The sequence below is a fragment of the Ctenocephalides felis genome, unplaced genomic scaffold (genome assembly GCF_003426905.1).
Source record: "Ctenocephalides felis isolate EL2017-DRISC unplaced genomic scaffold, ASM342690v1 CF-g0.4_SCAFFOLD_03572, whole genome shotgun sequence".
Lineage (NCBI taxonomy): Eukaryota > Metazoa > Arthropoda > Insecta > Siphonaptera > Pulicidae > Ctenocephalides > Ctenocephalides felis.
In genome coordinates, this window is record NW_020539726.1 from 34,211,824 (window position 1) to 34,283,912 (window position 72,089).

At 28.0% G+C, this 72,089-nt stretch overlaps 3 protein-coding genes across 4 annotated transcripts in view; 1 reads left to right on the plus strand and 2 right to left on the minus strand.

The window, feature by feature from the left end:
• Window positions 1-4,128: 4,128 nt before the first annotated feature.
• LOC113388403 lies at window positions 4,129-9,990 on the plus strand. Its single transcript, XM_026625785.1, has 4 exons — window positions 4,129-4,330; window positions 5,951-6,056; window positions 6,882-7,041; window positions 9,673-9,990. The coding sequence occupies exons 1-4, from the start codon at window positions 4,129-4,131 to the stop codon at window positions 9,988-9,990; spliced, it is 786 nt and encodes a 261-aa protein (XP_026481570.1).
• Window positions 9,991-22,966: 12,976 nt separating this feature from the next.
• LOC113387716 (mitochondrial glycine transporter B-like) lies at window positions 22,967-32,814 on the minus strand. Of its 2 annotated transcripts, XM_026625083.1 has the most exons (8): window positions 32,393-32,814; window positions 31,856-32,048; window positions 31,605-31,723; window positions 29,738-29,822; window positions 27,614-27,795; window positions 25,771-25,946; window positions 25,424-25,530; window positions 22,967-23,242 (listed from the first exon to the last, which is right to left on the minus strand). In XM_026625083.1, the coding sequence occupies exons 2-8, from the start codon at window positions 31,871-31,873 to the stop codon at window positions 23,063-23,065; spliced, it is 867 nt and encodes a 288-aa protein (XP_026480868.1). In that variant the 5' UTR covers window positions 31,874-32,048; window positions 32,393-32,814; the 3' UTR covers window positions 22,967-23,062. The 2 variants fall into 2 exon arrangements, with proteins under 2 accessions (XP_026480868.1, XP_026480869.1); XM_026625084.1 differs by lacking the exons at window positions 31,605-31,723; window positions 31,856-32,048 and having other exon boundaries at window positions 32,393-32,810.
• A 20,921-nt stretch (window positions 32,815-53,735) lies between these two features.
• LOC113388404 overlaps window positions 53,736-72,089 on the minus strand; it is a 29,325-nt gene continuing 10,971 nt past the window's right edge. The window contains exons 11-20 of the mRNA XM_026625786.1: window positions 71,524-71,742; window positions 70,090-70,202; window positions 69,842-70,027; window positions 66,438-66,625; window positions 62,232-62,483; window positions 61,684-61,834; window positions 58,690-58,810; window positions 57,944-58,105; window positions 56,866-56,903; window positions 53,736-53,849 (exon numbers count right to left, since the gene is read on the minus strand). Of these exons, the coding sequence (XP_026481571.1) occupies window positions 53,736-53,849; window positions 56,866-56,903; window positions 57,944-58,105; window positions 58,690-58,810; window positions 61,684-61,834; window positions 62,232-62,483; window positions 66,438-66,625; window positions 69,842-70,027; window positions 70,090-70,202; window positions 71,524-71,742 (1,544 nt within the window). The remainder of the gene's footprint in view (window positions 53,850-56,865; window positions 56,904-57,943; window positions 58,106-58,689; window positions 58,811-61,683; window positions 61,835-62,231; window positions 62,484-66,437; window positions 66,626-69,841; window positions 70,028-70,089; window positions 70,203-71,523; window positions 71,743-72,089) is intronic.

Consider the following 72,089-nt stretch of genomic DNA (forward strand, 5'->3'; position numbering starts at 1 on the left):
ATATTCCGGATATTCGGATATTCGGATCGGATTCGGATATTCGGATATTCGGATATTCGGATATTCGGATATTCGGATATTCGGATATTCGGATATTCGGATATTCGGATATTCGGATATTCGGATATTCGGGATTTCGGATATTCGGATTTCCGGATATTCGGATATTCGGATATTCGGATATTCGGATATTCGGATATTCGGATATTCGGATATTCGGATATATTCGAATTCGGATATTAGATATATTCGGATATTCGGATATTCGGATTATTCGGATATTCGGATCGGATATTCGGATATTCGGATATTCGATTTCGGATATTCGGATATTCGGATTATTCGGATAGTCGGATATTCGGATTCGATATTGAGGTATTCGGATATTCGGATATTCGGATATTTCGGATATTCGGATATTCGGATATTCGGTCGGATATTCGGATATTCGGATATTCGGATATTCGGATATTCGGATATTCGGATATTCGGATTCTTCGGATATTCGGGATATTCGGATATTCGGATATTCGGATTTCCGGATATTCGGATTCCGGATATTCGGATATTTCGGATATTCGGATATTCGGATATTCGGATATTCGGATATTCGGATATTCGGATATTCGGATATTCGGATATTCGGATATTCGGATTTCCGGATATTCGGATATTCGGATATTCGGATTCGGATATTCGGATATTCGGATATTCGGATATTCGGATATTCGGATTAATTCGGATATTCGGATATTCGGATATTCGGATATTCGAATATTCGGATATCGGATATTCGGATATTCGGATTCCGGATATTCGGATTCCGGATATTCGGATATTCGGATTATTCGGATATTCGGATATTCGGATATTCGGATATTCGGATATTCGGATTTCGGATATTCGGATATTCGGATATTCGGATAGGATTCGGATATTCGGATATTCGGATATTCGGATATTCGGATATTCGGATATTCGGATATTCGGATATTCGGATATTCGGATTTCGGATATTCGGATTCGGATATTCGGATATTCGGATATTCGGATATTCGGATATCGGATATTCGGATATTCGGATATTCGGATATTCGGATATTCGGATATTCGGATATTCGGATATTCGGATATTCGGATATTCGGATATTCGGATATTCGGATATTCGGATATTCGGATATTCGGATATTCGGATATTTCGGATATTCGGATATTCGGATATTCGGATATTCGGATATTCGGATATTCGGATATTCGGATATTCGGATATTCGGATATCGGATATTCGGATATTCGGATATTCGGATATTCGGATATTCGGATATTCGGATATTCGGATATTCGGATTTCGGATATTCGGATATTCGGATATTCGGATATTCGGATATATCGGATATTCGGATATTCGGATATATTCGGAATATTCGGATATTCGGATATTCGGATATTCGGATATTCGGATATTCGGATATTCGGATATTCGGATATTCGGATATTCGGATATTCGGATATTCGGATATTCGGATATCGGATATTCGGATATTCGGATATTCGGATATTCGGATATTCGGATATTCGGATATTCGGATATTCGGATATTCGGATTTCGGATATTCGGATATTCGGATATTCGGATATTCGGATATTCGGATATTCGGATATTCGGATATTCGGATATTCGGATATTCGGATTTCCGGATATTCGGATTTCCGGATATTCGGATATTCGGATATTCGGATATTCGGATATTCGGATATTCGGATATTCGGATATTCGGATATTCGGATATTCGGATATTCGGATATTCGGATATTCGGATATTCGGATATTCGGATATTCGGATATTCGGATATTCGGATATTCGGATATTCGGATATTCGGATATTCGGATATTCGGATATTCGGATATTCGGATATTCGGATATTCGGATATTCGGATATTCGGATATTCGGATTTCCGGATATTCGGATTTCCGGATATTCGGATATTCGGATATTCTTTCGGATATTCGGATATTCGGATATTCGGATATTCGGATTCGGATATTCGGATATTCGGATATTCCGATATTCGGATATTCGGATATTCGGATATTCGGATATTCGGATATTCGGATATTCGGATATTCGGATATTCGGATATTCGGATTTCGGATATTCGGATTTCCGGATATTCGGATATTCGGATATTCGGATATTCGGATATTCGGATATTCGGATATTCGGATATTCGAAGATATTCGGATATTCGGATATTCGGATTTCGGATATTCGGATTTCGGATATTCGGATATTCGGATATTCGGATATTCGGATATTCGGATATTCGGATATTCGGATATTCGGATATTCGGATATTCGGATATTCGGATATTCGGATATTCGGATATTCGGATATTCGGATATTCGGATATTCGAATATTCGGATATTCGGATATTCGGATATTCGGATATTCGGATATTCGGATATTTGGATATTCGGATATTCGGATATTCGGATATTCGGATTTCCGGATATTCGGATTTCCGGATATTCGGATATTCGGATATTCGGATATTCGGATATTCGGATATTCGGATATTCGGATATTCGGATATTTGGATATTCGGATATTCGGATATTCGGATATTCGGATATTCGGATATTCGGATATTCGGATATTCGGATATTCGGATATTCGGATATTCGGATATTCGGATATTCGGATATTCGAATATTCGGATATTCGGATATTCGGATATTCGGATATTCGGATATTCAGATATTCAGATATTCAGATATTCAGATATTCAGATATTAAGATATTCAGATATTCAGATATTCAGATATTCAGATATTCAGATATTCAGATATTCAGATGTTCAGATGTTCAGATATTCAGATGTTCAGATGTTCAAATATTCAGATATTCAGATATTCAGATATTCAGATATTCAGATATTCAGATATCCAGATATTCAGATATTCAGATATTCAGATATTCAGATATTCAGATATTCAGATATTCAGATATTCAGATATTCAGACATTCAGATATTCAGATATTCAAATATTCAGATATTCAGATATTCAAATATTCAGATATTCAGATATTCAGATATTCAGATATTCCGATAGAGCTAAATGTACAAAAAATGGCAGTTCTTGAGAGAACTAAGTGTCCGATTCGAATGATTCAAAGAACTTTCTGCTTGTTTTAACAAAATAATTGCTTTTGGGAAAAGAATTGTTCTGATTTTTCTTTCAATTTTTTTTTTTTTTTGGAAATTTTTAAGTTACGAAGTTTCAAGTAACATTCGATGAATTAACGAACAATTATCTGACTACGTTCAGTAAAATTGCCAGCTACTTCATCATTGTAGAAATGTATTTTTTTGATGTCTTTCAAAAATTCGTTATCGACACCTTTTTACCCTATAGGCGGGGTAACTTGGACGGTCAGGTGGCAAATACGTTTAAAACCTTATTTTAATTTAAAGGTATTTTACAAAATAATTACATTTTTAACTAATGCTAAAAAACTACTAACGGAAGAAAATGCTTTTATTATGGATTTTCAAAGATTACCGATATTTTGTCAATACAATCAAACTGGAAGTTTTATATACTTTCTATAGAAAACTTGGTATAATCCAATACAAGTTTTTTTTTGTCTTTCGACTTATATTGTCGTAAATATTCACGTAAAACATCCTATTAAATGTAATTGAACATCATCTGTCAAAATCGTTTGACATTTCACGTGTTAGCCACCGTCCATTGTTTTATTTAAATTACGCTTCTACAAAAAATTTCAAATTAAAAATGTAAAGTTTCTACGAGGATTTGAAATAATTTCTCACCTTTTGGACCTTCTCTGGATTGGCACGAATTTTTCAAGACTAATTTTGACCAAATCGATTCAGCCGTTTTCGATTTTTACTTGGACATTTGAAAGACAGCTCCATTTTTATATATAAGATAACAATTCTGGAAAAATCTTTAGAACTCAATAAAGAACCTATTTTTGCAACAATATTTTGCATACAACAATAAATCTAATTCACAATAATTATTTATCTATTTATCTTACCTTTTCCCCAGGTCCTCTGAGGACATCAGACATCAGTCTTCGACTTTAGTACCATGGCCTGCTTCGGCGAGTGCGTGGAGGGCGGCCCTCCCCCGGACAGCATCATGCAGATGCCTCCGCCGCCGCCACTGCCTGCATTTTATCCGGTTGACTCCGGGAACGAATCGACGCAAACGCCCTGCCTGTCGGCGATGATCTGCCAGGTGGCGGCGTCACTGGCTCCGGTCATACCCGATGTAGAGATATCTAGGCAAAGTGAGGAAAATATAAATTATTAGATAATAATAGTAGAAAAATAAAAAAAGAGTAAAAAACGCGATTGAAGTAAAACTTATTTGCTACTGTACAAGATGGCATTCAAGTGAAAATAAATACGTCATATAACAATTTTGAATAATGTTTATTAGTATGGTAACACTCGTGATGCACACATTTATTAGTGTCAACCATTATACACATTTATATAATGATAAATTATAAATTATATATTTATAATGGCATTAAAAATATGTATAATATTTAAAAACAATAATGTAATTTAAGACATACTTCAAATATGACATGATCGGTTTGTCATTGTAATTAGCAATTAGAAATGAACCTCCATTAGAGAAATGAAGTAATTGCTGATTAATAAATTCTATAATATTCGTTCACAGGGTGAATTGTGTTAAACAACGCCTGAACAAATATTGTTTGCGCAACTTCACTCATCATGTAATAATTGTATTTGAAGAACTTGATGTAATTAAAATCAACATACATTCATTGACTGTTTGTTTTTTTTTTACTTTTTCGCTGGGAATCTGTCTTGCCTAAAAAATATTATCAATTTCAATAACTTCAAAGGTTTATAGAAAGAGATATAGAGATAAAAATTATAATAATCCTGAATTAATAAATTTTCTGTACGTTTGTATGTATGTCAATGAACTGCTTCTAAACGGCCGGTCCATTTTCGATAAAAATTTGTATGTTTGTCCAAGTTAATTTACAGATGGCAATAAACTACAAAAAATTAAAGAAAATATGAACGAAAAATAACTTATCATTTTATGACCATCATAAAACATAAATTTCGATCATGAGTCAAGACGACAGTTCTAGTAATATATATCAATTTACATAAAAATTTGAATTTTAGATCAGATTTTTATTAAATTACATTATTTTATTAGTTTATGGCAAGAATTCGCAATAACTAAAATTTCTCCAAAATTGTCTAATTAAAGTAAATGTCCTTAGAATAAATAATAATATCTATAATATTAGCGACAATAAAACTGAAATTCATCATTTCTTTAGAGTGAGAAAATATAATTGATTTACAGCTGAATAATAAAAATGAGAAATGCAATTTATATAAAATTTAACAGATTTTTTTACTGCAGTTAGATCAGACACACAAAAATTACATCAAAGTTTAACTATGAAATCATAAGAAAGTGTTCTTATAATAAATTCATACAAATATGTTAAATAGAATTATATATATACAAAATATATGCGAATGTATAAAAAACATGATAAATAACGCAAAATCTGATATTGACTAAATTGAATTTCATATCGAAGTTTATAATATTTTTTAATTTTTATAAACCCAAATCAAATAAGTCAACAATGCAATTTTTCATTATGATTAGTTTTCATAATAAATTATTCACAAGGCACAAATTTATAACAATCTAAACTTATTACATATGTAAATGTTAACAATATTTAAAACAACTCCTATGTTATTTGTTAAAAATTAATTTAGCGTATCTTTGTATGAATTTTAATCATATCATCAACTTAATTAAAAAAGCACATAAATTAGGATTAATTCGTCCATTTATAGAAATTTGACCTAATCGTTGTGTTTATTTTCAGATTTACCAGTAATTCAACATTCGTGGCTACTGATAGCAGTATCATCAGGTTTCGGAGTGCTTTTGTTAGGAACTCTACTAGCAATATTTTTATTGAAATTCAGAATGTAAGTAGAAAACTTTTATAACTTACTATCATACTTTAATACAGACTACTATAAAAAAAACGCTTCCGAACTACGAACATTTTATCTTTAGAACATCTGTCAACAATATGACTAAAAGAAAAACAAATCAAACTAATGTATTAAAAATTATATATCAAAAAATAAATGGTAAATAATAAGCAGCAAAATAATTTAATGGCTTGTAAAAAAATATCCGAATAAAAAACAAAGCTCAATTATTTGGTAAAAATGTTGGAAATTGAAATATGAAAATAGTTATGATAAGATCCTATGCTATCACTGTATCTATAGGTAAAGTTAAAAAAAGACAGATTTCTGCAAAAAAATTCTTGAAAGTGCACCTTTTTCGGTTAAAAATATGTGTTCGGATTGTAATTAGAAGAATAGAAATTTTCAACATAATTTTGGACAAGAGCGCTTTGTTTGTTCTAAAAAACACTAAGTTTTTGTTGTTTCATCAATATAAATATTGTCGGCTTTGCCCCATATATACTAAGGTGCAATCTTTGCGTTTAAGAGCATGTATTTTCTTCAAATATCTCTATGAAATCTACAGTTTCCTCTCGGGATTGTTTAGGTTAGAGACACTATCTTTTACATGCATTCTACAATCTCTATGTTTTTTTACATTTTTTAATAAATATATATGTAATTTGATTTAGTGTTTATATTACCATTACCACCTTGCTTGAAAGCAAATTATAGCAATTTTATTTTCACATTTCGAAAATTTATTTCAACGCCGAACAAAGAAGTTTCAATCATTTGGAAATGCATATATCTATTTATTTATATTTTTCGCAGGGCCTTTACGATACAGTACGTGGACGGCGGTTCGAACAAGCGCGCCCCTCTGACTTCGAACGGCTCTTCAATGAAGGACCGCCCTTTGATATCCGCCGAGGAGTCCTCCTCATTGTATCCGTGCGGCGGAAGCTCTTCGTCGGGAAGTAATGTTTTACAGGTAACCATCATGACGATGACTCTTATATAGGTAGAAAGTAGAAAAACGTTAGATTGCACCAAACTTTCCGTTATTAGAAACAGTGTTGGACAAAATTCTTTGTCACATTTTTTATGTAATAACATGTTATGATGTTAAATGTAATGTTATAATACATTTGTAATTCAAAAGTCCCGCCATTATTACTACTAATGTTGGTAATGGTGCTTTCTACTATCATAAACATGTATCCGCCATTTTAAATTTTTGTTAATGTAAAAATATGTAAAATAATCTCTCTTGCCGTTGGATTGTGAATCAATCAACATTAAAATAAATTTTGTATATTTGAAGGAAACTTTTTATCGTGAACAAGGGTTATTCAATGCAATTTTTGTTATTATGTACGTTTCGACACTGTATGTGTGTCATCATTTAGCAAGTTGGTGAGCTAACAGGTAGAAAACGTTTCTAACAAATATATTAGATTTTTTCAATTTTTTTATTATTCGAAATTGTGTTGTTCGATGCAGTTATTGTCATCACCTACGTTTCGAGACTGTATGTGTGCCATCATTTAGCAAGTTGGCAAGCTCCAAAAACATTTTTACAATTTTTTATAAATAAAAAATAAATGCAAATTGCTGAAACTTCCCGCAAAAGAATATTTGAGGAATATTAAATGTTTTCAAATAGACATTAGGATATTTATTTTTCGTATTTTATAGACAAAATATAAAAGCTTATGAATTGAACGAAGATGTTTCGATATGTATTATAGAAAAGTAAATGAACATAACTTATTCAATCAAATTTAGAATAAAGAACATTGTCTATTTGTCTAATATTTATAAGAATTATATAAACTGAATTGCAAAGTTAAAATTATTTATTTAAAGTATATAAGTGATCGATAGACATAATCCGAATCATTCTCGATATAAAAATTAGCTTTTTTGCCCCTAAGCAATTGTTTGGCCAACACAAGCAGAAAGTTTTTTGATGCTTAGTTCTCTCAAAAACTGCCATTTTTTACGCATTTAGCTATGCACTTCCGAAATGATTGAATGAATATGTCTAATGATCATTTTTGACCGCCAAATATATATTTTTTTACTTTTTCCTCTGTATCTCCGAAACCGCTAGAACTGAACAAAAAAACCAAAAACTTCACCAATCCTTCATTTCGTCAATAGAAGTAAAATGTTTTCCGAATCATTCAAATCCGTCCTCTCAAAAACTGAATTACCGTTTTTGGCACTTTTTGCCTAGTATCTTCGAAACGGCTGGACCTGTCTTTGCCTTGTGCTGATTAGTTTTTGGCAAAGGCAGGTCCAGCCTTTTAGAAGATACGGGACGGTTTAAAGTAATTGCTGATTAATAAATTCTATAATATTCGTTCACACAATGGATTATGTTAAACAACGCCTAAACAAATATTGTTTTCGTAACTTCACTCATCATGTAACAATTGTGTTTGAAGAACTTCATGTAATTAAAATTAACATACATTCATTAACTGTTTGCAAATTTTTACTTTTTCGCTGACGATATAATCTCATTCCTTGAACAGCTGTAATATCTGTCTTGCCTAAAAAATTGAAGCCATACTTTTATATTTGTCTTATTTATCAAGCCCTGCACATAGCTTGATCTATGAATCATTTTCTTTTTTATGTGAACGTTAATTCAATAATCATGATCAATATTACGAGGTAATAAATTAACCATATTATCAACGTCAACAGGCACATTTATAATTTGTCCAAATATTCCAAATTGCCCATTTGCATGTCTCAATCGTCTAATTTGCATGAAACACAACCTAGGTGAAATTAACCTTTCAGATACAGTATCTAGTCTAGGTAGATAATTTGGTATAGGTGGAAATACAAAACCGTTAAATTTACACAAAGTGAGAATTTCACCCGAATTTTACCCGAATTTAATATCTTTCGACAAGTTTGACATCCGACCTGATTATTTGAATCAATATTCATAAAAACATTATTAGGAATTTGTTTTTGAGCATCATTTGATATTTCTAAGTCACTTTAAAACCAAAGTCGATCACACACAAAACATACATAGCCAAAGCTATCATTTGTAAATTGTTTTTCACATTATATACAGAATCATTAATTTGCAATTGACGTGATGTAGTTGCTGTATCAGAAAAAGTAACAGCAGTACTTTCATCTAAAAAGATAACAGAAAATAATATGTTTGAATATGAATAGTTGAAGCGTTTTTCAGGATTAAATAGCAAAAAGAGATTCTTACTTATTTCACTGGTGTTGACATTCACATCTTAATTGATATCTTGCTTAAGATTTTCTAATAAATTGGCAGTAACCGATTATTTTCCTGCAGTTGGTTTGTTTGACGATGTAATCTTGATCTTTCAAGACTAAATTAAAATTAGTCTCCATAGCCATCATAAAAGAGAAACATGTAAATCTAGTTAAATTTCCAATGAAGAAATATTGTTTCCACAATTTCACTCATCATGTAATTGTGTTTGTAGAACTTCATTATTGGCTGCTTGTTTGTTTAAATATTTAAATATTTTTATAAAAATATTTTCCATTTCAGTAATAACCTCAAAGGTATAAAATAAAAAATTTATCTATGTTTTCTTTATCCCCCCAGGATCCAGAAAACAGAGTCCTCTGGACAGCCCTCACGCCCAGTGGCACCCGCCACTTCATATCGGATCACGGCTACTCGGCCAACGAGAACCCCTACGAATCCGTCGAACATTTCGGCCTAAAACCGAATTCGGGTTCCGGCGAAGGCGCCAAATTGGACTGGAACCACCACATCGGAGATGGCTACAGCGAGGACAACTATTACGAAACTATAGATAATTATAATTTAACATCGGCTGTCGATAGATACGACGTCGATTATTCGAGGAGCACGCCTGAGAAGACGCAGAAATCTAAAAGGGTCATGTACTATTTGTGAAGGGATAGAGGATAGAGATTGAGATAAGTAGGATTTATAGATTATTACGAAACTATAGATAATTATAATTTATGATCAGCCGTCGATAGATACGACGTTGATTATTCGAGGAGCACGCCTGAGAAGACGCAGAAATCTAAAAGGGTCATGTACTATTTGTGAAGGGATAGAGGATAGAGGATTGATTTGTAATAAATGTATTTGTTTAAGGATTTATTTCGATTTATTTGATATGGGATAATTTATTGTTAGATTGTAAGATGTTTTGGCGAGGCAATGCTAGTCCTGGGGATTTTTTGTATGAGTTGATGATGATGTGATCATTAGAGTTATGATTGTGCGGTATGCATCAGGTTGGCAACTGAGTAATTACGGATCAAACCAATTTTTACACTGCTGTTTTTTATGATAACGATAATGTAATTAAAGTCATACGTCAAATATGACATGATCGGTTTGCCATTGTAATTAGCATTTACGACTTGAATCTTCATTAGAGAAATTAAGTAATTTCTGATTATGCTAAAAACATTGTTTTCACATTTTTACTCATCGTCATGTTATAATTGTGTTTGAAGAACTTCATGTAATTAAAATTAACATACATTCATTTACTGCTTGTATTTTTTTTTTTACTTTTTCGCTGGCGTTATAATCTCATTTTTGAATAGCTGTATAATATTCTTGCCTAAAAATATTTTCCATTATAATAACTTCAATAATTTATAGAAACTACGAATATTATAGAAATAATTTCTAATCAATAAACTTACGTTAAGTACACGGCCCAAATGTTTAATTTGTTTTATTATTTTCAAGAAAATATTCTTCTGATTCAGGCATTTTTCATTAAATCAAGATTTGTACTACGATGTAACTTTAAAATGTTTATTTATCTATGCCGATTGTCTTGTTGATATCGGTACCATACAACGATAGATCTCTATTCACATACACGACGACTAATCACAATCGACCCGTTAGAAATGATCTTATCGAGAGCGAATGACGAAAGGTTCGGAAGTAACGGACTTCCGTTGCATTTCTACGGATTTACACCCTATTCGCGCCTAAAAAAGTTTTTCTTCAAAAACTCCGTTTTACTAATTTGGCTACTATTCAATAACAAAAAGATGTTTTATATTTGGACTACGTCAGTAAACCCAAAAATTCAATTGAAACCATCTAACAATATGAGGGAAAACCGCACTTACTTAGTTGTCAACTTAATACAAAGTAATAAATACAATTTACGAGGATAAAACATGAATTTTATATTAATTAAAATATTTATATTGGACTTGATGAAAAGCCTTGGACAAAAGAATATTATTGAAGATTTTGACACAACATTAATGAAATAAGGTTGCTTAAGTCGTACCACTGTGTAATAATTTAAATATTAAAAGTTTCATAATTTAAAAAATACATCATGTGATGTCGATAATTTAGTTGGACTTAGTGAAAAAAAATTACCTTGGTGGATTAAATTGCTGGAACTTATATTATTATTTTTTTGAAAAAATTAGGGGTTTGAATATTTTGAAATGTAAAAAAATGACTTTTTAAACATTCTATTTTTTTTAGTTTTGAGTTTTTTTTAATATTTTGAACTGTTTGCTGAAGCAATCGCGCTGCTTTGTTGTTTTAGAGACGAAATATCAAAGCGCTTAAGCGCCGCGTCGCGGTCTAACAGATAACCATTGATACGGAACTCATAGGAATGTAAGGAAAATGTATACTTATTATTAAGATCTCTATAAAAAATCTGATAATTTGATGTGCATATGTCTAATGATCATTTTGACCGCCAAATTGCATTTTTCTTAACTTTCCGTAGAGTTATAGTAATCGCAAGAAAACGATAGACTAAGACACGGCGCTTACGCGCTTCAATATTTCGTGTCTATACAGCTAAAAATTGCTTTGAATAAATCTAAATTTCTAAAATATTTAAAAAGAAAAAAAGGTTTTTGAAAGTATTTTTTGCCAAAAAAGTCAACTTTTTCCCAAATTAAAAATTTTGCAAAATCTAATTTTTTCAAAGCTTAAAAAAAATTAATCTTTTTTAAAAGATTTAATTTTTGGTACGGGAAGTTCCAGCAATTTGCCTTGAAGCACGATACTATACTAGTTAACTTTTTCACTCGATTTCCGAAACCGCTAAACCTGCCTTCCCAAAAAATTAATCAGTTCTTCACTTTGTCAATACAAATAAAATATTTTATGAATCATTCAAATCGGACGCTCCGTTCTCTTCAAAACTGAATTACATTTTTTTGCACTTTTTGCCCCGTATCTCCAAAATGATTAGACTAGCCTTTGATAAAAACTAATCATCACATCTCTTATCAATAGGAATCATTCAATTCGGTTGATCCGTGCTCTCGAAATCGCCAAGGAAAAGATGTATCCGCACATACATCAATTTTTTCTAAGGTATGACAAAATGTTAAGAAACTTTTTCTACAAACTAAATTGATTTGGACTAAATACTATATAGTTTTTTAGTCGTGGGTACGACTAAGGCGACTAGTCCCTTGAATAACCTAATAATTAATCAAAATTATCTATTTCCATAAAAAAAAAATCAGGAAATTACAGTAATTGTTACTAATAAGCCAACTAAATACAAATCCAACAAGCCAAAATTTCTTTCTAAGATTTTTCTTTTAAATTAATTACATTAAATGTAATAGCATTATTTCATTAAGGTACGACTTAAGCAACTTTACTCCACATCCCAGTTTTTTCTTTAATAAAATAAAAACAATTTAATTATCTAAATTTGTATTAAGGTACCCATAAATTAAGGTTTCTCTTACAAATTTTGTTCAGAGAAATAATAAGCCCCACGAAATAAAAAAAATAATTAGAAAAATCAAAATTTTCTTATATCATAAAAATTTTGTATATTAATATTTTATAAACAAAGAAGGTTTCGCCTAAATTTTAATTCCATAAATTTTTCCCTTTTTTATTTGTGTTTTTAAAATATTGCATTTATTGAGTGTGATCATATGTAATTATGATCAAAAATGTGTATACTATAGTAAAAAATAATTTTATGTACTAAGGTATATGATATTAATTAATATAAATTAATTAGACTTAAGAAATTTAAAAAAAATCAAACCATTATCCAAATTTATTGTCCAAAGCGTTTGGAATATAATTTTATAAATTTTTAGGTAATAAAATTTTAATGTGATATTTATCATTAGATAAAAACTCATAGATTAATAATGGCAACGTACTTTAATAAATAAATTATTAATGAAAATACTTGGTAAATTAATATTAATGAAAATCATATTTGTAAATTTATAGTTGGTTTAGGTTGAAAATATTTATAGTCAAAATTGAAAATGAGAACATACATAATAAATTAATATATTTAAATTAATTTATAATTTATTAATAATTTTCTTACAAAGAAAATTCAAGGACTAATATGAATTCTGCAAATTAATTTTGCTTAAAGAAAAATGATTTTTAATGAAAATTATCCGAAAGTTTCCCACAAATAGTTCTTATTGAACAAGCAAGGACTATATAGAAACTATCACAAAAAATCATATACGAGGTCTGTTCAAAAAGTACCCGGAATTTTCGTTTTTTCAAAAAAATATTTATTTATTCGTCTACATTAATGTGGTCCCCTTCAAAGTAGTCCCCCCCAGATATAATACACTTATGCCAGCGTTTTTTCCAATTTTCGAAGCACCCTTGATATTCACTTTTTGATATGTCCTTGAGCACTCTCAGCGATTTTCTTCAATCGAGGAAAACCGCCGTCCTTTCATGGGTCTCTTCAACTTTGGGAATAGGAAAAAGTCACACGGAGCCATATCTGGTGAATTTTTGCACTTTGCAACACTTTATTTCATTTTTTACGCAAAATTTAATACAAATTCTTTGACTTTTCAATTCTTCCATTGTAAAAATCGCCGAGCTCAGAAAAACACGTCGAACCTTAGCGACTACCACAGACAAAGTAAACAGTGAATATAGCTGAAAATTTCATCAAACTTTAGGGGCATGTATACCAACACAATAAAAAAAAAATTTTGACAATCAGACACTCCAGACCCGCGAAATTTAATTATTAGTAATTCCGGGTACTTTTTGAACAGACCTCGTATAAAAATACTTAAAAATTATGTAAATTGGTAGAAAGTTTCATACTAATAATTTAGATTTTAAAAAAATCATAATTTGATTTTTAAAACATATTATCAAAACAAAATTACTGAATTAAATGCTATTTGAAAAAAACGCATAATTATGAGATATGTAATAAAATCTTTTACAAGAATAAAAGTATATAAAGTCATAAAATCATTTTATAAAGTTTTGACTAAGTTATATTCTGTCATATTTATATTCTAAAAATTACCGAACTTTAAATATTTATATATAAAAAATAAAACATCAATAATACTAGTTACCAAAAGTCCATATCTTGCACAGACAATTTTCTAATGTAATGATTAAAATAAAATAAATTCATTAATTCATAAAAAAATAGGTAAACGTGATCTTAAGTCGAAGCAAATTTTACTTAGGCGTTATTATTTGTATTTTTGACTCAAAATGTCTGAAAATTCCATCCATAAGTAAAATTTTCTATCAAATAAAGTCAACGAAAAAAGTAGGTTTGTTTTTGGATAAACTTGCTCTTTTAATATGCAAACATTCAGATCATTTCGATTATTTCTTATTATTTCTTGAGATATATTCTGTAATATTTGACAGATTGTAAAATTAATAAATAATTCTTTTATAAATAATAAGAGAAAAATATTATCCAAAAATAGGCCATGTGTTTCATAAGTTATTTATGTTTGAAAATACGTACAGGCTCAATATGAGGTTGAAATAAAACTGCAAAATTATGCCATTGAGTAAATATTTTCAACTGTTGCATTTATAAACCGTAAAGATAGTAAAAAAAATCTGAATGATTATAGAAAACCAAAATTATTTACTAAATTTATGGGGTAATTCTGCCTCATAACATAGCGTTGTCATGGCAACTTGTGAAAATGTCAATCTGTTTGCTGTGCGATCAGGCGTACTTTACATATGTCATTTTATAAGTCTTCGAAGCCCTTTTTGTAGCCTTTTTAGCTTGTAATCTGTCATTTTATAAGTCTTCGAAGCCTTTTTGGTAATCCTTTTAGCATGTAATCTTGTAAACAAGCAAGAAAGAAAGTTATGATAACTTCATATTCGATAATTCTGTTATCATAACATTCTTTCTTGCTTGTTTATATGTAAAATACGCCTGATCGCACAGCAACTACATAGACATTTTCACAAGTTGCCATGACAACGCTATGTTATGAGGCAGAATTGCCGCATAAATTTATATCAAGACGATTGTCTTAAAATGGTAAAAATTTAATAAAATATGAAGACATCTTTTATATACCGTAAAATGTATAAATTTAGAAATATTATAAATAACCAAATTTATTTGTTTAGTTTTATTCAGATGACATAAAGGTAAAATCTATTAAGATAATGAAAAATTCATTTATTATAACGAATTTTTAAAATTATTTATAAATTTTATCAAGAGAATGAATGACGAATAATCTAGTAATATCTAAAAAATAAATCATGAAAATATTCCACATATCAAATTATCTGGTTGTATTTTTCACATTTTTGTTTTACGAGTATACTAACTAATATTATCACTGTATATCTGTAGGTATGAATATAATGAATATAAATAAAGAAATTATATATATATAAACTATGTATAAATAATTGTTTTATTTTGCAATATTCTAAAAAACTATATTTTCGAGAGCAAATGGAATTTAGCAGTTGTGATAAAATTCCTTAACAACTTAGAAGGCAACCTAATGGTTGACCTATTTATATTTCATATGATTTCAGTATAAGACTATATTGATATATTTTTAATTTAATGCAGGAAACCAATTTAGATCTATATTTTCAATTGTAAAGGGATATCAATACTGCTTGATACCAGGCTAGTAGATGGTGGGTTTCTGATATAAAATTTTGTGGTTACCAAGACCAAAGCTCCCACCACTAAGCCACGGTCACCCCGATGAGTACTAAATAAATTATGACAAATATTGCAAATATTTGTATCTCCATATCAAAAGTGAATCATTTTATCAAGTGTGATAGATAACGAAAAAAAATTCATATATTTTTGTATATTATTTATTTAGATATCGATTCATATGATGCAATGTTTTATTCATAAAATTGATAATTTATATTATAACTCATTTCCTGAGAAAAATTATTAACAAAAAATATTTTGCGTTATAAATATAAGTAGAGCTCGGGTGTGTTTTGTTACTGACTGTAAATTTATTAGAGATTGAATGTGTAAATTTGTTCATTGATCTATTTTTTAAATATTAAATGATTATATAGTTTTTCTTAGTTTTTTTTTAGAATTTAACTAAAATCGTCAATACAAGTCAAGTAATAACACTAAATTATAGGTAATATAAAATATGAAGACTACAAATTACCAATATAATAAGGTTTATTTACACTTTTTTTATTAATTAATTTTAAGAAAAATAATTATTTATATGTAATTTATAAATTTGGAAACAAAGTAACAAAAATAAAAAAAACCCTAATTATAAATTAATATGCCCCTAAATACTTTCAAGAAAAATTAAAATTTTAGTCTTTCAATATAAACTAAACCAACTCAAAGTATTAACAATTACAAATTTATAATGAATAGTTTTTTGCTTAACTTTTCGTAGAAAAATTCGAAAACGAAATTTTTTATATATCTTTATGTTTCAAAAGTTTCTGAACATTTTCGCATACCTTAGATAAAATTGATTGCGTGTGTGCGTGTGCGTCGACGATTTCGGGAACACGGATTAACCGATTTGCATGATTCAAAAAACATTCGATTCCTATTGACAAGGTAAAGTCCTGATTCGTTTTTGACAAAGGCAGGTTCAGTCGTTTTGAAGATACGGAGCAAAAAGTGCCAAAAATGGTAATTTAGTTTTTGAGAGAACGGGGCGTCCGATTTGAATGATTCTAAAAACATATTACTTGACAAAATGAAGAACTGATTAAATTTTTGGAAAGGCAGGTGTAACGGTTTCGGAGATCCAATAGTAAATGTTATAAAAAATGAGCCATTTGGCGGTCAAAAATAATCATTAGACATATGCACATTAATTAATCAGATATTTTATAAATATTTTAATAATAGGTACAAATTTCGTTCACATTTTTATGGGTTTCGTAACATTATAATCCGTTAGACTGCGATGCGGCGCTTACGCGCTTCGATATATATTTCGTTTTTACGCCACTAAAGCAGCGCGATTACTTTAAAAAAAAGTTAAAATTTTTCAAAAAATTCAAAATAATTCAAATTAAAATAAAAACAAATTCATTCAGAAATATCTCAAAAATCTAATTTCTTCACTTTTCAAAAAATGTTCAAGCTTTTCTAAAAATTCTAATTTTTGCTACGGGAAGTTCCAGCAATTTGCCTTAAGGCACGATGGCATGCACCACTAGTTTTAAATTAAAGATGAAAAAAATACAAAACACTAAATAATAATTAATATATACCTACTTTCCCTAAAAAATGTTTAGACAACTTAAATTACCATTTGTAAACGCATGCATTAATGTGTAGTATAAAGTCTAATTATTTTTATTTTTATTTTGATTTTTTACAATGAGGACATTCTATATTCCCAAAACGTCGAAATAATTATACGCTGTCATATATTTTGTTCTCAAAACTACAAGAACCTCAGTGATTTTTTGAAGTAAAACTTCTTTAGGCGCGACTAGACTGTAAATCCGTACAAATGCAACGGAAAAAGCGTTACGCTCGAGTCGAATGTCAATGATTCGTCATTCGCTCTCGATTATATCATTTCTATACGGGTCGATTGTGATTAGGCGTCGTGTATGTGAATAGAAATCCGTCGTTGTATGTGTACCGGCTTTAACGTTGTGTGCGTACCGATATCAACAAGGAAATCGGCATAGATAAATAAACATTTTAAAGTTACACCGTAGTACAAATCTTGATTTAATGAAAAATGTTTAAATCAGAAAAATATTTTACCCTGTTCTTTAAAAATAATAAAACAAATTAAACATTTGTGCCGTGTACTAAACGTAAGTTCATTGATTAGAAATTATTTATATATTATTCGTACTTTCTATGAATCTTTGAAGTTATTAAAATGGAAAATATTATTTAGGCAAAACAGATATTACAGCTGTTCTGAGAATGAGACTATATCGCCAGCAAAAAAGAAAAAAAAAAATACAAGCCGTCAATGAATGTATGTTAATTTTAATTACATGAAGTTCTTCAAACACAATTACATGATGAGTGAAATTGTGAAAACAATATTTATTTAGGCGTTGTTTAACATAATAATTCTTAGAATTTTTATAGATTTTACAAAATATTAAAACAGTACAGCTATATTCTAACATGCCGAAGATATATCTTTTTCAGAATTATATCTCAGACACTTTTGGAATTTTAGAGGAAGTCTATATGTTTTTCGTTTATGATAGCTATTAAGTATTACAAAGTTGCATTACAAATAATGTAATGTAAATTTAGAGTAATAATTTGATATTTAAATGTATTACTCTAAACAAGAGATCAAGCACAACAATAGTTTGTGTAGCTGTGTATCATTTATATACAGATATACTTCATAATGAACATAAATAGCCTCAAATGAAAATTTCTCTATTTCTTGTCATACTGCTGGATATCGAGTTGACCGATCGAGGCTGGCTCTTTACCATTATACCACGACTGGTATAATGCAGTAAATAAATTTGTCTCTCAATTTTTAACCTGTGTCACAACTCCTGTTCCAATATTGATATACATACAAATTCTTTGATATTGTATTATCGTCGCGATAATGAAACCTTATCGGCCGCATTACGGCAGATTAATTTTACCTACAGTCCATGTAAGTGGGTTATAGGTGTTAAATGCACGTAATAATAATTATGTGAATAACAAATACCATCATTATTTCATCGCGATTAATTTTATTCTCCATTGTAAAATTACGGTATAGAGAATTTTATGTAGCGGAACGCCCAGAGTGAAAAAAACAACAAAGTGTTGAATTAAAAAATACTAGACAATTGTACTGACAATAAGTTGGTGAAGTTGTAAAAGTGCGGGTGCATAATTTAGTGGACACATGATAAGAAGAAGTAATTGAAACGTATTGTAAACACAAGTTTAGTAAAAAAAAACTATTTTATACTGTTACGTAAAACATGTTTCAAAGTACAGTTATAGTTTGCAGTGCATGGTAAACTACTTTGGTTCTTATTTAATCGGATGTTTAATTAACAGGTACATACTTTTAATATTTAAACTAGAGTTTATACAAATACCGATTATTTGGAAAACCGGTTTTCGAAAAAAATATCATTTGGAAAACCGGTTTTCAAAAAAAGATCATTTAGAAAACCGGTTTTCGAAAAAAGGTTAGAACATCGGTTTTCGAAAAAATTTCTTTAGAAAACTAGTTTTCGAAAAAGATCATTTAGAAAACCGGTTTCCGGAAAAGATCATTTAAAAACCGGTTTTCAAAAAAGATCATTTAGCAAACCGGTTTTTGAAAATAATATAATTTAGAAAACAGGTTTTCGAATTGTTTCTTTTGGAAAACATGTTTTAACCGTTGTAGTGTCCATAAAACAAACTTTATTGAGTTTGACTAATTTGAACAAAAAATTGAAACAGAAAATTTTGAGTGATTAACCCCACAACGGTATCTTTATTAGGTACTTTTGTTATGGAAAATTTGAAAAAATGACAAGACTATTTGTTACTAAACCAACTTTTATATTTTCTGAAATAACCATTGATGATACCACACTAAGTATATAATGATTGAAGACAAATAAAAAATCACGTTTTCAGCACAATACCATTCTAGAGTTTTTGGCTGAAATTATTTACTAATAATAACTTGGTTTATGCAATTTAGTAAAACCAAAAATAATAATGAATCAGGATTAAATAAATTTATTAACAATTATTCTTTTAAAGTATAAACCTTATTTTTTATATATAAGATTTTAAATATTTCTATAATAGCGAAACGAGGGATGGCTATCGATTTTCGACTTTCGAAAAAAAATATAATTTTTATTAGTACATTAAAAACCGGTTATATCTACCAGAAACAGGTTTTCGAATACCGTTATTTTTTCCAGAAAACAAAAGATTTTTAAAAATCGACGTCAAACGAAGGATGGCTATCGATTTTCAAGTTCAAAACAAATTTAATTTAAAAGTGCTAATCTTACATTGGAAACCGGTATCATCTACTTAAAACCGGTTTTCGAATTCCGTAATTTTTCACAGAAAAAACTGTTTTTAAAAACCTACAAACCTTAATTCAGACTATGATTCATCACATTTGCGATGTGTTTGATTAATACCATATACGTTTCATAATTTGAAACAAATTTATTTTTGCCAACAGAATTTAAAGAAAATTCTAAAGAATTTAAATTAGATTACTACTTATAATACTGCACGATTATGCATTGTGAAGTTGCCTAAGTCGTACCTCATGAAGAAATAATAAAGAAAAATAAAATTAAGAGAAAATCTTAGCCGTTTTTTGAATACGAGTGAAGACCTTTTCAAGCTGCAAAAAGTTCGAAGTTTGAAATTAAAACTAATAACATTACCTAATAAAAAAATGACCATTCAATTTGGCTAAACGACTGTCAAATAATGTAATATAAATAAATATTAGTAAAAAAAAAAAATCAGAATCATATTCTAGATAATATGATGCATCATTATTTTTTAGTTAGAACAATCAAACTGTTTTTAACTAATGATAATACCATAAACATCTTTTTAATGCAGTAACAGATTACTTTATGCATTATTTGTTTTACATTATATAAGTCCATATTATTATTAAAACTACCATGTCAACATTTGTTTAATATCTTACAATCACGACACAAAGAGAGTTTAAAAAAACGAGGCTTTGGAATATATTCAATGATATCCCGGCCAAGTAAAATAATAATATAGTAATAATAAATTATTAAATAAAGAAAAAACTCATGAAAATCTCATATAGACATCTCATCAAAAAACAGTTTAAAAAATAAGTCTCTTTCGACTGTTTCAATGATATCTTAGCCAAATGAGACAAAAAGTTGTGTATAAACTAAATCATAAAGTCAAATTATTAGAAATATAAATTATAAAACATATAATTTACTCCTACTTTAAACATATAATACTCAATCGGAGTCGATTTCACATGGTAATGAGCCCAGGAACTTTCTAATTCAATTGCATTCTTCATTTTTTGTGATAAACATTAATTATACGGATATCATTTTCAAAAAAATCAACATTATTATTTATTAACATTTTCTGCAGTTAATTTTTGTCACAAAAACGATTTTGGTTTTAAAAATGTATAAAACAATTCACAATTTCAAAACATTTTCTTTCCTCATTCTTGAAACATTCAATTTTGTTAAAGTTTATTTTTAGTCATACTTTGATTATCTACATATTTTTGACTTGTTATCGTTCACGAAAAAATCAACATTATAATTATATTCTTCAATTTGTCTTTTTGATAATTCTCACAAAAATAATTTTCACCAACTAATTCTACCAAACAATATATTATTTGCTTTGCTCTCAAAATCTCCCAATTTTTCCTTTAGGTATTCGAAGATGTAATTTCTAATTTCCCATCAAATTTGAAGAATATTTTGGTACTAATTTATGGAATGTTCGGATTTCGATTCCCAATCACCACCGGATGGGATTTTGCAAATCCCACCACCACCGCCACCGCCGGAACCAAAATTTTATGAATTGTGCGAAAAATTGGAAGAAGATCGTCGAATATCGATGTATGCTCTTGAAAGCACCCCAGGTAAAAAAAAATAAAAATCTAATTTGAAACACTTCAGAATTACTCGCATTTTCTGGCAAAAATATGAACTTCATTGAGAATTTAATAAATAAACAATTTAGTGATTCTGTTATACACTTTCCTATTATTATTATTAAAAATAATTTCAGGCTTCACCATGTACACAGACCACTGGTATATAATATTGATTGTGATTTTAGTAGTAATTGTATCAATAATAATTATAATATTCCTCAAAAGAAGAAAAAAACAACAGCTTATAAGACAAGGTAACACCAAGTCCAAAAAATACATTAAAATTAAAATTTTAATATATTTTTAATTTTTTTTAGATGAATCATCAACTATCCCTCTTCGAGACATGAGCAGTGGTGGTCCATCATGCTCAGTCGATACATAAAAACCACAAAAAATTATCAAATATATTTATTATTGCATAAAATTTTTAACAATCATATAAAAATATTGTGCTCTTCTAACAATAACTTTGCAATAATATGTTTAACATAATTATATATAACAAAACAAACTTAAGAACTAAAACATGCAAATACTGTATGTACAAATATAAATTATTATAAAATTAATTAGTCTTTTCAAAATATGTTTCGCTTTTAAAATACTGAGTTGAAGAAGAAACAAAAATTAATATTTTGTCTTGGATAATGAAATGCAAAGACTGCATTTGAGGGTTCATAAAAATGATAAAATAAATAAAATATTTATAAGTTGATATGTATAAGAATTATCTTTTTATACTCCTTTAAAGCTGACTTCCCTTATGTTACCAAAGTTGTATTAAATTTGGAAAATTTTATAAAAATTATCACAACACTCAGAATAACCTTCATAAACCCCTAAAATCACACAAAAAGTAAACTATCATTATAAAATTTAAACAATTTTCCAGATAGTTACTTCAGCAGCTAAAACGTATTTGGTATAAAATCTACAAAGATACAAATAAAATTTTAAATAAAATTTTGTCCAGTAAAATATTTGTCATCTGGTTCTATTATTACAATGATAGTTTACCTTTCGATGATTCTCAAAAAAGTTCTTCCAAAGTATCCATATTTCTTTTTTATTTTTTTTTATTTTTATTTCAAACCCATCCTGAGTGTTATCTGTTCATAAACTGTCCAGGCCATGGCTGCCATCAAGGTTCTTCTCAACATACGAGGGGCTAAGCCCCTGAAATAACCAGAGACGCCCATGGTGTGGTTAATGTGGCCCATGGCCCTGAGCACTGATGTGAATTTGTCTGGATAAAGTTGCATCTGGTAAAAAAATAGAAATTTGTTAAATTGTTAAAGTGTACAAACATCAGAAAATAATACATTTTCTGCGATTGCTTAAAAACCAAAATTTATTTTTAACTTCCCGTAGGGTAAGTTATGGTAATCGCAAAAAAATCGAGAATGAAATTTTTATTTTACGTTTCAGGGGTTTCTGAACATTTTGGCATGCTTTAGAAAAAACTGGTTTGTGTGAATGTATGTGTGAACACAATTTTTCGTCGACGATTTCGAGAGCATCGCTCAACCGATTTGAATTATTCAAAACAGATTTGATTCTTACTGATGGTAAGACGTGCTGATTAGCATTTTGAGAAAGGCAGGTCCAGCCGTTGGTAATTCAGTTCTTGAGAGAACTTGGCGTCCGATTTCAACAATGTGAAAAACTTTCATAAAATTTCAAAATTGAAAAAAATCAGGTCCTAAAAAATATCAGTATTTTCAATTTTTTTTAAGGAATCTCATTAAATTCAAAAGAATTTTTTTTCAATATTTAAATTTTTCAAATGTTCAAAATGTTTAAAATTTCACTTGCATTGGCGTATTTAAAACTTGGTAAAATTTTTAGAAAATCAAGTTCAGCGGTTTAAAAAAAAATTTAAAAATTCCATTTGGTGGTTGAAAATCAAACATTTTCATACAATTTCATAATTAAAAAAATTCAGTTCCCAAAATTTGAAATTAAAAAATACTGATATTTTTATTAAAAATTAAAAATACTGATAATTTTTCAAGCAATCTCATTTTCAATAAAGATCTTTTTTTTTTTAAATATTTAAATTTTACAAAAGATCAAAAAGTTCAAAATTTCACTTCTATTGATGTACATATTTAAAAATTGATAAAATTTTTAGAAAATCAAGTTCAGCGGTTTAAAACAAAAATTAAAAATATCATTTGGCGGTCGAAAATCAAACATTTTCATACAATTTCATAATTAAAAAAATTCAGTTCCCAAAATTTGAAATTTAAAAATACTGATATTTTTATTAAAAATTAAAAATACTGATAATTTTTCAAGAAATCTCATTTTCAATAAAGATCATTTTTTTTAAATATTTAAATTTTACAAAAGATCAAAAAGTTCAAAATTTCACTTCTATTGATGTACATATTTAAAAATTGGTAAAATTTTTAGAAAATCAAGTTCAGCGGTTTAAAACAAAAATTAAAAATATCATTTGGCGGTCGAAAATCAAACATTTTCATACAATTTCATAATTAAAAAAATTCAGTTCCCAAAATTTGAAATTTAAAAATACTGATATTTTTATTAAAAATTAAAAATACTGATAATTTTTCAAGAAATCTCATTTTCAATAAAGATCTTTTTTTTAAATATTTAAATTTTACAAAAGATCAAAAAGTTCAAAATTTCACTTCTATTGATGTACATATTTAAAAATTGGTAAAATATTTAGAAGGGCGGGTCCAGGGGGTTGAATTTTTTTAAAAAATGCCATTTGGCGGTCGAAAATCAAAAATAAAAAAAAAATAAAACAAAAAACAAGATATTTTTATTAGTGTCAAATTTTTCAAGAAATTTTATGTTCAATAAAAATTTTTTTTCCAATATTTGAACTTTTCAAAAGACCAAGAAGTTCAAAATTTCACTTGTATTGACGTTTTTGAGAATAGCAAAATTTTTGGAAAGGTAGGGGTCCAGCAGTTTTAAAAAAAAATTTAAAACTGCCGTTTGGCGGTCGAAAATCAAAATTTTTTATAAAATAATATTTAATTTTCATTGACATTTCAGTTTTACTAAGGTTGCATGCTAGCATTTGTATAGGTTTTTGATAAACGTAATTTTTTTTTTTGAATTTAATTATATTTGATGTTCCTATTTCAACATGACTGTTCGGTTGACAATTGAATCACAAGTATCGATTTTTCCCTTTGTAAACATTAAACGACCAATCACGTCAAATCTACGCAAATGACGTCATCGGCCAATGACAAATCAGAATTTACGAAAGATAGTCGTAACCAACTTCAGTCCGTATCGTCGTCGCGCCTAAAGAAGTTCTACTTCAAAAATAAACGCAATCGGAGCTGTTTCTGAGGACTTACTAATTTTAATTGTTCAAGCACTCGGTGATTATTAGTAAATAAAACTAATCTTATGGAATTATATCTAAAATACATTTTTATTTTATTACTCACTTGTGTTTTGATGACATCTGCTGGATGCGTGACAGCAGATGCTAAAATTCCAGCCGTTACACCACAAGTAAAATGGACACAAGATGCATATGGGGATTTTAAAATATCTGCAAACAAAATAAATATATAGTTAATCATAAATTAATTAAAAAATGTCAGAAAATTCTTTGAGTATGGTTAATTAGTCATAACTGGATTGGACAACTACTGGGTTGCCATCCATTCAAAAATCCGTATAATAAGAGTCAAAACAATTACTGAATGTCCTATGTGAGTCAGATTGTAATTAGAGAAAAATTAAAAAAAGATCATGAATTAATTTATTAGCACTAATAATTTTTCCTTACCTTGTGGTATGGCTTGTTTGCTTTGCGTATAGAACATGAGATACAATCCGGAGAAAGGAGCATCCCTTACGAGGGTTGCTGTGAGACCACAACATAAGCCTCGAAGGCCTTCAGTTCTCCAAATTATTGTAAGGGCTTGTGTCATACTGGCATAGTTATATACACCGCTTTCATATCTAAAAAATAAAAAAATAATTTAAATAAACAACAACAATAATAGCTAGATATAGTGGGGCGCATGGCATCGTGCCTTAAGGCAAATTGCTGGAACTTCTCGTACCGAAAACTAAACTAGTTGGTTTGGTATTTAGCCTTGAGGCAAGTTACATGAACTTCCCGATATGTGTAAATAATCGACATAATCAAAAAAAAAATGTGTAAATAATAAACTTCATCAATCCTACTTTAAAAAAACGATAATAATTTTAGCAAAGTTTGACGAATTTTCAAAATTAAACTACTTGTCGTAAGGCCGTAATAACAGTAAATACAGTAAGTTCTATAAGACCATGATGTATATCGCCAAAAAAAGTTCCATAAAAATCGGCTTAAATTTTTTTTTCAACAGTTCATTACAAGAAAACGGCTCGGTAGATTTTCACCTAAAATTAATCAGTACCATTCCCAACTAATATCTTTCGAAGAATTTTTGATTTTTTAAAATCGGTTCAGTAGGAGGAGCTTAATTGTGGACGAAAAGTTTAAGACTTTATTTCAAATTGCAAAGAAACGGCTTGGCAGATCGTCGCACAAAACTGACAAACGATAGTCCTCACCGAAATATATTAAATGGCTTTTGAATTTCTAAAATCGGTTCAGGCGTTTTTGAGAAAACGTCGATAAAAAGTCTAATTTTGTCAAATGCTAAAAAAACGATACCAATTTTTGCAAACTTTGACGAATTTTTATAGCTGAACCAGTTGTCGTAGGGCCGTAATATTTTAGTATGATCTAGAAGACTATGGTATCTATCGTCAAAAAAATAATCATAAAAATCGTCGAAATTTTTTTTTTTTAACTTTATTACAAGAAAACGGCCCGGCCGATCTCTACCAAAAACTAATCAGCACGATTCCCAATCAATATCTTTCGAACGGTTGTTGAATTTTCAAAATCGGTTTTTGAATTTTCAAACATTTTCACTTTTCTGTCATTTACAAAGAAACGGCTTGGCCGATCGTCGCACAAAACTGACAATAGTTCTCGTCGAGATACATCGAATGGCTTTTAAATTTTTGAAATCGACTCAGCCGTTTTCGAGAAAACGTCGATTTACGGCAAAAAATCTGTTCACATACACACACACACACACACATACTTTTTCCAAATTTGGTCTCATTCGATTCAGAATGGCTCGAAACGTCGAGAAAACATAAAATTAGCGAATCGGATTTTTTGATGAAAACATAAACTTCTCCTTCGGGAAGTTAAAAAATAATTTAAATAAACAACAACAATAATAGCTAGAAATAGTGGGGCGCATGGCATCGTGCCTTAAGGCAAATTGCTGGAACTTTCCGTACCAAAAACTAAATTATCAAAAAAAACTTTGCAAAACTTTGAAAAAATTTGATTTTTGAGAAATGTTGTAATTTTTGAAAAAAATTGACTTTTTTGAAAAATTTGATTAGTTTTATTTTGATTTTTTTATTATTCTTTTTTTTTTTTTGAAAATTTTGAACACTTTTTTAAGCAATTCATTATTGCGCTGTATTGTTGATTTGGAATCGAGATATCACATGCCATGCACCACTAATTACATTTACACCAATAATGAATTCTTTTAAACATTTTACTTAAAATCAATTCGTGATTCTTGATAAATAATATGATTTCTACCAACCTGGTTTTAATTACGGTGATTGGTATAAGGGCAGCCCCACTCATGGTTCTTGCAGCGACTCCAAGAGCAACCGCTTGCAATGGGGTTGGCTCGTTTACATTTTCATTCACAAGTGTCTGCGATTTCAGCCAATGTAAGGCAGAAAAGTACAGGCCAACACCAGGAACACATCGTGTTATGGACTGAAAACAAAAATTAAAAATTAGTACTCATTATTAAACGACAGATCTCTATTCACACGACACGACGACTAATCACAATCGACCCGTATAGAAATGATATCATAGAGAGCGAATGACGAATCATTGGCACTCGACTCTTATCTGCAGTAACGCACTTCCGTTGCATTTGTACGGATTTACACCCTAGTCGCGCCTAAAGAAGTTTTACTTCAGAAATGTATTTTTTTAGTTAAAATATCAGTTACAATTATTTGTCAAGTTCTCTTTCGGGAAGTTAAAAAATTATATCATATTAGGTTGTCAAATATCTCCCTTCCGCTTTTTTGCTCTTGGTTTATAATACAAAAAGGCGGAAGGGAGATATTTGACAACCTTATATTATTTTACAATAAGGAAATATATTATTATAACAATTATTTTGCAAATGATCTGCACACATAATTATCAAAGTTGTTTGCAAATTTAATTTGCACCTATGCCACATGTTAATCTAAATGATTTGCACAAACACAAATGTTCTTGTCTTTTAACAATATGCTAAGAGTGTAATGTGGAACAAGAACAGTACATCTGGTTTTGCAAAAATTCGAATTTCTAAATTGCCATCTGCTTCGCGATAGATAATATTATAATATAGAATTTAACTAGTGGTGTATGGCATCGTGCCTTAAGGCAAATTGCTGGAACTTCCCGTACCGTAATGAAATATTCGTGAAATTTTAAACGTTTCCAAATATATTATTACAAATACTGTAACTTTTATTATTTTTGCTATCTTCTGATATCTGTGCAAATCAAATGTAAATCATAAATCAATTTATCTCCAGAACATTAACAACAATCGTCATTTCATTTCGAATTCAATTTAAAAAAAAATAGTTGCCTAATTTACAAAAAAATGAAAAAGTGCTCCCGTATAGTCACAGTCTAAACGCATTTGCAAATAATTCTGTGCGACATTTTCATCTATACTGTGCTTAGCTTGGCGGCATTTTCACATTTTTCAATAGTTTTCACAAAATTGAAAAAGTGCTCCAGACATAAACAGTCTAAACGCATTTGGGTGAACATTTGTACCAGAGTGGCGCTTAGACTGTGCTTAGCCTGGGTCATTTTTTGAATTTTTGAATCCAAAATTACAAAAATATTTTTTGAAAAAAAAAATTAGAAACAAAAATAGGTGATAGATATATAAGTGAATAAATAAATTGAAAACTGCAATTAAAAACATACATATACATTTTTATGAAAGAAAACTGTGACAAATATTGTGAATTTATTTGTCCACATTTTTCTGATTGCAGTTTTCAATTTATTATTTATATATTTATATATTTTCCTATTTATTTATTTATTAAAGTCTATTTTTTAGAAAATTGAATCAGTTTTTTTCTAATATATAAATTGATGTCTGTTTTACTATTTTATTTATATAGCTTTCACCATTCGAAAAAAATGTAACATATATATATATATATATATATATATATATATATATATATATTGATTGTTTTTCGATAATAAAATATATAATATAACTAGCAGCCAATTAGTCGAATTAATTTTCTACTTCCCCATCTGAATTTCTTTCAATATTTAAAAGAATACCAAAATAGAAATTTATGGTAAATTAACAGTAAATACTCTGTTGTTTTTGGTCAATTAATGTTTTCTTGTTTAAAAATAATATTGTTTAGTTTATATTTTCAGTTAATTAATGGTTTAATAGTTTTAAAATTAAATTCATTAAAAAAATTCAAATCATTAAAAAAACTTTCTGTAATTTAGATTTGTTGAATTATCGCATCGAGTGTCAAAACACAAATAAAGAAGTCAGTTCATTATTTTAATTCAACAAATTGGCTACTAATTATATATATATATATATATATATATATATATATTTATTTATATTGTATATATAATTTATATTTATACTTACAGGTGTGATTCCTGTCCAAAGTGCTAATAATTGTTCTTTCTTTAAAATTGTCGTTAAAACTGTTACCATTCCACATGATCGAGGACTGAAAATAAAGAAAATAAATTATTAATCTGGTTGTACTACATATAAATAAAATTTATGAATACAATATTTTATATATGTAATACATTTTTGTTATATTTTATACTTAATCGATGGAAAATTTGTGTAAAATATAAATATATTTATATTTTTACTTCAATCTTCAATTAATGTATTAAAAATAAAATATTTTTAACTAACAAAATTATTAATAATAATTTCTAAATAATAATTCTAAATAATAAATAATAAATTTCTGAATAATTCAACTCTTTTTGAAAAATTTTGTATAATATATAACTAAATTTATTTTTCTGAATTGTTATCAATTCATAAACAATTTCTTTAAAAAAATAGAACAAATTGATAAAATATTTTACTTTTTTGATTGAAAATTCATATTATAAACAACTAAATTTACTTTCCTAAATTGCTATACAATTGTAAATTAATATATTTATAAAATAGAATAAATTATTGAACAATTTTTAATTTAGTTAATAAAACATTACTAAGATTATTTTTTTTAAGTTCAATTGAAAAAAAAGTGTATAAAAAAATTGGACTAATTAAATAAATAAATAAGTTAAATTTAATTTTTAATTGTTTGATTAAAAATTTGTATAAATAAATTTACCTTTCTATATAATTAAAATAGTATAATTAAAAATAGAACTCATTAATGACATACTTTTATTTACTTCATACTTTTTCAATAGAAAAATAATGAATGAAACAAATTAATAAAAACCTCTAGATTTAATTTATACTTGTTCAATTGAAAAATAATGAAAATGAAAAATAAATCAATATAATGATTCGATTGAAAAAAATATTTTTAATTTAGTTTATACCTGTTCGATTAAAACTTTGTATAACATCCAACTTAATTTACTTTTCTGACATGTTATTCAATTGAATAATTAAAAAATAGATCAAAATAAATTAAACTATCTATATCATTGAAATAAACATGTAAATGTAATTTTGTTAAAATGTAAACAAAATTGCATTTTAATGCAAGTTTTACTGAAGCTGACTTAGTTCAAGGACTAGCAATTAAATAAATGTACTTTTTACCCTCAAAATTCCGCAGTCCCTGACCGCTTATTTATTATAATATAAATTGAAATAAACTCAAAATTATTGAAAGAACTAAAAAATTAAATTAATGTAAACAAAATTGCATTTTAATTTAAATTTTACTGAAGCTGATTTAGATCAAGGACTAGCAATTAAATAAATATACTTTTTATGGCCAAAACTTTGAAATAAAAATTCACTCCGGTTCCCCGACCGCTTATTTAATTTAATAAAAAATGAAATAACTTCAAAATTATTGAAAGAACTAAAAATTTAAATTAATGTAAACAAAATTGCATTTGAATTCAAATTTTACTGAAGCTTACTTAGTTCAAGAAGAATTAAATAAATAAACGTTTTACCTCCAAAAATTCTTAAAAATTCACCCTGGTTCCTTAACCGCTTATTTATTTCAATAAAAAATGAAATAACTTCAAAATTATTAAAAGAACTAAAAATTTCCATTAATGTAAACAAAATTGCATTTTAATTCAAGTTTTACTGAAGCTGACTTAGTTCAAAAACTAGCAATTAAATAAATACTCTTTTACCCTCAAAAATTGTAATCAAAATTCACACTGGTTAATATTTATATTAATATTAATTAAATTTGTACTAATAGAATTTTTCTAAACTCTTATTCTATATTTTAAAACTAAAATAAGTATATATATAAAAGTGTAATAAAATTTATATTTACCTAGTAGAACTTTGTGGAGTGTTCTGCAACCTCGTTTTAACTAAATCCAATGGTTGAAACAATATCGCACTGAACGTTCCTGAGAAAGAACCTGCCAGAAAAGACTTCAGAACTGGATACTGCAAAAATTAAACGAACTATAACATAACATTCATTTCTCCAATTTTCAATATATGAAATGATGATAATGTTGCTTTACTACCATGCTGTTACAATGAACAATGATAAAGCAAAAAAAGCATTGTACTTACATTTGCGACAATATCCATTCTCTGTATTTGTAACACAAAACTTGTTTCAATCACTTTTTTTCAAACAATATAAAGATTGCTTTTCTTGTCATAAAATTTAGTATGCAGATAAATCAAAAACTCACTAATCTTTCGGCTAGACAAGTATTTTCTAAAACACCTGTCTAATGCTGTTGAGTCGTATCTGAGTAATCTGAATAATAAATTGGGTTTACACGAAAGAACTGGAACATTATTTTTGGAGTCGAGGAACTTTTGTAAATCGAATGCATGGGTAAAAGACTCTTGGGTAAACACTTTGGATAAAAAAAGCAATATGTCAGTTAGGTTAGGTAAGTGAAAGTGCAATTCAAAGTGCAATGTATGTATGTTTTAGTATTAATCCAGCCAACACAGAAGCAGTCAAACAACTGACTAAATACACTAACAGTACATGCTTTTATATGGAGCTGGGGGGCAAGAGGACATGTTATAAATAAAATACATATGCAAGCGTTCTGAGGGGGCACTAACACAAATACATAAATTTAATCTTACATCATCCAGGCCTCTTATCTTAACTGTGGGGTCACTGATGGCACTGTCAATATTGAATCTTCTCAAATGTCCTTCTATCTCGGCAGCAGACATAATCTTTCATCCATTACAAGAAAAAAATCGCAAAACCGAAAAATGACTTTTTGAGGTTAGGATGAAAAAATTTTTTTGCACGCGATAATTTGCACACAAAATTAGTGCAAATGATTATAAATAAGTCTTTTACTACTGTATCACAATTTATAAGTCTATTATTCAATTATTAGCACAATTATTACATCTGACATAATCGGACCACCTGACAGTTGAGATAAAATGTTTTATTGCGCAAATTCGAATTGGCGAACAAACACATGCAAAAAAAATTAGTCGTTTATATTTACAAGGTTGTCTAGAAAGGCTCAGTTATTTACAGAAGCAGATTAGGAATTTGATTAATTAATTTATAATTCTAATTCAATAAATAATTTTAATGCAAAATGTTATTAAAATATTAAAAACAATTAAGGGTTAACATCGGTTAGTTTGATGCGAAGTGCGCGCCAAATTCAAATGGCAATTTTTATGCAAACATTCAAATACTCTCTTGCTATTTTTTTCAAGTATTCTATTACATATTATATGTAAAAGGTTGTCTAGAAAGGCTAAGTTATTTACAGAAACAGATTAGGAATTTTATAAATTAATTTATAATTAAATTTAATAAATCATGCTATTATTAACATTAAAAACAATTAAGGGTTAACTTCAATTTGTTTGATGCGAAGTGCGCGCCAAATTCAAATGGTAATTTTTATGCAAACATTCAAATACCCATTTACTATTTTATCCAAGCACATACATTTATTAAATACTATTTTGATCTATTAAATATTGTATTGTATATTATATTACTATTACAAACTGAAGTACTATTAAATATTTATAACTTCATTCACTCGAATAAATTAGTATATTTTAAGAATTGTAATAAATTAAGGGCCATTCACATACATTTTTGTTCCAATCAACTATATTTGACTCTTTTATTTTATTAATGACCATTCATTCAAATAAAAACTAGTGGACAAAATTAATGTTTTGGCATCAACTCGAATTTTATTTAATTTAGAGTTTTTATATTGTAATATATAGTTGGTTTAATATAGCCAAAAATCTAATCGTAAAACTATTTATCTAAATATGAAAAAAAATAACTGGCATTCCTGGAGAAAATAAATTCTACCAGATAACAAACATCTAATTTGGAAAATAAAAATACTCATCAATATAAAGAGAATAAGTAATACCGAAAACGACTTGATTAAAATACTATAATTGTCAAAACTACTTTTCTTTACAACTTTTTTAGAAAAAAATAATTTCACTTTAGTATTTTAAAAAAGGTAAAGATAATTGCATTTTTTTATTAAATGGAAGTGAATGGTATTTAAAATAATAAATAATAAATATTATTATAAAATATTTGTATGGTATTTACTAATAACTTTTTAAGATACTTCTCAATTACAAACTTTAACTAAAGCATTTTTTTATATAAATCGTACAAAAATTTGGATTAATAAAGTTGAATGTCTTTCAGTTGCAAATTTCATTTACTTTGTAATTTGTCAAAAATTTGTACAAATAATATATTAATTATCATTATTAATTAATTTATAATTTAATCGAAATTTATACTTAGAAACCAAGAGCTAAATTTTGAAAATAAAATATAGCAATACCTAAACCTCAAAAGTTTAGTTTTTCCAATAAAATAATTTTGTTTGATACTATTCGTTTGAGAAATATTACGGATTTTTTTTCCGTTTTGTCACAAACAAGAAATTCAGATAAATTCAACACATTAAAAAAGCAATAAATAAATTGAATAAGAGATTAATCTTACTTTTATTAATCTTAGTTGAACTTAAAAATAATAAAAATAAAGGCTATTTAAAATCTAAAATACAAATGTATAGAAAAACTTTTATTCAAATTTTTTTTATTCACTATATTTTCCAGTTTTTTTCCGTTTTGTCTTCAACAAAAAATCAATTTCAAAACAGAAAATGTCCAGAAAGAAACAAATTAAATAATTAAAATAGGTAATTTTAAGTTTGAAATTAATAGTTTTAGAACTTTCAAAAAGATATTATTGATCAAAAGTTTTTAAGTATTTTTATTTTAATTTTACTTGAAAATCAAAACTCAGAAATAAGCTTAAAAGAATCAAACTAACTAAGGTGAAGCCAAATAATAAAATTTAGAAGTTTATTTCAATTTAACTTAGCATATAGTTAATATAAGGTTCGATTAATTAAGTACAGATGTTTATTTAAATTGAGCCTAATTTAGTTAAAAAGTTTTGTTTTTTATGTTTTGTTTTTGTAATAATCCATAATTATTACTAGATGAGATGTTTAGACGCTTGTAATTATAAAAGAATAGAAAAAATTAGACATCAAAATAAAATATAACATAATCAAAACCTTTCAAATACGAAACAATTTCGTTTGATAAAATTTTCCACTATTGATTTCCGTTTTTGTCATCAACAAAAATTCCATAAAATTCAAAACTATCAAAAGTCCATCCTGGTGTCAACTAAACAATTATTGTATTTGTGCTCACTCAGAAGAATTGCAACAATAATAATAAACAAAGTCATCCATGCAAACAAAAACTTGTAAACAAATCTATTAACAACCAAAACTCAAGTAGAAAAATAGAAAAATAATTTATTATCACTTTGGATTTTTGTTAAAGCAATCAGAACTATCTAGAACTTTTGCACGAGAAGGCAACCCAACGGTCAACCACTCTCCTATGTGTGAATATATTAGAAATCAAAAAAATATGTATAAATATCTAATAATTATATCTCTATGTTGCAGCAATGCCCCCGAAATGATATTTTTACTTAAGAAAATTTCATATCATACTGCTTGATATCGAGCTGACCAAGGTTGTATCTAATTTGCATTGTAATAAATGCATGTATCATGATAAACTGGTAACATAATAATTTACCAATGCATGATTAAATTAATTTATTTATGCAAAAGTAAAATTAATAGGATTGCATTCGATTTACAAAAAAAACTCCAAAAATAAAGTTTTCATACTCCACGATTTCATATACAAACCTGTTTGAATGTTAAATCCAATTTAATGAAAGTAACTAAAACTTTTATATTATTGTTTATTATTATCAAATATTACTTTTATAACTTATTTTATGTTATTTAACTATTTTTTAACAATTTTTCCAAATTTTTCCTTCACAATAGTTTATTAGTTTATTAGACACACCGTTTCGCGAGGCAGAACAAATAATACTAAACGCATTTCGAGAAATTAAAATCTATTTAGCAAGATTTTAAAGAGTTACACAATATTCTGTTAAACTATGAAGATCAGATTCGATTAACACGAACAGTATCGAAATTAGTAAAAAAATGGAATTAAATATAATTATTTTGTACCGTTTGATACTTATTTGATGTTTATTAATAACACTTGGTTAAATATTTACTTTTGTAAAATATATACTTTTTGTATGATTTACTTTTAAAAAATTACGTCGGTTTGCACTTAGTTAATTTTAAACGTAGATTCAATAACGAATTAATTTTATATAAATTTACCAAAGAGTTCATTTATATTAAGTGAAGAGTTTAGAAAATATGAAAGATTTTAAGCGCGATGATTGTGAATCAATTCATCTAGATGAATATTAATCCTCAATTTTCTAAGGCGACAGTTTTTTAAATTAAATTCCATATTGATATTATTAAATTTTAAAAATTGTATTACTCATATCAAAATTTAACATTTAATGTAAATATTGATATTTGATTTCATTATTAATGTAATCTAAACAAAGAAGCACTAAAGTTCATTGTATAGAGTTTGTTGATTTTAAATAAAATTGTTATGTCCATGTGGGGTATTTGATAAATAACAATATAAAGTACATATCATTAAATGATATTTACAAGATAAGTATGTGATCATCAACAACTAAATAATTAAAATATAAAAAATATTTATTGAGTAAATGCATTTCGATATTGAAACTCTACTCTATATAAATTTAACATTCTTAAAGTAAAATTTCAATAATTTTTCATTGCAATAATAGATAAGATGCCCAAAATATCCAATAAAGTTGACGTGATTTTATTCATAGTAACCTTTAATATATTACAAACTAGGGAATGCAATACCGATGGAAAATTTCAATACCGGTATTTCGGTAATTTTACATTTTAAAATCGGAAAACCGGTAAATTACCGGTATTTTTATTATTTTAAACAAACGTAAACAAAATTGAAAGTAAGAAAGACCAAAAACTCATAAAAGATCATATTACATTATTATAATAAACTGTATATTGTCTGTATCCGATGTGTTGAATTAGAATAATCTCCAATATTTTTAAAAAATAATTTTTCTACACTAATTTAAGATCGGATTCTTTGTCGAGATAAATAATAAGTTATTATAATTGCTGATTGTGAGTATTGTTATTTAAAACAATGTGATGCTTCTATAGTATTTTCAAACTTCGAAACGTTTTCAAAAAATAATATTTTATAATTGTAATAGGACCAAAAAATATTTAGTAATTATCATAATTATTATGTATAAAGTTAGAAAAAAATAAAGATTACGCAGGGGTAATCTGTATGATATAAAATATTTTGGGCCAAATATCACTTAAAAAACCGTTACATTTTCACAAAAGATGAAACAAACATCTATTATTATCTATCAGTCCAATTCTATATATTGTAACACGATATGAAGCCCTTTGGAAAGCAATAAATATTCAGTTTAATGACGAGTTGAGATAATATATGACATTTGTTTATCTCATAGAATCACTTGAAGATATAGCTGTTTATGCGATTATGGAATTTAAAGGTAAATTTGTTCCGAGGAATTTAAACTTTAGGGTATTATGTATCAAATAGCGCTTATGTAAAAATACCGGTATTTTTGGAATAAATACCGGTAAAAATACCGCCGAAAAATCGGGCGGTTTACCGGTAATTCGGTATACCGGTATACCGGGATTGAATTCCCTATTACAAACTATAGTGGTATATGGCATTAGGCCTTGAAGCAAATTGCTGAAACGTCCCGTACCGTAATAAAAAAGTCTAATAATTATAAATGTTTTCAAATTGAACATATAATCACTGTAATTTTCATTATTTTTATTTTATAGACAAACTTATGAATTGGACGAGGACGACAAACTAACACAAGCAGAAAGTTTTTGAATCTTTCAATTCGGATGCTTATTTCTCTCAAAAAGTGCGTTTTTTGCACATTTAGCTCGGCATCTCCAAAACGGCTAAACCTGCCTTTGCCAAAAACTACTCACCTCTTCTCCCAATCATTAAAAATTGAATGCCTTTTAGATCATTCAAATCGGATGCTCCGTTCTCTCAAAAACTCGATTTCTATTTTCTGCACTCTTTGCTCCGTATCCCCGAAACGGCTGCATTTGCCTTTGCCAAAAACTAATCAGGACATCTCCCCATCAATAGGAATCGAATGTTTTTAACCTTTCAAATCGTTTGATCCGTGCGCCCGAAATATCAACAAAAAATTGTTTTCATACATACACACATCGATTTTTTCTAAGGTCTGCCAAATCGTTCAGAAATCTTCAAATGTGAAAATGTGCAAAAATTTTCAATTTCTATTTTTGTACGATTACAATAACATACCCTAAAAGAAGTCAATAAAACAAAGTTAAATAATTATTTTAAGTGAATAATTAAAACATAAAATTAGCAGCATTCAAAATCAGCCGGGTCAAACAATAAGTGGTCATGTAAATCATAATATTTTATACTAATGTACTTTTTGTATATGTAAGCGATAAAGGCATCAAACTGTTCTAGTATATTTTCTAAAATGCGACTTCTTTTCCAAAATTTAAATAATTTTTATAATTAAACTACTTTTCTTGGGTATATAACGATTCAGGATGTTCGTTAAGTTCATAACTCTCATTAAAGATTCATAAACATCGCAAATAAAAATCAACATTTAATTACGAAGAAACGCCCCAGCAGATCTTTTGTAAAAACGAATCCCACTTATACTAAATTTTCCATTTTGAATCAGGAGTTTTGCACCTATTTTCCAATTATAAAGAAACAAAAATTAAAAAAAAAACTAATAAAAATAAGTCCTTATAGAGTTTCATCAAATGGCTTTTAAATTTTTGAAATCAGTTCGTACGTTTTTGTGAAAACGTCGATAAAATGTCAAATTTGGGCTACACAAATACATACACACATTTTTTTTCTAATTTTGGTTTTTAACAATTCAAAATGACTTAAATTTAGCAATTCGGTTTTTCTAACGAAAAATTTAAAATTCTCCTTTGAAAAATTAATTATTAACTTCTCGTAGGGTAAGTTATAGTAATCGCAAAAAAATCGAAAATGAAATTTTTGCATATCCTTACGTTTCAATGGTTTCTGATCATTTTGGCATACCTTAGAAGAAAATGGATGTATATGTGTGCGGATACAAATTTTCGTCTGCGATTTCGGGAACACGGATCAATTGATTTTGAATAATTCAAAAAACGCATTCGCATTAATAAGGAGACGTACTAGTTAGTTTTTGGTAAAGGCAGGTCGATAAGTTTCGAAGATACGTGGAAAAAAGTTACAAAAATGGTAACTCAGGTTTTAAGAGAACGGAGCGTCCGATTTGAATAACTCATAACATTGTACTTGTATTGACAAAATGAAGAATTAATGGAAAATTTGGTTAGACAGGTCTAGCGGTTTCGGAGATCTAGTAAAAAAAGTAAAAAAATGACATATGCACATCAAATGATCAGATATTTTATAGAGATTTTAACAATAAGGATGGTCAAGATTTGACCAGGGCTTTTATTTAACCTGGGACCCTTCGGGGTAGGGGATACAATTATATGAGTATAAATACCTGTAACATATAATAATAAGGGAGTCTAGCAAATGTAATAAGAGAAGAAGGTTGTAGAGTGTAGTTCAATATATGTCATAAATTAAATAGTGGTTTTATTCACATCTTCTTATGGTGATGAAATATTTATAATTTACAGTCCACTCAATATCAAATTAATCAAAGTGATCCTCACCAAAGTATAAATTTTGTTTACATTCCTATGGGTTTCGTACCAATGCTTATCCGTTAAACTGCGATGCGGCGCCTACGCGCTCTATATTTCTTATCTAAAACATCCACGCCTTGAAAAAAAGTTCAAAATTTTCAAAAAAATTCAAAATATAAAAAAAATTCTAAATATAAACTAAATCAAATTAAAAAAAAATAAAAAATCTTAAAAATCTAATTTTTTTCTAAGATTTAAAATAATTTTAAAGAATGTTTGAACATTTTGATTTTTGGGACAAAAATTTGCCTTAAGGCACGATACTATACACCATTAGTTAATACTAATACTTATAATTTCCCAATACGACCCTGTTCTCAAATTCTCAAGCAACAGCTTAGTATTTCTATCAAACACAGTGCCACTGGCACTGTCTCCGTTATCAGTAACATAAGTAAATGTATTTATAACACATTTACATAGAGACCCCCAGCGATCAGATTATCGCGCCAACTCTCTGACCTCACCGAGGCCGCCTCTGACCTCTGTTATCAAAAATATTAGCGCTCTCGTCACTACATACACATATAGTAGCAATATTATAAGTGATATATTTCTTATTTCGGTTCCCATGTGGAATAATAAACGGAATTATCGCTAATTATACGAACTCTTGACTGACCCGTGCGTAATCGGGAAAGGGACCCACGTGATTGTTAATAGAGTGACGGAGTGGCGGAGTGGCGGAGACTCTTGTAAAGTAGTCAGATGTCTGAGAGAAAAAAATCAAAGGATAATACCTAATTCAAAAATTACTTTTCAATAGCTCACCCTTCCAAAATGTTAACTACACTCAATAAAAACATTGATCAAACCATTTAATTTGACATCAATATTGCTAAACTTGAATTGTTATCCTTACATAATTAAGTTTATTAATGAGAGTAAAATTAAGATATAAGTGATTAATATAATATATATATATATATATATATATATATATATGTTATTTATATATTGTATATTATGTATGTGGCTAAATGTTTAGCAGAGGCCAATAAAAAAAAAAAAAAAAAATTGCTCACCCTTGAGTTAGTGGTTAGAACTTTAGGTCAGGAGTTTTAGGTTCTATACTTGTCTCAGTCAGAATAACTTTTGCTTGGAAATATAGACAAACATTTGTTTCCAAGTAAAAATAGCATTTCGAAGCATTGTTGCACCAATAAAAAAAGAGTGCGTGTAAAGTTCACACGCGATTCAAGTATAACTTATTTTCTACCGTACAAGATGGCATTTAAGTAAAAACAAATACATCATATAACAATTTTCGATAATGTTTATTAGTAATATGGTTGGTAACACTCGTGATGCACACATTTATTAGTGTCAACAACCATTATACACATTTATATAATGATGAATTATAGATTATATATTTATAATAGTATTAAAAATATGTATAATATGTATAATATATGTATAATGTTCAAAAACAATAGTGTAATTGAAGTCATACTTGAAATATGACATGATCGGTTTGTCATTGTAATTAGCATTTACGACTTGAATCTTTATTAGGGAAATGAAGTAATTGCTGATTAATAGATTCTTTAATAGTGGATTATGTTAAACAACGCCTAAAAAAATATTATTTTCACAACTTTACTCATCATGTAATAATTGTGTTTGAAGAACTTCATGTGAATAAAATTAACATACATTCATTGACTGCTTGTATTTTTTTACTCTTTCGTTGGCGATATAATCTCATTCTTTGAATAGCTGTAATATCTGTCTTGCCTAAAAAATATTTTCCATTTTAATAACTTCAAAGATTTATAGAAACTACGAATAATATAAAAACTAGTTAAGATAAATTGCTGGAACTTTCTGTACCATAATTGAAAATTTTGGTACGAAACCCAAAGCAATTTACACATATACATATTATTAAAATCTCTATAAAATATCTGATAATTTGATGTATATATGTTCAATAAACATTTTTGACCGCCAATTGACATTTTTTAAACTTTTTTTCAATGAAAGTCCATAACCGCTAAACCTACCTTCCCAAAAATTTGATCAATTCTTCATCTTGTTAATACAAGTAAAATGTTTTTTTTGAATTACTAAAATCGGACGCTCCGTTCTCTTAAAAACTGAGGTACCGTTTTTGGCACTTTTTGCCCCATATCTTCGGAACGGCTAGACCTGCCTATGCCAAAAACTAATCAGCACGTCTCCCTATCAATACGAATCGAATGTTTTTCGATTTCAAATCGAATTATTCAAATCGCTTCATCCGTGTTCCCGAAATCATCGACGAAAATTTGTATCCGCACATACATACACACACGCACACACACACATACACACACACACACATACATTCATTTTTTCTGAGGTATGCCAAAATATTCAGAAACCTCTGAAACGTAAAGATATATAAAAATTATCATTTTCGATTTTTTTGCGATTGCTATTACTTGCCCTACGGCAAGTTAATTAACTAGTAATTAGTAAGAAATTTATCAGTATTACAAAATTTGTAATCGCATAGGCATAGGATAACCGTTTGGGTTGCCACCAAGACAATGTAGTTCGGCGCAACAGTTGGTAGGATTTAAGTTGCTGTTAACAAAAATGACTTAAGATATTTATTTTTCATTTTTTTTATTTTCATCAAACTACAATTGCCGGAAAGGCATTCAGTAATTGTTGTGCCTACGATAGTAAATACAAATTTTAAAATACTACCCATTGGTAGTATTTCAAGTTTGTATAATAAATATAAATGTGTGGAAATAATTCCAAGCAAATAATAAATATAAATATGTAAAAATAATTACAAGCTCTATACTAAGTATATTACTATAATAAGTCTAATGGATCTAATCTTCTTAGTCTCCTGATAGTGTTAGCAGAGAGTAGGCCTTTTGCGAGTTTATTTGTATGGTGACTTATTAAAGATATAAAATTATTTGTATGGTAACTTATTAAGATATAAAATGTTAACCAACTATCTGTCTATAGAGTGGCCATAGATAAATAAGTATGAAGAGAGTGACTTTTACAAATTAAATGCCTCTTATAATCTTTCAATTGTTGGCAACTAACGACCCGTGCGAGGGAGTCGTTATGTTGTGATTGACAAAGATCCAGACGATATCAATATCAATAAGAAACTTATTAGAAATAAATAATTTACAAATTCAAATCAGAATAGTAAACAAATTCGCAAATTTATCGAATATGAATTTTAAATTCACTGTTGTACCAAATTTTAGACAAAATGGCACATTTGCATGAAAGCATGCTAAAACAAATTGTCAAAAAATTATAAACGAGGCATTTTTTCTTTCTTTTAGAATTTTGAAATTTTTTAATTTGGTTAACGTTTTATTAAAATTAGAATATTTATATATATTGAAAATAAATATATCAATTTAATGAATCCATGCTTCAAATTTTTCAAAAATTTTAACTTTATTATCACCCTACGAAATATTTTATATTTTTATTAGAAATTTTAAATTAAATAATAAGTTATTATAATTGCTGATTGTGAGTATTGTTATTTAAAACAATGTGATGCTTCTATAGTATTTTCAAACTTCGAAACGTTTTCAAAAAATAATATTTTATAATTGTAATAGGACCAAAAAATATTTAGTAATTATCATAATTATTATGTATAAAGTTAGAAAAAAATAAAGATTACGCAGGGGTAATCTGTATGATATAAAATATTTTGGGCCAAATATCACTTAAAAAACCGTTACATTTTCACAAAAGATGAAACAAACATCTATTATTATCTATCAGTCCAATTCTATATATTGTAACACGATATGAAGCCCTTTGGAAAGCAATAAATATTCAGTTTAATGACGAGTTGAGATAATATATGACATTTGTTTATCTCATAGAATCACTTGAAGATATAGCTGTTTATGCGATTATGGAATTTAAAGGTAAATTTGTTCCGAGGAATTTAAACTTTAGGGTATTATGTATCAAATAGCGCTTATGTAAAAATACCGGTATTTTTGGAATAAATACCGGTAAAAATACCGCCGAAAAATCGGGCGGTTTACCGGTAATTCGGTATACCGGTATACCGGGATTGAATTCCCTATTACAAACTATAGTGGTATATGGCATTAGGCCTTGAAGCAAATTGCTGAAACGTCCCGTACCGTAATAAAAAAGTCTAATAATTATAAATGTTTTCAAATTGAACATATAATCACTGTAATTTTCATTATTTTTATTTTATAGACAAACTTATGAATTGGACGAGGACGCCAAACTAACACAAGCAGAAAGTTTTTGAATCTTTCAATTCGGATGCTTATTTCTCTCAAAAAGTGCGTTTTTTGCACATTTAGCTCGGCATCTCCAAAACGGCTAAACCTGCCTTTGCCAAAAACTACTCACCTCTTCTCCCAATCATTAAAAATTGAATGCCTTTTAGATCATTCAAATCGGATGCTCCGTTCTCTCAAAAACTCGATTTCTATTTTCTGCACTCTTTGCTCCGTATCCCCGAAACGGCTGCATTTGCCTTTGCCAAAAACTAATCAGGACATCTCCCCATCAATAGGAATCGAATGTTTTTAACCTTTCAAATCGTTTGATCCGTGCGCCCGAAATATCAACAAAAAATTGTTTTCATACATACACACATCGATTTTTTCTAAGGTCTGCCAAATCGTTCAGAAATCTTCAAAATGTGAAAATGTGCAAAAATTTTCAATTTCTATTTTTGTACGATTACAATAACATACCCTAAAAGAAGTCAATAAAACAAAGTTAAATAATTATTTTAAGTGAATAATTAAAACATAAAATTAGCAGCATTCAAAATCAGCCGGGTCAAACAATAAGTGGTCATGTAAATCATAATATTTTATACTAATGTACTTTTTGTATATGTAAGCGATAAAGGCATCAAACTGTTCTAGTATATTTTCTAAAATGCGACTTCTTTTCCAAAATTTAAATAATTTTTATAATTAAACTACTTTTCTTGGGTATATAACGATTCAGGATGTTCGTTAAGTTCATAACTCTCATTAAAGATTCATAAACATCGCAAATAAAAATCAACATTTAATTACGAAGAAACGCCCCAGCAGATCTTTTGTAAAAACGAATCCCACTTATACTAAATTTTCCATTTTGAATCAGGAGTTTTGCACCTATTTTCCAATTATAAAGAAAAAAAAATTAAAAAAAAAAACTAATAAAAATAAGTCCTTATAGAGTTTCATCAAATGGCTTTTAAATTTTTGAAATCAGTTCGTACGTTTTTGTGAAAACGTCGATAAAATGTCAAATTTGGGCTACACAAATACATACACACATTTTTTTTCTAATTTTGGTTTTTAACAATTCAAAATGACTTAAATTTAGCAATTCGGTTTTTCTAACGAAAAATTTAAAATTCTCCTTTGAAAAATTAATTATTAACTTCTCGTAGGGTAAGTTATAGTAATCGCAAAAAAATCGAAAATGAAATTTTTGCATATCCTTACGTTTCAATGGTTTCTGATCATTTTGGCATACCTTAGAAGAAAATGGATGTATATGTGTGCGGATACAAATTTTCGTCTGCGATTTCGGGAACACGGATCAATTGATTTTGAATAATTCAAAAAACGCATTCGCATTAATAAGGAGACGTACTAGTTAGTTTTTGGTAAAGGCAGGTCGATAAGTTTCGAAGATACGTGGAAAAAAGTTACAAAAATGGTAACTCAGGTTTTAAGAGAACGGAGCGTCCGATTTGAATAACTCATAACATTGTACTTGTATTGACAAAATGAAGAATTAATGGAAAATTTGGTTAGACAGGTCTAGCGGTTTCGGAGATCTAGTAAAAAAAGTAAAAAAATGACATATGCACATCAAATGATCAGATATTTTATAGAGATTTTAACAATAAGGATGGTCAAGATTTGACCAGGGCTTTTATTTAACCTGGGACCCTTCGGGGTAGGGGATACAATTATATGAGTATAAATACCTGTAACATATAATAATAAGGGAGTCTAGCAAATGTAATAAGAGAAGAAGGTTGTAGAGTGTAGTTCAATATATGTCATAAATTAAATAGTGGTTTTATTCACATCTTCTTATGGTGATGAAATATTTATAATTTACAGTCCACTCAATATCAAATTAATCAAAGTGATCCTCACCAAAGTATAAATTTTGTTTACATTCCTATGGGTTTCGTACCAATGCTTATCCGTTAAACTGCGATGCGGCGCCTACGCGCTCTATATTTCTTATCTAAAACATCCACGCCTTGAAAAAAAGTTCAAAATTTTCAAAAAAATTCAAAATATAAAAAAAATTCTAAATATAAACTAAATCAAATTAAAAAAAAATAAAAAATCTTAAAAATCTAATTTTTTTCTAAGATTTAAAATAATTTTAAAGAATGTTTGAACATTTTGATTTTTGGGACAAAAATTTGCCTTAAGGCACGATACTATACACCATTAGTTAATACTAATACTTATAATTTCCCAATACGACCCTGTTCTCAAATTCTCAAGCAACAGCTTAGTATTTCTATCAAACACAGTGCCACTGGCACTGTCTCCGTTATCAGTAACATAAGTAAATGTATTTATAACACATTTACATAGAGACCCCCAGCGATCAGATTATCGCGCCAACTCTCTGACCTCACCGAGGCCGCCTCTGACCTCTGTTATCAAAAATATTAGCGCTCTCGTCACTACATACACATATAGTAGCAATATTATAAGTGATATATTTCTTATTTCGGTTCCCATGTGGAATAATAAACGGAATTATCGCTAATTATACGAACTCTTGACTGACCCGTGCGTAATCGGGAAAGGGACCCACGTGATTGTTAATAGAGTGACGGAGTGGCGGAGTGGCGGAGACTCTTGTAAAGTAGTCAGATGTCTGAGAGAAAAAAATCAAAGGATAATACCTAATTCAAAAATTACTTTTCAATAGCTCACCCTTCCAAAATGTTAACTACACTCAATAAAAACATTGATCAAACCATTTAATTTGACATCAATATTGCTAAACTTGAATTGTTATCCTTACATAATTAAGTTTATTAATGAGAGTAAAATTAAGATATAAGTGATTAATATAATATATATATATATATATATATATATGTATATATATATATATGTTATTTATATATTGTATATTATGTATGTGGCTAAATGTTTAGCAGAGGCCAATAAAAAAAAAAAAAAAAAAATTGCTCACCCTTGAGTTAGTGGTTAGAACTTTAGGTCAGGAGTTTTAGGTTCTATACTTGTCTCAGTCAGAATAACTTTTGCTTGGAAATATAGACAAACATTTGTTTCCAAGTAAAAATAGCATTTCGAAGCATTGTTGCACCAATAAAAAAAGAGTGCGTGTAAAGTTCACACGCGATTCAAGTATAACTTATTTTCTACCGTACAAGATGGCATTTAAGTAAAAACAAATACATCATATAACAATTTTCGATAATGTTTATTAGTAATATGGTTGGTAACACTCGTGATGCACACATTTATTAGTGTCAACAACCATTATACACATTTATATAATGATGAATTATAGATTATATATTTATAATAGTATTAAAAATATGTATAATATGTATAATATATGTATAATGTTCAAAAACAATAGTGTAATTGAAGTCATACTTGAAATATGACATGATCGGTTTGTCATTGTAATTAGCATTTACGACTTGAATCTTTATTAGGGAAATGAAGTAATTGCTGATTAATAGATTCTTTAATAGTGGATTATGTTAAACAACGCCTAAAAAAATATTATTTTCACAACTTTACTCATCATGTAATAATTGTGTTTGAAGAACTTCATGTGAATAAAATTAACATACATTCATTGACTGCTTGTATTTTTTTACTCTTTCGTTGGCGATATAATCTCATTCTTTGAATAGCTGTAATATCTGTCTTGCCTAAAAAATATTTTCCATTTTAATAACTTCAAAGATTTATAGAAACTACGAATAATATAAAAACTAGTTAAGATAAATTGCTGGAACTTTCTGTACCATAATTGAAAATTTTGGTACGAAACCCAAAGCAATTTACACATATACATATTATTAAAATCTCTATAAAATATCTGATAATTTGATGTATATATGTTCAATAAACATTTTTGACCGCCAATTGACATTTTTTAAACTTTTTTTCAATGAAAGTCCATAACCGCTAAACCTACCTTCCCAAAAATTTGATCAATTCTTCATCTTGTTAATACAAGTAAAATGTTTTTTTTGAATTACTAAAATCGGACGCTCCGTTCTCTTAAAAACTGAGGTACCGTTTTTGGCACTTTTTGCCCCATATCTTCGGAACGGCTAGACCTGCCTATGCCAAAAACTAATCAGCACGTCTCCCTATCAATACGAATCGAATGTTTTTCGATTTCAAATCGAATTATTCAAATCGCTTCATCCGTGTTCCCGAAATCATCGACGAAAATTTGTATCCGCACATACATACACACACGCACACACACACATACACACACACACACATACATTCATTTTTTCTGAGGTATGCCAAAATATTCAGAAACCTCTGAAACGTAAAGATATATAAAAATTATCATTTTCGATTTTTTGCGATTGCTATTACTTGCCCTACGGCAAGTTAATTAACTAGTAATTAGTAAGAAATTTATCAGTATTACAAAATTTGTAATCGCATAGGCATAGGATAACCGTTTGGGTTGCCACCAAGACAATGTAGTTCGGCGCAACAGTTGGTAGGATTTAAGTTGCTGTTAACAAAAATGACTTAAGATATTTATTTTTCATTTTTTTTATTTTCATCAAACTACAATTGCCGGAAAGGCATTCAGTAATTGTTGTGCCTACGATAGTAAATACAAATTTTAAAATACTACCCATTGGTAGTATTTCAAGTTTGTATAATAAATATAAATGTGTGGAAATAATTCCAAGCAAATAATAAATATAAATATGTAAAAATAATTACAAGCTCTATACTAAGTATATTACTATAATAAGTCTAATGGATCTAATCTTCTTAGTCTCCTGATAGTGTTAGCAGAGAGTAGGCCTTTTGCGAGTTTATTTGTATGGTGACTTATTAAAGATATAAAATTATTTGTATGGTAACTTATTAAGATATAAAATGTTAACCAACTATCTGTCTATAGAGTGGCCATAGATAAATAAGTATGAAGAGAGTGACTTTTACAAATTAAATGCCTCTTATAATCTTTCAATTGTTGGCAACTAACGACCCGTGCGAGGGAGTCGTTATGTTGTGATTGACAAAGATCCAGACGATATCAATATCAATAAGAAACTTATTAGAAATAAATAATTTACAAATTCAAATCAGAATAGTAAACAAATTCGCAAATTTATCGAATATGAATTTTAAATTCACTGTTGTACCAAATTTTAGACAAAATGGCACATTTGCATGAAAGCATGCTAAAACAAATTGTCAAAAAATTATAAACGAGGCATTTTTTCTTTCTTTTAGAATTTTGAAATTTTTTAATTTGGTTAACGTTTTATTAAAATTAGAATATTTATATATATTGAAAATAAATATATCAATTTAATGAATCCATGCTTCAAATTTTTCAAAAATTTTAACTTTATTATCACCCTACGAAATATTTTATATTTTTATTAGAAATTTTAAATTAAATTTAAAATTTTTGATATTGTAATTTTAGTGAATTATTGAGCAGAATGTTATGTTAATAAATTTGAAACTAGCAGTGCATGGCATTATGCCTTGAGGGAATATTTTATAAAATTTTTGAAATTTCGATAATTTGAAAAAAAACTAGTGGTGTATGGCATCGTGCCTTAAGGCAAATTGTTGGAACTTCCCGTTGCGTAATGAAATGTTCGAGGAATATTGCTGCCATTTTTTGCACATTTAGCTCGGTATCTCCGAAACGGCTGAACCTGCTTTTGTGAAAAACTAATCAGCACATTTCCCTATCAATAGAAATCAAATGTTTTTTGAACCATTCAAATCGGTTGATCCGTGCGCCCGAAAACGTGGACGAAAAATTGTATCCATACATACATACACACACACACCAATTTTTTCTGAGGTATGCCAAAATGTTCAGAAACCTTCAAAACGTGTGGAAATGTAAAACATTTCAATTTCGATAAAAAAATCGTTTATTTGGAAATCTAGAATCTTTTTCACTCCGTCTTCTCAAGAAAACTGTTTTTTGAATCCGTGCTTTCGAAATCATCTACGAAAATTTGTACCCGCACATACACACACATACATCAATTTCTTCTAATTATAAGTTATGCCAAAATGTTCAGAAATCTTTCAAACGTAGATATGCAAATTTTTCATTACCAATTTTTGAAAAGTTTTGAAAGCAATGATTTTATTAATCCCATCATATTGTATTCATTTCAAGAAAAAGAAATTATTTTTTGTCAGAAAAGACTAGTTTTCGCAATTTTATGATTTGGAGCAAAATTTTATGAAAAAGTGAAGAAAAATAATCCAGTCATCCAGATCATTTTTTTAATAAAATTGTGACAAAGATATAGTATGTATTTTACTACTATTAACTTTTTTGAATCTACTCAGATAATTATTGTTCTGACTAAGGCAACTTAGTTAGCTTTTTTATTCACAATTCATTACTTATTACTAGACTTGAAAAAAATAAATAAATTTATGTGGAGATACTATAATACTATCGCAATATGGATTAGTATATTTAATAACATTTTAATTTAATACTATTGATTTTTTACAACTTATTGTTATATTTAATATATATTTTAACTATGATATTATGCAGTTTCTATTCTTCAAGTAAAAAAATGTAAGAACGTGCACATAATTTGTAAGGACATGTACGAAAAAAATAGAAAAAAATATTTATCTAAAATATTACCAGACATACTATTATATGTAAAGTCTATGTTTATGTATTGAACTAATTAAATGCAATTATACAAAAAAATAACACGTGTAACTTACTCTATGAAAGGTGCAAAATTAATTAAAAATCTTAATTAAAATCTGCATTGAATTTTTTTACTTATAACAAAAAATAGACAAACTGATAGAAAATATCTCTCAAAAACACGATTTTGTAGAAAATAAAAAACTGAGTTAAAAAGAAACATCTTAGAATAAAATAGAAGAAAATTTATATAATCTTAAGTAAGTTTCATCAAATGATATTCATTTTTTTTTAAATGTTACAAAGCATCTATGGAAGGCAAAATTTACTTATAATTAGAAAAGGTAAAAATTGAAATTAAAATTTTCTTATACCAATTTTTGGGCCACAAAATTCAAGAGAACTTTAAATTTTTAATTTACAATAAATAAGAGAAACAAAATGAATAGTAAATTTAAATTCTGTATCATTGACTTGGAGTACGTGCTTTTGCAAAATTTCTAGTAAAGACAAATTGATTTACTAAAGTAGCAGGTAAAACGTACAAAACTATCACATTTCTAAAAAAATCAAGGATCCCAAAAAAACTCTATTCTAAATTTATCTCTACATTTTACAGATGTTCGTTCAAATTCTAAATCGCATGTATAAATCATACATCTGTCTGTTTGTCAAAGTAATTACTCGAACTATATTTACAAATTTTTTAACTGATGATCTAAAGATAATATTACGTCAATGACATTGCTCAAGATTACGTTGAAAAACAGAGTGCATTCGTAAATACATATATTTATGTCATCAATAATTCATTGACATGACGATAAATAGATAGAAATTAATATGGAAATTAGATGAAGTAGAAAAGTAAATTTTCTTCTCATAAAAATTTAACTAGTGGTGTATGGCATCGTGCCTTAAGGCAAATTGCTGGAATTTCCCGTACCGTAACGAAATGTTCGAGAAATTTCAAACGTTTTCAAATATATGATTACAAATACTGTAATTTTCATTATTTTTGCTATCTTGTTATATCTGAGCAAATCAAATGTAAATCATAAATCAAAAATCAATTTATCTCCAGAAGAACATTCGTCGTGAATCGTCATTTCATTTCGAATTCAATTTCAAAAAAAAAAGTTGCCTAATTTACACAAAAGTGAAAAAGTGCTCCATAGTCACAGTCTAAACGCATTTGCAAATAATTCTGTGCGACATTTTCACTTACACTGTGCTTAGCTTGGCGGCATTTTCACATTTTTCAATAATTTTCTCACAAAATTGGAAAAGTGCTCCAGTACATAAACAGTCTAATCGCACTTGGGTAAACATTTGTACCAGAGTGGCGCTTAGACTGCGCTTAGCCTGGGTAATTTTTTCCATTTTGAATCCAAAATTACAAAAATATTTTATGGAAAATAAAAAAAGATGTAAAACTTTGTAAAGGTGCAAGTTGCATTTTGTTGAAGACATAAACTTCTAAAAATCTGAAAAATTGTTAATTAAAGTTTAGTTTACAAAATAATATAACAAGACTTGAAGGATATGGCATCGTGTCTTAAGACAAATTGCTGGAACTTCCCGTACCAAAAATTACAATATTTGCAAACTTTGATTTTTTTTGAAGACTGAAAAAATTAGGTTCTGAAATTTTTGCAAAAAATGGACTTTTTTGAAAATTGGAATTTTTTTAAGGCATTTATTTTGATCTGTGTTTCCGAAATCATTGACGAAATTTCATCATTTAATTATAAATTTAATTTTAAAACTTTAAAATTTTTTGCAAACTGAAAAAAATAGATCTTCGAGCATTTTGAAATTTTTGCAAGAGTTTTACTTTTTTGAAAATATGATTTTTTTTTACATTTAATACACAAAATTAAGAAAGTGCTCCCGTATAGTCACAGTCTAAACGCATTTGCAAATAATTCTGTGCGACATTTTCACTTGTACTGTGCTTAGCTTGGCGGCATTTTCACATTTTTCAATAGATTTCACAAAATTGAAAAAGTGCTCCAGTACGTAAACAGCCTAAACGCACTTGGGTAAACATTTGTACCAGGATGGCGCTTAGACTGTGCTTGGCCTGGGCAATTTTTTGAATTTTCAATCCAAAAGTACAAAAATATTTTATGAAAAATAAAAAAAGAGAAAATATTTTTTTATACTCAAAAGCAATTGTTGTGTCAATACGAGCAGAAAGTTTCTTAGATCATTCAAATCGGACGCTTAGTTCACTCAAAAACTGCCATTTTTTGCACATTTAGCTCTGTATCTCCAAAACCGCTGGGCCTACCTTTGCCAAAAACTAATAACCACTTTTCCCTGTCATTACGAACTGATTGTTTTTTGAATCATACAAATCCGATACTCCGTTCTCTCAAAAACTCGATTTGTATTTTCTGCACACTTTGCTCCGTATCTCCGTAACGGCTGGACCTGCCTTCGTTAAAAACTAATCAGCAAATCTCCTTATCAATAGAAATCGAATGCTTTTTAAACCATTCAAATCGGTTGATCCGTGCGCCCGAAAACGTGGACGAAAAAATGCGGACATACAAAACACACACACACATCCATTTTTTCTGAGGTATGCCAAAATGTTCAGAAACCTTCAAAACGTCGAGAAATGCAAAAATTTTCATTCTCGATTTTCGGCCCATTACTATAACTACTCTACGGGAAGTTAAAAATATTTGAAGCCCCACCAAATAAACAAAATTTAACTAAAAATTTTGTCCATTTTACATGCGGCATGCATTTAAATTTTTAAAAAAATTGGTCACATACCTGTAAATATTTTTATCAAATGTCTACTAAAATATATTGGCACATATATTTATAACTTCCCTCTGTGTGTCTAGGTAAGTATGATAACATTCTAGATCCTCCCCCCACAAAGTAATGCTCAAGGGCAAAGCGGATGTTTTAGTCGGTATTGTACCCAGGCGGTATTGAGTCTGACATACCCAGACAAAAGTCTGGAATGCGTAAAGGTATTTCCTTCGCTATACAAAAAAAACCCAGTGTGTCTGTAAAAAAAATCCTTTATCATTTTCATATTAATTGTTCTATATTCATTTAAAAACTATTTAGTAAGAAATCAATAAAGAGCTATTACAAAAATTGTGTACAAATCTATAGAAAAAATTAAAAAAAAAAATTATTATTAAAAAAAATATCTATCTTGTCTTTTTTTGTCTCAAACCATTGTGGTCAATTTCAGCATTTCAGCAGATTTTTTGTATTTATTCAGCAGCAGGTGCTGCTTCTGCAGGTTCTTCAGCTGCTGCTGCAGCAGCTACAGCTTCTCCAGAGACTTGAGCTTTTGTTACTGATTCTGCTGGGGATGTTTTACTTCTCTGAAAAAATAAAATAAAATAAAAATTAGATTATTTATTTGTGTAAGTCAGTTAGAATGGTGTCTGACTCATATGGCAGGGATCCTCGGATCGAATCTTGGTAATGACATAGAATTTAAAATGTTGAGTTAAAATTGAATAAAATTTGAATTTGTTTTAAAATTGCATGAAAGTAGGAGTAAAAAGTTTTTGAAGAATTTGAAAATTTTTTCTGCATAGTTTTATTGCCAATCAAATAACATACATTAAGTAAAACGAAAACAAGATTAGAATTGGAAATCAGATTTAAAAAAGAAGAAAATATTTATAAACCTTTAGGAATTTTGCTTCATCAAATAATTTGTTACATGGGTCATTTTGCATTAATTTCAAGAGTTCAAAAATTTTAATTTCAGTCGATATTTCGAAATTCAGTTTTGCGTCATTTACATTAAAACATCATTTTTCGCGTTTTAAATTACGTTTTTAAATTACGATTGCAAATTGATATGATATTCAAGACGTCATTATTAAAGTTGAGAAATATTGCATTTTAACAAAGACGTTGGGAATATATTTGCAAAATAATTGGAACGTGCGTCAGAGTGTTTGTTTTCAAACAATTCAAAATAATAAATAGTTTTAACTCGAATGCAAATTTTTAATGCAACAACTGTGTAAATAAATAAGGCATTATAGTAAATAAATAATATTATGTGCACAAAATTTCTTTTCGGTTCGAAAGAAACTTCTTGCTTTTTTCTGGACTTCTGATTTTTTTAATTAGTTTTCTGGATTTCTTATTAATTTTTCAACTCTTTCTTACTTCCAAGGTTTTTAAATTCTACATCAACTTTCTTTTTGTTTTCTATATTTTTTTGCTTTTTCTATAAATATTGTCTCTTCAATATTTTATTTAGATCTTTACCTTGTCTTTTTTAGTATTTTTATCATTTTTTTTAAATAAATATTTTCATTGTATCATCATTTTATTTAGATTATTTTCAAATTTTTTAACATTTTACCTTTTCTTAAAACTTTTATTTTTTTGTTAGTTTTTCAACCCTTACTTTAATTTATACTTTCATATTCACCTAATATTTTATGTTTTTTATTATTATTTAACTATCCATTGTACTTATCCCAATATATTATTTAGATTTAGAATTTTGGTCAGTTTTTAATTTTTCATCTTATATATAGATTTTCATATACTTCAATATTTTTTTCTTGATTTTCTATGTTTTTTAACATTTGCTTTATTGCCAAACTTTTGCTTTCTCGTATCAATAGTTAAATTAGATATTGTCCTTGTACTAATATTTTATCTAAAATTTGAATTTTAGTTAGTTTTCCAATTTTTATCTTTTCTTTTCATAGATTTACATATTTTTCAAAAACTTTCTGTTCTTTTATTATTTGCTTTCTTTAAAAGCATTTTACTAGAATCAAAATCAATAATTATTCGATTTTGGATTTTAGGTTTCCTAGTTTTATCATTTTTTCAACTTTTCTAAAAGGTTTTATTATTTATTTTTCTTTAATCATTCTCTTTATTTTAAATATGTTTTCAGTATGTTCAATATCTCACTGTATTTTTTTTAGATTTTTTCTATTTTTCTATATAGGCTTTAACCCTTTTATTTAATTATTTAATTTATTTAGTGAAAGCAGGAACATAGTAATATTATTTATATATATATAAAATTTAATTTCTTTACTTTTTTTCCTATTCTTATAATAATTTTCTCATTTTTATGTATTTATTCATTTATTTATTCACTTTTGATACCTGTACTATTTTTTATATTTTCATTTATTTTCAAATAATTTTTTTAAAGATTCTGAACTTTTTTACTGTTTTTAATTTTTTTGTTTACTGGAACAATTTTTCCCAATATAGTTTTTGATTTATTTTTATTAATAATGTCTTAATTTTAACTCTTTTTTAAACATTTTTTCACTTTTATCCATTTTTCGCAATTATTTTCTTTGAATTGTCACATTTTTTATACTATTGGATTATGGTTTGATCTAAAATTAAATTATATTTTCAGAACTTTTCCTCCTTTCAACATTTTTTCTAAATATTTTTAATTGATTTTCATACGTATTTATAATTTGATTTAATGCGTAATTTTTCAAAATAAACTATCACTGATTTTTTAAAATTTGTTATCAACATGAGTAATTTTATTGCCAAATTAAATTGCAAATTACTGATAATAAAATTACAAAAAAAACATTAAACGGTTATCAAACTATGATCGTACGATGTTCGAGAAAAATCATTTGCTGACGCACGAAATAAAATAAATTTATGTTTATAATTTTATAATTATTACAACATTTTAAATATTTTTTTAAAAAAAAACTGTATATTTAATTCTGCGTTGTATTTAGTAAAAATAAACGTCGATTGAAAAAATAATATGAACAAAAAAACGCGTAATATATTAATTTAATTTTCTGACTTTGAACGCAACCAAATACAATGCAATTTAATTATATTGTATTAAAAAATTTTAATATTAATTATTTAAGAAAGAAAACTTTTATAATAAACAGATAACATATTTTTATAAAAAAGCCAATTTCATATTTTAGAAAATATTAGGGGTGAATCTAGCTTTTGTTTAGCACACTTGTAAAGAAAAATATGATAATTTTAATTCTTACATAGTCTATTACTTTAGTCTTAAATATATCATTTAGACATTGCTTTTTGTTTTTGAAATAATATTAATATTAATACTAAAAAAATTGTGTCACAGTTCGCACCCAATAATAACATAATTTTTAATTACTAAAATTGAGACTTGGTTTAAATGAACACACTCCAAGAACTATTTTTTCTTTTTTTCTGATATTGATGAAAGTTTGAACAGTTTTAAATGTTTAAGTTAAAAATTGTTTATTGAAGCTTTGAATTTTCTTTATTTATGTATTATGTTTAATTCTAATTTACTGCTAAATATTTTAAATAAATACTTTTATAAATATTTGTTTATTATTTTTTTCTAAATTTATTACTTACCTTGGGAGATACAGCCGGTGCAATCTCTTGTTCCGGAGCTGAAACAAATAAAACATTCCATCAATTTTTTCCGCTAAAGAATTTCGCAAAAAAATCAAAAGTTATCGAATATTTATATTAAATTCAAAGAAATGTATGCCACGAACAAAATAATTTATCAGCGGGGGTCCATTGATAAGACGAAGACGTTTAACATTTGATCTTCTTATAAATAAACATATAATTCTGCCTGGGTCATCATGGTTGAACAATTTCAATAGCAAAACAGATTGTTGTAAACTCTTATTGCAATTAATAAGTAGTATGCAAATTATAAAATTATAATTGAGAAATAAATTTAAAATTTTGTTGCTAGGGCTCCGCCAATAACTGTCTCGATAAAAAATCCACTTTGGTCAATGCAACAATTCATCGAAATTGTTAAATTAGATATAAAATAGTTTGAGTACGTTTCATAATTTAGTCTATAATATTTTTGTAAATACATATGCATATCTATATAGTGTTTATATTTAATAATATCTGATAATTATTATTTTTATCAAACCCATCCATATGTTGCAAAAGCAAAAGCATCGACTTGGTAAATATTGTCGTTCTACATGGATAAAGTTGATATAGAAGTTCTGAGAAAATATTTAAAAATAAGTTGTCCTTAAATCTATTTTGAATTTACAATTTCAAATATTGTAGTTAATTTCAACGCAGTTGATTAAAATATATTCCAATGTTATGTTATAAATAAAGTAAACATTCTTCTTGTTATTTTTTCTTTTTTGTATTACCTTCAATACAAGAAATAAGAAGTAAGAGTTTCCAGATTTATTTTTTAGCATTTATGAAAAAGAGTTATATGCAGAAGGATGTAGGATCAAGCAAATAAAATAATTAAAAACAATAAATAATAATAATAAATAAATAGTTGGTATATCCAGGTATGAGAGCACAACAAATCAAATATCCTTACTCTACCTTGTTTATTATTACTATAACTATTTTTTACCATTGTTCTTGTTTTTGCATACATAAATTGATGGCATTGTATTAATTATTAATTTATTCGATTATTATTATTTACCTTCTTGTACAGCAGACATTTTAGGGCTGGCGCCCTTCTGAGAACTTGCAGGTGAAACTTTTTTGTTGGCACTTCCAGTAGATGATCTCTTCTTATCAGATTCTAATTTGGTTTTGGATGCAGATTTTGGTGACACGTTACCAGATTTCTTAGTTAATGATCCTACATTATAATAATAATTTTAATAAAAATTAAGAACATTTAATCATTTATGTAATTAATTACTAAAGCTTTGATACATCTACAATGCAGACTCTGCATGAACAAAAATTTACCAGAATATCTAATTAATAAGTTAAAGAATAACTGAACGTCTTAACATTGTAGAAATGTTGAAAAAATTATTAAAAAAAATTTGGAATGACCCATAAGTAGGTTCCAAATTGGTTATCCATGAAGACGTCAAAAAAGAGGATAATACAAAAGAAACGAATCTTGGTTGTCCACCATATGCTTCCATTACGCCCTCATTTAAAAATTATGTAAAGAAAATTAGATTTGTAAATCAGACGGGAAACATGTTTTTTATATGTAATAAACCATATAAAACTGTTCTCCCATGAATTTTTCAAATTTTCCATAATTTGAAATTTGTCCGGTTCATCTAAAAACAAAGTTTGAATATTGCGCCACGATTTTTTACCCCTTTGGACACGATTTATTTCTACTGGAGACTTTTAATAAAATTTACTAAATAGTGAAAATTATTTATGAAAGTATTTTAAATATTTAACTCTAATTATTACCTTGGCTTGTTCTGGGTGATCCTCCAGGTTTCTTGTTGACATCGACATCAATACTATGTCTTGTTGGTTTTGGAGGTTCTGGAGGTGCCTGTGGCGGCACTTCTTCTCGAGATTTGTAGAACTAGAGTAAAATTATTTTTTTATTATACAATTTGTTAAAACACCGTGTTTGTATAATATCAAATATAAAACACACCTTATAATTTCAAAATTTGCTTTATTTTTCTTTGCAACTTAGGTACATATAAAAAGTAAAGCAAAGATCGAAATGAAAATAAATCATTTGGCTTCAAACGATTCAGAATGACAAGAAACGTCAAAAAATAAAAAATTTCAGTTTTCTGGTGCTAATAAACTTTCTCGTAATTATTGTACGAATTTTCGTTTTTTCAAAAAAATATTTATTTATTCGTCTACATTAATTTGGTCCCCTTCAAAGTAGTCCCCCCCAGATATAATACACTTATGCCAGCGTTTTTTCCAATTTTCGAAGCACCCTTGATATTCACTTTTTGATATGTCCTTGAGCACTCTCAGCGATTCGGCCTTTATTTCTTCAATCGAGGAAAACCGCCGTCCTTTCATGGGTCTCTTCAACTTTGGGAATAGGAAAAAGTCACACGGAGCCATATCTGGTGAATTTTTGCACTTTGCAACACTTTGTTTCATTTTTTACGCAAAATTTAATACAAATTCTTTGACTTTTCAATTCTTCCATTGTAAAAATCGCCGAGCTCAGAAAAACACGTCGAACCTTAGCGACTACCGCAGACAAAGTAAACAGTGAATATAGCTGAAAATTTCATCATACTTTAGGGGCATGTATACCAACACAATAAAAAAAAAATTTGACAATCAGACACTCCAGACCCGCGAAATTTAATTATTAGTAATTCCGGGTACTTTTTGAACAGACCTCGTATAGCTATTAACTTTTCTAATTAACAAATTCAGATTCATACATAATCTTATTATATATAAAATTATTCTGTAATAATGTATGTAAATATACTCTTCCTAAACGATTATTCGGGTTTTGATAAATCTTTCTGAAGTTTGTTAAGGAAAATTTCAAGGATGTAAATGATTATAAAAATATAGTAATGTTGTAGAAATATTGCTATATTTATATAGTATATTTTTATATAGCTAACATTTTTAATTGACAAATTCAGATTTATATTTATCTTATATATACAATTCTTCTCTAATAATGTATGTGAAGTTACTGCTCCCAAACGATTATTCGGGTTTTGATAAATCTTTCTGAGGTTTGTTAAGGAGATTTTTTAGAATGCATGTGATTATAAAAATATAGTTAGATTGTAGAAATAATTGAAAAAAAAATTCAAGAAACGACATGTCATTGTTTGACATTAAAAACAATTTGACAAATGAGAACTGTCATTTGCGAGAAATTTCAAATCACTTGAATTGATGAGCCTAGTCAATATCAGAGTATAATATATTCATGCTTATGAATTAGAAAAATGTAATGTCTACATTATTATTACCCAAATGCAGCTTTGATGTGCCAGAAATTAAAATAATATAAGATACAGTATATGTTTGGCAGATGAAATTATATACTTCAATTTGATAATTTTTTTTTAACTAATGTAGTCGTGTACAAAAAAAATTTTACTTATTCAAAAAATTATATAGAAATTTCATTGTGTCAAAAATTCATATGTTTGGTATTGGATACGGAATATTTACTCCAGTAAATGAAGCGTTTTGGATCTGAATTTTTTTACTGTGCTCCAATTTGCTTAAAATTTTGGAATTAAGTTCATCTTACTCGCAAGTTCAAAAGTGAGAATAATTGAGAATTCTTTACCACTTCCCGGGGGATGACATTTCTTCTCAGTGGTGTAATTTTATTTTTTTCAAAATAACGTCGGATATCGATAGAAATACAGGTAAATACAGAAAAATTGAAACTTTTAAATTGTAGACATGGTTACAGGGCAACGTCTGTAGGGTCATCTAGTATATATATATATATATATATATATATATATATATAATATATATATATATATATATATATATATATATATATATATATATATATATATATATATAGTAAATAAAGCAAATTATTAAAGTAAACTATTTTTATTAATATGTTAGTTCAAACTAAATAAGGTTTTGTTAACTTCGTTCGTCTCTATTAACACACGTCATCTCCAAGTACTAGTTTATTGTCTCTAAATACACTCTCTACAATATTCATCTATATACGTCGCTATTGCTATTTACGTCAACATTTTATTTTATATTTTTTTACAAAGTGAAATTTCTAAATAATATTTGTTAATCAAAAATTTAAATAAGTAATAGTTCATATTATATATAGACGGTGACTCAATTGGAGTAAAACAAAACTGATTTAAAATTCAAGGTGAAGAGGTTACGAACAAAAGAACAAAAGTGTTAAATTATCAACTTACAGTCTATATTTATCGTGATATTTAATTTTTATAATGTATTAACTAAATTATTACAATATTCACAAAGGCACAACTTAAATAAATCTTGCCAATTCTATTTAGATTACTAATTTTAAGAAAAGTATGAAAATAATAAAAATATTAAAATATTCACTACCATTTTTATTTGATGTACTTGAATGAACAACCACTATGTTGCCTTTATTGTTTTTTTTATTTGGATATTTGTTTTATGTGCCTTAAATAGAAACATTAGGTAAAACTCAATATTTGTACTTGAGACAAATAAAGCAAAATTCCAAAATAAAAAAAATGTATGTGTTATCAGAGAGAAAACAGAAAGTTGTACTAATGATAAATTAGTTATTGGACGTTTGTGCATTTTGCAGGTTATATTTTATGTGCAAAACTCCTGATCACATAGGAAAAATATAACCTTTTAGCTATTTAATACTACCAACTCATACGAATATAGATCCGTAATATAACATTACATATAAAACATTTCTATTTTATCAAAAATTGGCTTCTAAATTACCTTGCCATCAGATCCTCGGATGGTACCTTCAGTTAGTTGTATTGCTTCAGGTCCCCATTGGTTCAAGAAGTGGCCCATTCTGGTGACACGTTGTTGAGGTGTCGTCACTGTGTGGCTACCGCCACAGTATCGATTACATAAGTGATTCATCCTAAAAATAAAAAAATAACATTATTTTTCAAAATAAATAATTATAATGCAAAATTACACTTATTTCATTCTAAGTTTTGCTATAAGTGTATTAGTTGTCTTCGGTTGCGTGTAATGACGTATATGGCAGCAGTTTGGGCATAACGAAGCGTATTGTAAAATTGTAGGTACTGATTTATTACTTTTATAATTAAAAAAAGCGGAATGATGAACTAATAGATTTTCGACAGTGTTGTGACTGGTAGTACAATGAGAGATAACATTAAGAGAACATAGTTTGTCAAAATAAAATATGTGCACCCAGAAAACCATATCTTTAACCACAGGAGACTTTGAATAATTGGTCCATAAATGTTATCCTTTATGTATTTTCTACTCTACTAATTCATTTATCTAACTTGGCAAGTTCCTCATCCTTGCTCCTGTCATAGGCCTTCTTCAGCCTCCTGTCCTCCTTGATGGCGCTCTCAAAGTGATACATATTCCTGCCAGGTAATTGCCTTTGCTGTTTCCTGACAGCGTCCAGCTCGTATGTCAGGTATGGTTTCATGGACATATTAGGAGGCAATGAATCCTGGACAGGCATAGAAGGCGCAGGTTCATCTGTTCTCATCACCACGTCTTTGTCGCAGGATATGCAGTTTACATTCCTAAAAAAATTTAAAAAAATTGTAATAGAAACAAATATTTTTGAACATCTATCAGAACATAATAATAGATCTAAAGATTGCTATGCTTAAACTTTTTTTGGTTTGGTCATATTTGGTCCTATATAATTATATGTACAGTAACTAAACCCTGTTAAGACGATTTCGCAAAAATTTGATAAAAAATGCGTCTTATGCGAGAGAGAGCATAGTGCCGATTGAGGACATTGTGCAAAAAATCGTATAAGGCATGATCGTCTTAACGGGGTTTTACCACTATATGCAAATCAAACTTCAGATGGTAAGTTATTCCTTGAAAATTGATTAGTATTTAAATAGTTAATATAAATTAAAATAATTATCACTAAAGCTCGGTGCAAATGACGCCAGTATTTCTTGTAACATATTTTCTGTCTAGCTTTAATCGTAAGGTGAGGGTATTTAAACCTAAAATATGATTTTAGCATTTAATAGTTTTTATTATGGTCATCCTATTTATATTTGATATATTTTATTATTTTATTTAAACTAATATTGATATTATTAACATCCCGTAGGGTAGTTATAGTAATAGGTCGAGAATCAAAAATGAAAATTTTTGCATTTCTCGACGTTTCGAAGGTTTCTGAACACTTTGGCATACCTCAGAAAAAATGGATATGTGTGTGTGTGTTTTGTATGTCCGCATTTTTTCGTCTACGTCAGCGCACGTATCAACCGATTCGAATGATTCAAAAAACATTCGATTATCATTATTAGGGAGATGTGCTGATTAGTTTTTGGTAAAGGCAGGTCCAGCCGTTACGGAGATACGGAGCAAAGAGTGCAGAGAACACAAATCGAGTTTTTGAAAGAACGGAGTATTGGATTTGTATGACCTAAAAAGCATTCAATTAGTAATGATTGGGAGAAGTAGTGATTAAAAATTGGCAAAGGCAAGTCCAGCGGTTTCGGAGATACAAAGCTAAATGTGCAAAAAATGGCAGTTTTTGAGTGAACTGAGCGTCCGATTTGAATGATTCAAAGAACTTTCTGCTTGTTTCAACAAAATAATTGCTTTTGGAAAAAAAAATTGTTTCTAATTTTTTTTCCAAAAAATATTTTTGTAATTTTGGATTAAAAATTCAAAAAATGACCCAGGCTAAGCACAGTCTAAGCGCCACTCTAGTACAAATGTTTACCCAAGTGCGTTTAGACTGTTTATGTACCTGGTTCACTTTTCCAATTTTGTGAAAAACAACTATTGAAAAATGTGAAAATGCCGCCAAGCTAAGCACAGTATAAGCAAAAATGTCGCACAGAATTATTTGCAAATGCGTTTAGACTGTGACTATACGGGAGCACTTTTTCAATTATGTGTAAATTAGGCAACTAAACTATTTTTTTTGAAATTGAATTCAAAATGAAATGACGATTGTTAATGTTCTGAAGATAATAAATTGATTTATGATTTACATTTGATTTGCTCAGATATAACAAACAAGATAGCAAAAATAATGAAAGTTACAGTATTTGTAATAATATATTTGAAAACGTTTAAAGCTTTTCAAATATTTCATTACGGTACGGGAAGTTCCAGCAATTTGCCTTAAGGCACGATGCCATACACCACTAGTTGATATATTTTATTAATACATTTAAACTAATATTTATATTATATTTTTGCAGTAATCCGCGTACTGACTTCTAAATTTTTTACTGCTTGATATCAATTTGGCTTTAGTGGGTATCAAATTAGAATCCTGTTATTGCAAGCTCAAAACAAAATGATTATATTATTAAGATGCTAAAAGTAAATTCAGATATAGCAACTTCCTTGATGTGTTTGTAAATAATTTTAAACAAATTTGCTTAACACATTAACTGCCAATCTAGTGTAACTTATACTTCCCCTTGTGCTAAACTTTTTTATTCGTTTAAAATAAAATAAAATCATTTCAAGGCATGTTAGTTGTAAATTAAAAAAAATGTAAAAAAGAGCAAAGCAGTCAAATGCATGTATGAATGTGTTAAACTATTCCAATATTACATAATGTTTTTATAAGTACCAATATAGTCTTTAAGTTATTTTGCAAATCGTCCAATCATCATATTTAGACTTTTTTAAACTAATTGCGAATTTTCTAGATAAATTATATAAATTAGCTGATGAAATATTTTAATAACACTAGATAACATAAATCAACGACTTTTATTTCGAACGAGTTTTCAATGTATGCAATTAGTTTTATCTGAAATTACATTTTTATAGTAAAATAGATAAAATATTACACATTGCAACATATTTTAATTTAAAAAAAAACATAAACAATTTTTGGAATTAGGAATAAAAACAAATTAAAAAACAAAACAATTGAGATGAGTGTTTATACTAAACAAAAATTATATTCAATTGATGAATTCTGATTTTTATATTAATAAGACTTTCAAACGTTTAATGCCCCAGTTTGATTCATCACGAGAATGTATCAAACCACAAAATAAAGTTTATAAAAAAGAAATCTATTGCCAAAAATAATAGATGACTTAAAAAATAAAAAAAATCATAGACAAACTTTTAATGGTATATAGATGAAGGGCTTAGCTCAGTCAGTAGCATGCCCGGTTCACACGCCAAGAATACTCGGTTCGAGTCCTGGCACTGACACAAAATTGTCACTTTAATTGAAATTAAGTAAATTTTGAGTTGTTTGAATTTGAAGCGGGAATAGTTCAGTCAGTAACATGCCCGACTCTGACGTCAGAAATATTTGGGTCGAGTCCTGGCACTGACATAAAATTGTCATTTAATTTAGTTTTATTTTTAAAGTTTATATAAAAAAAACAAAAATAAAACATTGTTTTGTGATAAAACAAGTCAGCAAAATTGTAAAAAATAAAAAAAATCATCGCGTAAGTTTCGATACTGTATGTGTTTTGTAATGAAACAAGTTATCAAAATTGTAAAAAATAGATTTAAAAAAATGTAACTATTTATTTTGTACGTTTCGACACTGTATGTGTGCCATTACCAAGAATCAGGAAAAAACACCCAAAAATGAAACATAGTTTTGTGATGAAATAAAAAAGCAAAACTTGGACATGAAAATAAATTTAAAATATTAGATTATTAATAATTTTAATAACAAAGTTAAGATTAATAAAATTTTGGGTTTCGTGATATTATTATTATTATTTTTAGATTAAAAATAGGTCTAAAATGTAGATGCGGCTTTTAATTATATTATTTGTGTATATATTTTCTACAAAAAATAATTTTTGTGTGTTTTTTTTCTGGCATAAATTTGTTCAATGATGACACACATACAGTATCGAAACGTATAAAAATAATTGTTCAAATATTTATTGTTCATTTTTATACCGAGAGTTTGGCTAAGATATAAATATTTAAGTGCATGTAGGAGATGTATATAAAGATGTAAACGTAAAAAATATACGAAAATTATATAAATATTTTGTGTATAATTTTAAAGTTATGCAGTCTTTTAACAAAATAATTTTTATGTGTATAAAAAATTAAATAACCGAGAATTTTGTTAAAATAAAGTGTCAACCCATCTGACCTAAAAAAATTCTAAAATTAAATAAGAAGGTAAATTCTTTTTTACCTTCTTTTTTTAAATGAAGCTAAAGGTATCATGATTTTAAGAAAGTTCATTATAGATCATATGCAAATTGATAACTGCAATCAGCACATAATAAAACAATTATCAGAATTGTACGGAAATAGTCATAATAATCTTTAAATTTGACATAAATCATTCGGATGCATATGGCCAATAATATGATTGTCAATGTCGTGTCGTATCTTTGGAGAGAATGTCAAGATCAAAGTCTGAGGTCAATTTTGTATCGGAATCTGTCCATTGTAAAATTTAAAATAAAATCAAATTAGAGACAATTGCATTAAAGACCAATAATATATTTGTAAAAAATTGAGTTATAGGAAGTAAATACCTCAAAAGTTTGATTTTCGTTCCAGCAGCTTCCGAGTCCTTCTTGAGCGATGCCAAGGCTTTAAGGCGATCCTGAAGAGCCTTTAATTTATTATTGACAAAATCTTTGAGAGGCGAGATTTCAATTTTGTCCAGCTTGTTTTCAATTTCCTTCTGGACATCGTCCAGAGCTTGTTGCCATAAAGTTTCCTGGACAAAAATCAAATTTATATAAATCACCAAGATAACTTATATAAGACTAATTCTTTCTAAACAAAAACAAATGATTGCACACCTACAGTGCCGAAACGTACAAGATAAATAGTCCAAGTTTATTTTATTCATTTTTATTTTTTCCAATTTTGCTTAACTGTCTTATCACAAAATTATGATTTCATTTTTGAGTTTTTTCTGGTATAAAATTATTTAATGATGGCATACGTACAGTGTCGAAACGTACAAAATGAATAGTTCAATTTTTAATTAATTTTTATTTTGTACAGTTTTGCTTACTTGTTTCATTACAAAACTCTATTATTTTGTAAGTTTTTTCCTAGTATAAACTTTCTTGATGATGGCACACATACAGTGCCGAAACGTCCAAAACAAATACTTCCATTTTTTTATTAAATTTAAGTTTTTACAGTTTTGCTTACATGTTTCATTACAAAACTGTTTTATTTTGTGTGTTTCTTTCTGGTATAAACTTTCTTGATGATGGCACGCATACAGTGTCGAAACGTACAAAATAAATAGCTCAATTTTTTGATTAATTTTCATTTTTTACACTTACGCTTACTTATTTCATTACAAAACAATGTTTTATTTTCTTGTGTTTTTTCTCCTGATATAAAATTTCTTAATGATGGCACACATAGAGTGTCGAAACGTATAGAATAAATTCTTTAATTTTTTTATTAATGTTTATTTTTACAGTTATGCTTAATTGTTTTATTGCAAAATTATTTTATTTATATTTATGTGTTCGGTCCCTGATATAATCTTTCTTGATAATGAGACATATACAGTGTCGAAACGTACAGAATTAATAATTCAAATATTTATCCGTATATTTTAATTTCAATATGTATATTATCATAAATTAGAGGACAATCTAATTCTGTTCTGTCTCAAATCAACAATTCAATGTCAGTGCCAAGACTCGAACCGAGTATCCATGGCGTGTGAGTCGGGCCTGCTACTGACTGAGCTACGCTCGCTACCTATGTATAATAAACTTTTCAAATTTTGTTTTCATTCTTATTAATTTTTATTAAGTAAAGTTATTTTTTGCAATAGATTTATTTTTTTATAAAATTTTGATATTTGTTATGTCCACTGATGATGAATCAAACTGAGAGTCGAAACGTTTTGAAGTCTTTGCTAGAAAAATTTGATATCATGAATTGAATATAATTTTTGTTTAGTATACACCCTTGATTGGTCTTTTTTTTAATTTGTTTATATTCCTAATTCCAAAAATTGTTTATAATTTTATTTATGAAAAAAACTGATTTTACTTGAAAAAATACTCGATTATTCGAAACTCAACTCGAAAACTTTGAAAAAAATTAGATTTTTTAAATTTTCGAAAAAATGTTGCCTTTTTTGAAAAAATTAATTTTTTTATCATTCGATTTTTTTATATTTTAATTTTTTTAGAAAAGTTTTTTTATGCATAGCTGATATGAAGTCGAAAAATCAAAGCGCGAAAGTGCCGCGTAGACGTCTAAGATGTAACATTGGTACAGAACCCATATAAATGTACACAAAACTTGTACTTATTATTATAATCTTTATAAAATTTCTGATAATACGATGTACATATGTCTAATGTTCACATGCACACACACAAACATCCACTTTTTCTAAATAAGATATGCCAAAATGTTCAGAAATCTCTGAAACGTAAAGATATGCAAAACATTTCATTTTTTATTTATTTGCGATTACTATAACTATATGGAACCTATGGAATGTTAAAAATATCTAAAATTATAGAAATAAAAAGGTCCACAAGCATTGTCTCAAGAACAAGTAAAGTATGGAATTTTTGAGAGATACTATTTTAAAGTAGAGGGCAAAAGATGTGTAACCACAAATTAAATGACATCGCTATCACGAGATAAACGACCACATTGTCGGTTTTTCAAAAAAATTAATTTTTTGTGGTTACTTTTTTTTAGTTTGAGCACTGTTGTTTAGTTCACGGTATCTAAAGATAATTTTAAAGAAAACATATTATCTAATTTATATTTCTATCTATTTATCTTACTCACTATACTCACTCATTTTAGTAATTTTACTATACTAATTGTAGTAGATTTACGCTCTTTGTAGTAAATTTACTACACTCATTGAAGTAATTTTACTATACTCACTCATTGTAGTAATTTTCATATACTCTACTATACACTACTCTCATTGTTTTAATTTGACTATATTCAACAAACTCACTCATTGTAGTAACTTCACTATACTCATTGTAGTAGATTTACGCTCTTTGTAGTAAATTTACTACGCTCATTGAAGTAATTTTACTATACTCACTCATTGTAGTAATTTTCATATACTCTACTATACACTACACTCATTGTTTTAATTTTACTATAATCAACAAATTCACTCATTGTAGTAACTTTACTATACTCATTGTAGTAGATTTACGCTCTTTGTAGTAAATTTACTACACTCATTGAAGTAATTTTACTATACTCACTCATTGTAGTAATTTTCATATACTCTACTATACACTACTCTCATTGTTTTAATTTGACTATATTCAACAAACTCACTCATTGTAGTAACTTCACTATACTAATTGTAGTAGATTTACGCTCTTTGTAGTAAATTTACTACGCTCATTGTAGTAATTTTACTATACTCACTCATTGTAGTAATTTTCATATACTCTACTATACACTACTCTCATTGTTTTAATTTGACTATATTCAACAAACTCACTCATTGTAGTAACTTCACTATACTCATTGTAGTAGATTTACGCTCTTTGTAGTAAATTTACTACGCTCATTGAAGTAATTTTACTATACTCACCCATTGTAGTAATTTTCATATACTCTACTATACACTACTCTCATTGTTTTAATTTGACTATATTCAACAAATTCACTCATTGTGGTAACTTTACTATACTCATTGTAGTAGATTTACGCTCTTTGTAGTAAATTTACTACGCTCATTGAAGTAATTTTACTATACTCACTCATTGTAGTAATTTTCATATATTCTACTATACACTACTCTCATTGTTTTAATTTTACTATATTCAACAAATTCACTCATTGTGGTAACTTTACTATACTCATTGTAGTAATTTACGCTCTTTGTAGTAAATTTACTACACTCATTGAAGTAATTTTACTATACTCACTCATTGAAGTAATTTTCATATATTTATCTTACTTGCTGAGTGAGTTTAGACAATGCTTCTTCCAATCCTCTTGACAAGTCATCACAGGCAGCATCAAATTGATCATGGGAAACTTTTCTGTTAACCAGATGATGATCAGCCTTATCAGCCAAGGCGTCTTCCAAATCTTCCTTGTCAGCTTTACAAGTTTTGAGGAACTCGATTTGCTCCAGAAGGGCCTGAAATAAAATTTACTAGTTAATTTCAATACTTGGTTAGTAGAGGAAAAGTGTATATTTACATTGATGTGCTGTTGGCGTTGTTCTCGGTCGTCCATAAGGGCTGTTGCAGTTGAGTTGATGTTCTCCATATCACTTTGCAAGATTTGTATCTTTTCGTATAACTCACCAAGACCTAAAATGAACAATCAATAAATCATCTTATATATAAAAATGAATCGCAAAATGTGTTGGTGAGCGCATAACTCAACAACACATGAACCAATTTGGTCAATTATTTTTTTAAAATGTTAGTTAAAGTCCAATGATGGTTCTTACGGCGAGAAAAAAACGAATAACTACTGGAAAAACCCTGAAAACAGCCGCTTTTCTTTTTCTCATACAAACGTTTTCTAACTAAAACGTAGAATCAATTTAAGCTTTATTGCTATTATATAGAGTTCATATCAAATGATAAGTGCTCACTGTAAACTCCTTCTAAACTATTATTCGGATTTTGATAGATCTTTCTGAAGTTTGTTGAAAAAAATTTGTAGGTTGTATGTGATTACAAAGTACTCGGATGTATGTGCAATATTGTAGAAATAAATAGAAAAAATTATAAAAAACGACATGTCATTGTTTGCATTAAAAACAAATGAAAACTATCATCTGCCAAAAATTTCAATTTACTTATGAAGCTAGACAATGTTAGAATATTTATAATAAATTTATGATTATGAATAAGAAAAATGAAATGTCTACATTATTATTGCCAAAAAGCTGCTGAGATGTGCTAGAAATTAAAATGATATAAAATTCAATATATGTATGGCAGATTAAATAATACACATATGAACAGGATATGACAAATTAATTCATTTAAAATATAAAATTAAGTATTAATCAGGGCCGGTCCCACCTTAAATGCGATGCATGCAAAAAATACGAGCGCACGCCTTAAGGGGCGCCAACACAAGATTCGGATATTAAATTTTTAGTATAGTTTTTTTTTTCAATGTATAATTTCTTTGCATCTTTTACTAATCTTTGCACAATATTTTTAAAATACGTTAAAAATTTCACTTTAAAGCAAGAAATGGGAAAGTAAAGCTGAATACATACAATTCGGCCCTCACGATATCGATTAGTAAAAGTTTAAGATGCAATTTTGGATATCTTAAATAATATAAAATTAAATGAATTTGATCCAACATGAAGTACCAGTGTTATGGTTATGTTATACCGTTTAAAAGACTTCAATTTCCAATATAGTTTTGGGAATTGAGACTCATCATTTTATTTAAAGCAGTTCTACATTTAACATCGCTCATATTGTAGATGTGTACGCATTTTGGCATGAAGAGTAATTTAAAAAACAATAATTATTATTTTTAGGTAAACGGTAAATATTAGTATATTATATTAAAAATTGTAGACATGGGTACAGGACAACGTATGTCGGGTCATCTAGTAGTTAAATAAAATTACAAAATTATATCTTTCATTTCCCTTACCGGTAAATTCTTGGCCAAGTTGGTTATCACCAATGGGCAATCCTGCAGAGTTGATCCTTTCCAAAATCGCGCCCAATTCTTTCTCCAAATCTGCCATTTGTTTTTGGAATCCTGTCATTTGCTTATTGAATGATGTATCCATACCAGACATCATTCCGGAGTATTTATTCAACTTTTCTTCTAGAGCTGCCAGTCTGTCTGCTCCTGGTAGATCTTGCCCTGGGATAAAAAAAAAGTTGGTAAAAATAATTCAAATTGAAACCTTATTATATTCGGGTATCGTAAACTAAACAACAGTGCTCAAAGTAAAAAAAAATATAAAAATGAAAAAATACTTCTGTTGAAAAATATGGACAATGTTATATCTAATAGAATGTAAATAAATCTAAAATTTAAAAAATAAACAATAAGAAAAAACAAAATACAGAAACTTTATCATATGTATATGGCGAGGGTAGCTCAGTCAGTACTTATTACATTAATAATAATCATAAGAACAATAATTATTGCTCGGGATAAACGTTTATAATCAACTATATATAGTATTGAAGTATAACTTAATAACT

Bases quoted from the DNA above. Each gene is read 5' to 3' on its own strand.
- LOC113388403 (XM_026625785.1), top strand. From the start codon at position 4,129: ATGGCCTGCTTCGGCGAGTGCGTGGAGGGCGGCCCTCCCCCGGACAGC. The intron at 4,331-5,950 runs GTGAGGAAAATA...GTTTATTTTCAG, and splicing joins TGTAGAGATATCTAGGCAAA to ATTTACCAGTAATTCAACAT. The intron at 7,042-9,672 runs GTAACCATCATG...TTATCCCCCCAG, and splicing joins CGGGAAGTAATGTTTTACAG to GATCCAGAAAACAGAGTCCT.
- LOC113387716 (XM_026625083.1), bottom strand. The intron at 25,531-25,770 runs GTAAGGAAAAAT...TTTTGTTTGCAG, and splicing joins CAAACAAGCCATACCACAAG to ATATTTTAAAATCCCCATAT. The intron at 23,243-25,423 runs GTGAGTAATAAA...TTTTTTTACCAG, and splicing joins CAGATGTCATCAAAACACAA to ATGCAACTTTATCCAGACAA.